This window comes from Bidens hawaiensis, unplaced genomic scaffold, assembly GCF_021521415.1.
Source record: "Bidens hawaiensis isolate Kalapana, Puna unplaced genomic scaffold, B.hawaiensis_p1.1 tig00027060_1, whole genome shotgun sequence".
NCBI classification, from domain to species: Eukaryota; Viridiplantae; Streptophyta; class Magnoliopsida; order Asterales; family Asteraceae; genus Bidens; species Bidens hawaiensis.
This window is the reverse complement of record NW_027494358.1, coordinates 214794-282049: the sequence shown is the minus strand read 5'-3', so window position 1 is coordinate 282049 and position 67256 is coordinate 214794. Positions and strand designations below refer to the sequence as shown.

The window sequence follows — 67256 nt, the reverse complement described above, 5'->3', positions numbered from 1 at the left end:
TGAGTAAATCACCAGATTTGAGACACTATATAATAATAAGTAAAAGTGCAAATTGTTCATGTGAGATATACAGATGATGTGCTAAAAGTAGTTTAATTATTATTAACTAAATTACGCTAATCTAGACACTAAGTAATAAATTCTATACTCTTGGACTTGATTAAACTACTAACCGGCAAGTGAACCGGTCGACTCTAGTAAAGCTAAGTATGTCCGGATATCGAACCCACGAGACTCTTTAAATTACGTAACTAACTAAATTAGACTCGACTTACTGACACGACTATTTATTAATAATATTTGAGGGGGAATTTAATACTAATAATTAAAACTTTTAAAAATAATTAACTAATGATTACTTTAATTAAACTAATAATAAACTAATAAAGCTTAATCCTAATTAACATAATAATAAAACAAAATCATTACTTTAAACTAATTAATTAATTAATTAAACTTAAACTCAATTACTTTAAACTAATAAACAATTAAGAAAACTTAGATTAAATCAGATGATAAAGATAATTACCCAGGCTAGAATCCCCAAAGTTACGGTTATTAATTAAATGGAAAACTCACGTTATGGAACCGGGATCATAAAATAGACCCTTGACAGAAAACCCGAACAGGACCCTTGAACTTCAAGAAGACGCCTATGGATTTCTAAGAAGTTTTAAGACTCACCAGTTTTATGAATTAAACTTCCTTACGGTTATTTAATAATTTATGTTCAAGTATCTTTATGACAAAAACCTACCTTATAGCGCGGAATTCAAAGATAGCAAAGTAGACTCAATTAACTTAATAGACTAAGCTGACAATCAAACCTAGACGGACTCTTTACGAAGAACTAAATCTAGCAATCCTGACCAACAAAGATCTAGCAATAGCCTTTCACCTTACAGCTTTCTAGGCTGGCAGTTCACTTTTATCTATTTAATTGATTTTATTGTTTTTATGATTTTAATGCATATTAATCACAAACTAGCCAAGAACACACAGTAAATGACCTAACAAAACCCTATCCTATGAAACAATCAACAAGGGCAATGTGAAACAATAAATTCAAGTAAACAAAACCAAGCAATCATACGCATCAATTAAATCAAACTCAACCGTTTACTTAGAACATAAAATCCATAACGAAACGAAATCCAAATAAAATCAAACCAAACTAAGGTTCATCACGACCTAGGTAGTATAAAAAGTTTAGCCTAACATATTAAAATCAACGAAACTAAAATAATTAAGTGCAACAACCAAACTCATTATTAAAATAATAAATTCAAACCAAATAGTGATGATGCTTGGTTGAGTAAGTGTTGAACCAAAACGATCTCCGCTCGAACCAACGGCCTTCTCACTTTCTTTCTTCTTCTTGCGACTCTCTCTTTTTCGTGTCCGTGGGTTTTTTCCGTAGGGTTCTTTTTAAATCAGCCCCCCTCAATTATTCTTTGATCGCCTTATATCTTAATTCTGGTGGGCCTACTGACAAATTGTATACAAGCCCATGTTCGTCCTTTTTTTTTTTGATTGGAGTCCAAAGTGCTTTTCTTTCTTGTCATATGATATGATCACATTTCAATTAAACCCCACCATCACTGCTTGCATTTGCCTTGTCAGAGAACGTATACATGCATATATCAAATAAATGATTTCCTCCTACACCATCATGAAAGTTATAACAAGTTACTATTATTATATATATATATATATATATATATATATATATATATATATTTCACGTTAGAAAGGTGGATTTAATAATTAGAGTAATAATAGTGAGATTAAAAATAATAATATATATTTGAATAATAATATAAAATATGTTTAAAATTCATTTGTCGGTCTCAAGTTTAGAAAAAATATTTTATAGAAGCTCGTCATCTGTTAAAGCCTTAAAAACCACATATGAACCAACTAAGAATGATATTCAATAAAAACCTAGCTCAAAGCACTTAAAAGTGTAGGAATAATTTATATTATAACATGTACTATTTAGACCATATCAATAGATAAGCCATAGCACATAACAATCAAACAACAATAAAGAAAGCAACCCATAAAGAAAGGGCTCAACCAATCCATATAAATGGACAATGGCTATCAAGCAAGGACTAAACCGTTGCCATAAAAATGGACATCGGTTGCCGAAGTAAGCAATAACATTTAAATAAAGTAAGTAAGCAAATAGCAAGTTAGGCAGACTGATAAACACACAAGGATAAACAATTGCGTTTGAGAACTATATAATAGAAAATATATACGAACGCATAAGTCCCCAATAAACGGTTAAAATAAGTAAAAGAATGGGAGTGAAATACTCACCTTAGAAATTAAGAAAAAGATAATGGATAGGTAAGAAAGCGGTAAGTCAAGCTCTTTAGGATTACTGACGAGAATCCTAATCACAATAATTGAGGAAATAAATATGACTGGAATAACGAAACTAAAACTAGATAGAGGTTCTTTGATGATCAAGTGAATTCTTACGAAAGTTAAATATCTACTATAAATTTTATTATCAAAGTTTTATTTATCAAAGGTTTTATAGAAAAATAGCATAATTTTTAATTATCTAACATCATAATTTTAAGTAAAATACTTTACCAAATATTTATAAAGTTTTGGAAACATTATATACAGGGATTTGATTTAAATAATTATCTTAAAAAAGATACACACACACATATATATATGGATCTTGCGAGAAGTGATATTACACCGAGAAGTGCGAGAAGTGAAGGTATAACTCCATTAATCCCTAATGTCACTCCCTTTCATATGATGTTACATACATATATGTAGGTTGGTTGTATTTATGTCTTAATTGCACATTCAAACCTACCTACAAACATATAAATGTACCGAGCCACATTCAAACCTATGTACCTAGACACATACAAACATACTTAAACATATACAAACATATGTACAAATATACAAACATACGTACCTACACACATACATATACACCTACACAACGCACCTACACATAAGAAAGAGAGTGAAATTAGGGATTAATGGAGTTACACCTTCACTTCTCGCACTTCTCGCTGTAAAAAAACTTCTGAAATGATCCACTATATATATATATATATATATATATACTATTAATAACGATTTCTTTTATACTAACGTTGTAAATAACAAATAATAAATAATAATACTTATACAACATATGATCTTTTAATAAATTCGTAAACTATATTTTTAATACGTGAATTAACGATCATCTTTATATATATATATATATATATATATATATATATATATATATATATATAACTCTTTTTTTTATGAACTTGTAAAAATCTAATATATATAGTTTTAACCAAGATTCGGTAAAGCTTGTTAATAGGTCGGCGTTTGATTAAAAAACTGATTTATTATCTTAGTATACCAATTAAATTGAATAAACACAATTAGAGAACAAGCAAAAAGGTTTTTCCCAAAAAATACTTACCCAAAAATCGGGCTGGGGGTGGCTCGAACCCGCGCCCCCAGCCACCAGTGACTTAACACAACCCTGTTAGCCAACTGGGCTGGATGGTCGGATGGTTATAAGCTCAAACAGATTCCTTAAAAACACACAGCTTGGAACCAGATTATTACATAAACCCTAAGTTGATTAATCGACTAAACTGTTATACTATGGATTAATTAGTGTTAGGCGATGGTGGAGGTAGTAATCCTAAACACACACACACAGAGAGGGAGAGAGAGAGAGAGAGAGAAATGATTAATAAGGTTCTGACGCATATTTTGTTTTCGGGTTCCGATTGGTTCCAGAGCCGCTGTGATGTCTCGATATCGAAGATCAGGATGTTAGGGATTGGGATCTGTGGCAGAGCAATCGATATGTGAGGGTTGAAGTGGATGGATCCATTAGAATTGGGTGTGCATGACGGTAATAGACGACGGATAAAAAAATTAGGGTTGATATGTTTCAGAGGTTATTTGAGAGAATAATGAGTTTCAGAGTCTTTAAATAGGGTTCAATGTTTTGTAATTTCTGTTGAATAAAATAAAAGATGAATATGTGGAAAAGATCGATATGGAAACATAGTGAGTTGGATGTATAGGTGGATAGCCTAGTTGATTGCAATGTGGACAATTGTAATGCTTTAATAATATTATTAGATTGTATTCATTTTATTTTTGTGTCATTGTTTGGTTGTTTAATTGTTGGACGAACTCTTGTTAAATCTCTCGATGGTGCGCACCCTAGAGAGATGTGTAGTAAATGTCTTGTTGGTAATGTATGATATGGTTCGTGTCTAAAGTTAGCTAATGAATCGAAATGGGTTGTGTATGTAAACATTTGAACTTTATATTCAATATTGTGTTAACAAGCACTAATTTCATTAAGGGGCTGGTTGGTAACTGCTGAGTCATTAAGTGTTAAACCAGTAAGGTGTCTGAATATTTAAGAGGGTCTGAGCCAGACAACCAGTAAGTACTGAATCAGTAAATGTTATTTGGTTGGATCTCTGAATGACCGGTAGAATGACTATTTTATCATTCTGAATTGTTTCATGCTTAATGAAATTTATTCTGTTAGTCACTGGTCTTATTAAATTAAACGAATGACCAACTTTTATTATAATCGACCAAAATACATATTAAAATAATTCTTCATTATAACCAACCAAAATACATCTTAAAAATAATTCACCAAGACATTGACACAAATAACTTAACAATACACCACGAGTATACAAAACCCCTAAACATCAAACAAAGCTTGAGCTATATATCGTAAAATGTAACACCCATTTTAATACAAGTTGTTCACTCCGCAAGAGTTAATTGAAGCTTCAAAAACTCATTTCCACCACCATGTCAGCCAACATCAAGAACTATTGTAGCACACACCACAAAGGTTTTTTTTTAGTTCACATTAACAATAACCAACAAAAATCTTCCTTCACTAAACCTAAATTGAATCCAATGCAAAATAGACAGTAAAAGCACCCCATGAAAAGTATTAGAAAGAATTTCTCTTACATGGTTGTTCCTGATGTTATGTTTTTTTAGGGGGGGGGGGGGGGGGGAGGGGGACCCTCACGAAAAATTTGGGGGCTTTTCTGACGAGAAGTGAGGATGTTGTGGCGGTGGTGGTCGATGGTGGCGGAAGTGCGGTAGTGATCGACGGTAAGGTGAAGAACAATGGTGAGATTAGTGGTGAAAAAAGGGATGGGTATTAGAGTAAAGGGTGTATTTGTCTCTTAATTATTTTGCAAGATTTTGGAACTGAATCATTAAGAGGTGAATGGAACCATTAAGAGATAGTGTTTAACTCAACCAAACACCCTAAAGCTTTATCGATTCAGATATCACGCTTTGAATGAAGCCATTCAGATGCAACCAAACTTGATCTAAGTTGAATGATAATCATTTTTAAGCATTTTAACGTTTATTAATTATAAGGATATGATTTGTATTCATTTGATGTGACATAGACAATGCTTTAGGTCTGTAGAACAATCATGATAAAAGTACATTTTTGTAGTCTATTAAACATTATTAATAGCAATTAAGTCTTGCAACTTAGTAACAAACGTAAACCAAAAATTGATTGTTTGCTTCTCATCCTCGTAACCGATTCTAACCTCTAGTTTTATATGTGTTTCTTGGAAATAAGTATAAACAGGTATTTGAAAGAAGAAAAAATTTCGAATGAAGACATTCAGATGCAACCAAACATGATCTAAGTTGAATGATAATCATATTTAAGCATTCTAACGTTTATTAATTATAAGGATATGATTTGTATTCATTTGATGTGACATGGACAATGCTTTAGGTCTGTAGAACAATCATGATAAAGTACATTTTTGTAGTCTATTAAACATTATTAATAGCAATTAAGTCTTGCAACTTAGTAACAAAACGTAAACCAGAAATTGATTGTTTGCTTCTCATCCTCGTAACCGATTCTAACCTCTAGTTTTATATGTGTTTCTTGGAAATAAGTATAAACAGGTATTTGAAAGAAGAAAAAATTTCGATTTATATATTTGATTCTAATTGTTGGAAATTTTTTAGATTCCGAACACGAGGTTTGAATATTAGGTATGAATCATTTAATTTATTGAAATTTAGTATAACTTAGGTTAATTAACAATTAATAGTCGAATAAAACATATAGTACTACTACTAACATGCCTTTTGTAGATAGCGATGCCTTATTTATCCTAGCTACATAAGATATCAGAATTTTGTATTAGTTGACGATCCTCAATAAAACATAATTATGATAAACATAACAAGTCATAATAAGCTTAAATACATATTAACCTAGGAAGTGTAACTAGTGTCATACTGAATGCATGATGCGCAAACTTAATCGTAGCCTAGTGACTGATACATCTTGTAAATAAAGGCATAGATACATATACCTTATGTTGGAAAACTTGTTAAAAATGAGTTTTTTTACTAAATAAAATGTAATTTTTACAAATTTTATAGATAGTTATTTATATGCAACTGTGGTTAATAAAACCGATCCATGTTGACTCGAAATCTCATATTGTGGATATATGCTCTTAAACATCTCGGATCATTGCACCCGAAGTTACATGTGAAGTTTGGTGTTCGTAACCTACACATTCCAACTTAAGAGGGAATATATGATTCTAAATATATTCTTGATATACTTACCTTGTATTTAGGCCCCAATATCATGGTTTCTTTTCTGACTCTATTTTGTATCTCTATTTTAGCGATCAGCTGATCATTAATCAAAAACCTTATTTGGGTACCAAAAACCCAGTTAGAGCATTCTCTAACCCATTCATCATATTATATTAGTAGAGCTTTTATAATGCAGGGACTGATTTAAGATATTGTGAGTGAATTAATCAGAAAATATTGTGATTTTTCTGTATATTTGTGTAGTATTATATAATTTTTTTAATATTTTTTTAGAGTGGTTGTGTGTAGTAGAGAGAAAATGTAATAATAAATGTATAAAAAAAGATTATTTAATTAAAAAGAAAAATGAAAAATGCAGTTTATTTTAGTGTAATTTTTGATTGATGATAGAAGAAGAAAAGTGATCCGTCCATCAAATTTAATGATTGAGGTTTTAATAATATAAAGAGTACGTAGTTTATGGTGTTGTGAGTGGAGGAGAGACAAACATAGTGATTTTTAGGTATATTTGAATAATTCATGTAGCATCCTGTAAATTTTTTAATATATTTTTAAAGTGGTTGTGAGTAAAGAAGAGAAAAAATTATAAACGTAAAAATATAAAAATATTATTTAATTGAGAATGAGAGAAAAAATATAATATTTTTAGTTTAATTTTGAATTTGAAAATATTACGTGAATACTCTTAGTAGGAGAAAATGACTACATAACCTTTAAACACATTAAATAATTGGCAAATGGGAAGAATATATGCTCATTTTCACGATCTTTCGGATCTATTATATACAATTGGTAAGTTAAATTTAGGTCTCCCACTGAAAAAAAGATATTTGATATAACAAATGGTTAATGAATTACTTATCCCACGATACTTCCAACGTACCAATAAGCCAAATGAAATCCAAGAAGTATTTATTGAACGATTTTAAAACCTATTCATGCTATTTCTTCTCCAAACCAAACATTCTCCAAGAACCATCAAATTCATTCCATATATAAACACCCAACCCCATCAACCTCTCTTCACCAGTCTTCCAACTCCAACCTGACAATGTCAAAGATGAATGGCAACAATGTGTCGACAATTACACGTCTTCCTACTCCAGGAAAAGCCACCGTGCTAGCAATCGGCAAGGCCTTCCCCAGCCAAGTCGTTCCGCAGGATTGCTTGGTTGAAGGCTACTTCCGTGACACCAACTGCATGGATTCTGCCATGAAAGAGAAACTGGAACGTTTGTGTAAGTATGCTTATTCTATTAGTTACATGCAATTAACTTATGATGCTATTTTTAGCATTAATGTCTTTCTCAGATTTATAAGCATCATATAAGTGACAGTTAACACAAATGTTCATACTGTTCCCCAACTTTATTTACCTGTCCATTTTTTTATTACTCCCCCCGTCCTATTATAAGTGTCCTACTTTGATTTTTCAAGTCCTTCTTATTTAACTTTGACCGGCAATATTTTTGTTTGTGTTATATAATACTTGATGTAAAATATATGAATGGATTGAGTTTTAAATGTATTTTACATTGATATAATTTCCATCAAGTATTATATGACACGAACAAAAAAATTTACAGTCAAAGTTGCAAAAAAAATGACTTGAAAAGTCAAAACAGGACACTTATAATGGGACAGGGGGGTATTTTTTTTGGAAAGGGTACTGAAAATAATAAAAGCATATTATGTAAACTATATATTAATTCCAAATATTGATACACCAAAAAGAAATACATATTTAAACACTATCACCCGTGGCTCTTTTGAAAATTAAAATAATAATATGACCGTAAGGGGCCTCAGATTTCTTGTTTCAAATTTGTTTAATTTCCAGGTTTTAACAAGTAAAGCAAAGAATCAATATACTTGAAATAGTTTTCTTTTCACCAAAACTTAGTCTTGACACCTAATATATGTATTGTATCCCTTTGAAAAGCCTGTATACAGAAATTAAGAGTTATATTACCACCACGTGTACAATGTAGAATCTGATTTAGTTCACTAATAAGTAATAAGTTTTTTAAGGAAAAAGCCCGATTTCAGAATATGGTTTATAGTTCACTGAAAATGTTGAGCTAGCATGGACACTATGTTTATACCATATTTGGTAAAATAAAGTAAAATACATTAACTCACCGATATAGACTGATTTGATCAATGGTCAATCTCTGATAGACCCGTAAAGTGGGTTAGGCTACAAGTACAAATTAAAGAGAATTAGAGAAATCGAACTTGAGACAATTTTCAGATTGTATTTCTAGTTCTTTCCTCAAAAAGAAGATTACAGTTTATAGGAAAATCAAAGAAATAAAAATAGGTAAAGATAAACGATAAGAAAACCGAATTAGAATATAATAAAGAAGCTAAATATTAGATTAACTTAAATAATTAATAAACTTAATAAATATATTACGGTCGTATCAATCACCGGCTCTTTTTTTTCATTATTAAACAAATAAGTATCACTGACGGAAAAATTATATCAGAAATCTAATCCAACACAAACTACCCATCAAGGATTGTTTGAGAGTAATGCTTTCCCACAAAACCAACGACATTTTGAAATGTAAAACTGTGTTTAAAAGTATTTTAAGTTTTCTTTTGGTTTTCTACCAGAATTTTCGTTAGTAATTTCCGTCAGTGATTAGTTGTCAGTGTTACTCATTAGTTTAGTAGCTTGTCATGAGCTCGAAATATTAAGAATTCTTTTTTACCTTTCTTTTGCTTTTTCAATGCTAGGTAAAACAACTACAGTGAAAACTAGATACACAGTGATGTCTAAGGAAATCCTTGACCAATATCCGGAACTCGCAACTGAAGGCTCAGCAACTATATCTCAAAGGCTAAGCATCGCGAACCAAGCTGTAACCGAGATGGCAAAAGAAGCTAGTTTAGCATGTTTCAAACAATGGGGAAGGCCTGCTGAAGACATCACTCATGTTGTCTATGTTTCATCAAGTGAAATTCGGCTTCCAGGAGGTGATCTGTATCTTGCTAGTGAGCTTGGGCTAAGAAACGACGTTAATCGTGTAATGCTCTACTTCTTGGGATGCTATGGTGGTGTTACAGGCCTTCGAATTGCGAAAGATATCGCAGAAAACAACCCTGGAAGCCGAGTATTGTTGACCACTTCCGAGACCACCATTTTAGGATATCGACCACCAAACAAGTCCCGTCCATATGACTTAGTTGGAGCCGCCCTTTTCGGAGATGGGGCTGCCGCCACGATTATTGGGGCAGACCCAATATCCGAAGTTGAGTCCCCTTTTATGGAATTAAGCTATGCAACGCAACAGTTCCTCCCGGGGACTCATAATGTTATAGATGGTCGGCTAACGGAAGAGGGAATAAATTTTAAACTTGGGCGCGACTTGCCTCAAAAGATTGATGATAACATTGAAGGGTTTTGCAAGAAATTGATGGAGAAAGCTGGTAACTTGGAGGACTTCAACGATATGTTTTGGGCGGTGCACCCAGGTGGTCCGGCGATATTGAACCGATTGGAGACTAAATTGAAACTGAGAGGGGAGAAGTTGGATTGTAGTAGGAAGGCTTTAATGGATTTTGGGAATGTGAGTAGTAACACTATATTTTATGTGATGGAGTATATGAGGGATGAGTTGAGGAATAAAGAGAATGGAGAAGAGTGGGGGCTGGCTTTGGCTTTTGGCCCTGGAATCACTTTTGAAGGCATTCTTCTCCGTAGCCTCAGTTAAGAGATATGGAGTGAAAAAAAACCTCTTTTAGTATTCAAGTATTAACTATACAAAGTGTTATTTGATGGAATGTTGATGATTTGGTAGGATTCAAATATTTCATGTCAAATTTCCCAATTGTTCTTCCTAAGTATTACAAGAAAATATATGATGCATTGAAGTTTAATTTTCAAAATCTTTGTTTGAGTATGTTATCTAATAAATATTTATTCTCTTGTTGGATTTAGAATTATGAAAATTAACATTGGCCGTAGGCATATTTAAACATCAACCACCACTATTAGGCTGACAAAACTGATGTGGCCCGGCTCTACGCACACCGTGCGGGGGCATTAAGGACAAGGCATTTTCGGGTGCTAGTTAACATGGTAACGAGGCTTTAACTAGAAAATGGTGGGGCCAGATGTAGATTTCGTGCTCTAATAAAAAACAAGTATTCGTAATCACTTAAATACCTATAACTAGTATGGGCAAGTAAGGTCGTCTCCGCAGGGAATTAGTGAAAAGTGCAAGTTTGACTCATGACTTGAAACTATTTAACTAAGCGGACAAACGATGTCAAGCGATTTAAAAAGATGTTTGAATGCAATACGATGGCGTTTAAAGATTTGTATAAAATTTAAGAAACGAGTGATTCACTTCAGGTTCAGTTAACGTGATAACAAACTAGTCACAGATTCATTTAAGTTGATTGCGCAGTAATTACTAAACCTTGTAGTTTGGTTGTGATGACAAACGAAACCTTATCTGAATTGTTGGCACAACTGAACGCGATCTACCTGATTACCAGTTTCATATTATGAAACCAATTATAATTCAATGACTAACAGCTATCGGATCAATGAAACAGAACATAGTTCTAAATTTTGATGGATACAGTGTAAGGCCCAACTACCGGTGCCCTACATTTGGTGTTGGATTTACTCATAAACACAGTTAGCCAGCTGTCTCAGTCGATTAGCCTGCGTGCATACTAAAAGTCAGCTACGCTGAGTGAGTTATAGTTAATCGGGCAACGTACAATACATTCACATATTCATATATGCACCCGAAGGTACATACCTTCCTATCATCTTACATACTTACATACTTACGTACTTTCATTCTTACTTTCATAGTAACATACATTCATTCATACACATACATTTTATGGAGCCTTCCGCCCTATAACCTTCGCCGATATTATTAGGGTCGGTTCCCTACACGCCGACATTATTAGGGTCGGTTCCCTACATTCGCCGACATAATTAGGGTCGGTTCCCTGCATTTGCCGACATTATTATTAGGGTCGGTTCCCTACGTTCGCCGACATTGTTAGGGTCGGTTCCCTGCATTCGCCGACATTATTATTAGGGTCAGTTCCCTACGTTTAGTACATTGTACCCTACCTGCCTTTACGTACCATTCTTATTAGTACATGCACTATCCGAAGATCGTTCATGTGCTAACATCTTAACTTACATACATCTTTCACATATCATATATATACATCAATCAACATACATAAATCGTACAACGCATACACTTACCACTTAAGGTAAGTGTATTAACTATCACATCGAGTAAGCACACAGCCCCGAAAACATAACAAGGAAGTGGGGCTAGAAACTCACCTGAATGGGGTTGCGTTCACCGTTTACGGTTATTCCCCACTTTAGCTGTACACGACTAACTGTATAATAATTACGCATATTAATTACTATCACTATCCATATCGTATTTCTAGTCCAATTATAACCCTCAACGTACGGGGGTCCGGGGGCAACGCCCCTGGCAGCGGGGTTTAGGGGCGGCAGCCCCTAGCAGGGTCCAAGGGGCAGAGCCCCTGGCTGGGGTCGAGCTGTTTTATTTCTATTAACTGTCTTATCACATTTTCCATTAGCATTTCGAATCATTAATTAATTTGCTACTTAAAAGTTCAAGGGATTCTTCGTAATTAAATCATTCTTTTTCTAAGTTCAGGGACCATTCTGTCCTTTTGTTAAACTTTTAGTTCGTTACATTGCTCTTAACGAATTGGCTTATCTTAGCTAACTGGTCCATGTAGCGAGTTGAACCCCTTAACGAACTGGTTATTAAACGAACTAGACCTTATAACGAACTGGTCCTTTGACGAATCAGTTCATGTAGCGAATCAGTCCATGTAACGAATTGGACCTTCAAATTCGTTATCTCCTTTAACGAATGACTATAACGAATCAAGGGTGATTCGTTATCTTTTCCCTTAACGAATTGAACACGAACTGAAGCTAATTCGCTATGCTTTCTTTAACAAATTATTTGGTGAATCACCCCTAGTTCGTTAACTTCCTGTTAACAAATTAGGGTTAGGTCAGAGAATGTCAGAACATTCTCTGACATTCCTCTTAACCTCTTATCTTTTCCAGCGCCGCCTTTCCGGCGCCTCCGCCGGAAAACCACGAATTCGCCGGAAAAACGAGTTTTAACTCGTTTTTCACCTTGTTCGATCCAGATCTGAGCTAGGGTGATCCCTAAGCTCATCTTAGGTTCAGTTTATGCCCGATTCCATCCGGATCTCGTGACTTAAATGGTTTAACGGTGTCGGCTCGTCGTTTCGTGATTATATCTAACGGGTTTAAGCTCATACAACATCATACTATTATTACATCGGGTCGGGATCGATTCCTCTTTCTTGGTTCGGCTAGATATGGAGAGAACTAGAGAGAGATCTTAAGTGTGTATTTTGGTGGTGTATGGAATATGTGTAAATGAGTGATTAAATGGTGATTATGGTTTATATATTTACGGATCATGGGCTTAAGCCCATGGTCTTTCCTTCTTTCATTCTAACCCAAGTCCATCACACATATCCATTTAACCAACACAAGTCCAACTCGTATTCTATTTATCTAAACCGATAACGACCCACTATAAAATAGACGAAATTTATTTTATTATTATAACCAAAAGTAAGATATTACATACAGTCGAATAGCTGATGCAAGAATTGATAAACAAAAACATAAACTGCTTAAACAATCAATCAATAATGCAAAACAAGATAAAATATGACACTCAATCAAGCTTTGAAACAATCAAGAACATAGAATCCGATCATAACAAGTTAACACAAAACCCTATACCTGAAGTGGTCACGTGGGGGTTAGCCTTGCTTCTGCATCATGATAAAAATCATTCAAAGTGTTGTAGAGAAAAATCTTCCTTCTCTCAAAACCCTACTACGTCTCTCATCTCTTTCGTGGACTAAGCTTCTTTTAGGCCAATTGATGTTTCTTGTGGGCTGATTCCGATTTCCATTGCGGGCCTTGGTGACATTCTGATGGGCTACTACATATTTAATTGTAGGCCTTTGAACTTTGTTACATCTGTCATCGAGGGTGCCTAGATTCACTTTAGGAATCACATTATAATTCAGTTGTAGCCATCATGCCATCACGTTATATTATTATTATTATTATTATTATTATTATTATTATTATTATTATTACTCCAGAATCACGCGTGCGTCGAACCCGATCTTTCCGAGACTCCAAAGCATGTCCACAAATGTTTCCAATTAGTTTCTTTAGCGCTCAATAACCTGAAATACAAAAACACACTTGAATTACGGTAGTTTAAACAATAAACTAAATAGGAACCATAAAATAACATATATTAATACATGATTTATACCCAACCATCACATCCCTATACTTACCGTTTGCTTTCCTTCAAGCAAACTCCCATGCAACACATACACCTCAATTGATGGTTCATCAGTTATCATCGTTATTACTAGTAAGGTTTAAGGTCATACCCAATTCCCAATGCTTACACTGTCAAGATTGACAACCCATCAAACAAATTTAACGATACATTTAAAACAATGGAACCACCTAAACAAGATTACTTTGTTTCCGGTTAAGGCACACATGATCACACCCCTCACAAATATATCGCTCATCTCGGTTTAATATCTGGACCAAAAAAAAGTGTGCTAGTATCTCTCTGCCCTCTATATCGAGTATGAACACACTGTAATAAGCTTGTAAGTCGGTCATATCTCCACCCATTACCCACCGGCTGGATAAAGAATAGGATTAAGAGTTTTGCTGTGGCATAGGTTCGAGTATGGAATATGATTTATTTTATGACTTATGGTGGATAAAACCCAATTTATTCAAACACCATAACAAACAAACGATCTAACAATCTAACTCTTGTATACAATCACTACTAACTTCAAACATCTCTTTTTGAATTTTTCTGATTTTTCTCTTTTTTTTCTTTTTCTTTCTTTTTTTTAACAAAACAAGATAACATATATACAAATAACTGACTCGAGACATACGTACATTGTGTACTATGCTCAACCAACAAATTATACACAACTCTAATATACCGGGTTTCATCACACGGGTTAAAATAAAAGGCCAAGGCTAACACGGCTTGTAACGTAGGGTTAACAACGAAAGGGATAGGCAAAAATATGGCTCCTAGGGGATAGTGTAGGGTAAGGAGTATTATATATATATATATATGTGTGTGTGTGTGTGTGTAAAGGCCAATATAATGTGGGTTTCTATAGTCTAATTTCTCCATACATGCGGTGGTATGGTATTAAGATCTTGACATGAATATGACAAACAAGTTCTAGATATTATGAACTTACTGGTTACACTCTTTATAGCACTCATATGACTTGTGTATATATCTATATTAGTTTGAGACCCGTGTATTACACGGGAATTGTTGAAAATTTTAATCTTTAAGCACTAAGCAAAATACAATAAACAACACAATTATCATATATTGTTAATATAAATACAATTTATATTAAAATCAATCGAATTACAAAACAAACATTACATAAATATTTTACAAATAACTAAAATTCTCTTGTACACTACATTTGTGGTTGTATTGATCAATATACCTTGTTTATCACGAACCAAAATCTTTAGTCCGTGTCTGCTTGTAACTCTGGATAATGCTACGTATAGATGTCCGTGTGAGAACACAGGTTCTTTCAAGTACAAACGAACCCTAAATAATTATTGACCTTGGCTTTTGTTATGGTTATCGTGAAACCTAGGGAAACTACGTTATTTGAAATTTTAATGCTATTTTGTAGTTTGTTGAAGTCGTTGATGTTCTATGGATCAAAACTCTATGTCCAATATTAGTTTTAGAAATAATTTTTGCTTCAACTACACGAGTACCTAACAATATAATCTAAATTACATAACCCATTTTTTAATTAAGATTTCTAAGAAGCATAAAATACGAATAAGAAGAAATCATTGAATCAAACCTTCATGAATATGGATAACCCAAATTTTAACACAAATACGGGGGCTTGATTAAGATTTAACAAAATGAAAGTTGACATGTCAATTACATACAGTCCCAATAGAGTTAAATGTAATTCCTTGTTGCTTTATAAAACACGTAGCCAAGTTACAACATTTACAAAGTTAACGTATAACAGAATGAAATTAAAAATTAAAGTTACATGAACACGTTTAACCTCATATAAATCTTCTTAGTTTGAACTCCATAAGATTTTGTAATTTCCTCAATTGGTGTATAATTAATGTGACATTCGTCAATTTCGGGTCACTTTTGTATTTGTATTATTATGTAAACCCGACCCGTTTGTAACCCGAACATTTCAAATATATAAAATATTGGATTTTATATTTGTTTTATTATGCATTGTTTGACAATTCAAACATACACATTTTCATGAAAACCATAAAAGAACCTTTATAACTAACCCTCCACTCTTTCCCTATATAAACTAGCTCGTCTCTTTCATTTCCACCTTGTTCATTTCTCATCTTTTCTCTCCCAAACAAAGAACACAACTTCATCTCGTCAAGGTTTCTTAATAATCAATCAAGAACCATTATTTAATTCTTGTTTTGTTACTTAAGCTTGTGGTGCAACATATATATAATATACACCCCTTGTTACCTTTGGTGGTCACTTCTCCGGTCTCGGTCGGTGGAGTGTCGGGCCTCGTAAGGCAAGGCTTCATAGAGGACTTACGCAGTCCTTGATATATATATAGGGGTGGGATCTAGAGAGAACTCCTTTTAAAGAGAGAACTAGAGAACTAGTAAAGAATTATTTTTAACTATTTTTAAAAAAATATTTTGTGATTTCTTTTTCTTTCCTTCTTTTTATAAGATGATATTGTTCCTAAAAAAACTTGTCGGTGTAGTACTGTAGTGCATATGTGCACTAAGGCCTATTGCATATATACAACAGTGTTTTATTGAATATAATACAACACAATTGCATTATCCAATACACACTATTGAATATATGCAAATACAACACAAATAATTGTATGCAAAACACATTATCGCATATATGTAATACAACACTAATGCACATATGCACTATATCAATTTTTTTTAACTTTTGTATATAATATAACACTATTGCAAATATACAATACAAACAACTATATATATGATATTCAACACTATTTAAAATATCAAAATGCAAACTATTACATATATGCATTATAAAAAAAGTCGGTGTAATGCATACATGCATTACTCGTTAATTTTTTTTATTTTTTTTCATTTTTATATTTTTTGTGGTGAAAAATAACAACATATAAGAATGATGAAAGAAAAAAAAAATTTAAAAATATTTTTTTAATTAAATTAAAAATATTTCATTATTAGTTCTCTAGTTCTCTCCATAAAAAAGAGTTCTCTCATGATCCTATCCCTATATATATATATATTAGTTTATATGCCCGTGTGACACACAGGTTAAAAAAATTATTTTTAAAAACATATTAATAAATATAATCTACGACTTTTTAAAAATAAAATTAAAATGTAATCAAGTTACTTAAATATTTCATAAAATATGAAAAAGTATTTAAAAAAATATTTTTTGTATGCAACGATATCGGTTCAATATGGGAAATATTATCACACCAATTTTACCCTTAATGCGTTGAACCAAACAACTCAAAAGGTTGTGAAATTTTATTCTATCCGTTATCCAATTGAGCCGTAATGTTGTAAATTAGCTAACATATACCTATTCAATGTTTAAATAATTAACTACAACAAAAGCAAATAAAATATGCAAACATTATACTGTAGACTTTAACCATTTGATTAAAAGCATAGTATGATCTGTTATTTTGTTATGATATGCTGATCAAACTACCCTTGACAACAAACACACCCATTCACATTCAATTTATCTCTATTTTTCAACTGTGTGATCTGCACTTCAAATACAAATCCCATTGTAAATTAATTGTAGCTTTGACCCAACCCAAATCTGATGTACTTGCGACAATGACAGCAGCATGTGAGTTTGCATTCAGAGATGACCATGGCGGAAGAGAACGCCAAATCGAATTCCTAACCAACAGAAATCAACAACAATGTATTTTACCAATCGAACCACAAAAGTGAAGTACATCATTTAATTAGTAAATTTCGATGGCAAAAAGGAAGAGAAAAGTGTATCGTACCAATCAATGGCAGTAAAGTTCGATCCAACAATTTCGGTATATTCCGCCCCAGACCACCTCACCTCAGTTCATCAGTTCAGAGCTACAACTTCAATTCTAACTTTTGTATAAACTTCTACAAATTTAATAAGGCGTATAGGTAATTTAGTTAATTTGTTTAATTATGAGATATTGTTCAATTTTAAAATATATGTTATTGTCATTAGATAATAATTACCTTATTAGTTGATTGAATCTATTTTTTATAAGCCTTCGAAGCTAAAACCAACTGATTTTTAGATTCATCTGTACATGGGTAATATTATAACGAATAAAAATGCTTCAATCCATGTAACCACACTGTAACAGTTTTGTTCGGTTCGGTTTTTAATTTTCAACTATTCGGTTTCGATTCATGATAAAAAAAATTGGCTCACGTTTGGTCCTAAAATCCATTAAAATCGGATCGTAAGCACCCCTAATAAAAAGTATATGAATATTAAAAAAGTCTAAAGTAATGTTTAACACTACTCAACATTAACACAAAGTATATGAGCATTTAAAAGTCAAAATTACAATAAGCAAATTGATCTTACTTTTTGCAGCAAAGTAAGTGTCGTCAAGTCATTTTCATCATCCTACAAACCAAAAATATAAAATGCAATCAAAATTGTAGTTAAGAACACTCACTCAGACACTTGTAACCTAAAAGGAACGATCTTAAGTGATTGTCAATATAAATTTTTGTTAGTACACGGTTTTGCGTCTCGAGTCTTTGTATTTAACGTTTATGTAATTGTCGTTTATTTATGTAATAAATTATTGAGACTTTAAGTTAGTTCGTTAATATAATGTCTAGTTCGCAAAGGATGTTTAGCGAACTAAGATCTAAGTTATTATCCCTCATGATTCGTTAAGGATGTTTAACGAATCAGGGGGTGATTCGTTAAGGATATTTCTATTTAATGTATGTAACGAAGTGGACTCTAGTTCATTAGGGGATGTTAACGAACTAGGTCCATCTTCTATTTATTTGTGAACACTGTTCGCAATTAAGTTAAGTTTTGAGAATTATATTATCGAACCTCTGTCCAGATCTACTCTCAAGCTTCGTTAACGTATTCAATCTTAATATTATACATACACATATATACAACTAATACTAATACTAATATATAACATATAATTAATAGCATCATGAACTAGATCCGCATAATCGGTTAAGTAATCTTAGATCCGAGATTGATTTAGGCGTTCACAAGTGGTATCAGAGCTTTCGGGGATTCTATTGCTCTTGATTTGGTTATTAATTCGTTAATTTAGGACTGTTAATTGTTAATTTGGTATTATTCAGTGTTCGGTTTGAGTTTGATCAATTTCGGTGTGAATTTGATTAAGATATGGATTGAGTTTGGTTAATTTGTGGTTTGGTAAGGTATTGGTAAGGTATTGGGAAGGATTGTTAGATTGTGATTGAGAATTGGTTTAGATCTGTTTTTGGCCGAAACAGGGGATAGTTTTGGTTCAAATTGGATTCGGAATAAGGATAATTGGTTTACGAGGAGTATTGATTTGGTTTCGCGTTGTAATGACGAGTATTTTAGTAATTCACTTGTGCGATTTGGTTGAGATTTGAAGTTGTATTACAAATTTGTGTTTCTAGGTTTGTGTTCTTCATTTCCAGAAATATGGAAATCTTCATTTAAAGATTTGAAGATTTGAAGACTTAAATCTGATTCGTTAAGTTTTCAACCTGATTCGCTATCCTATTCAAATTGATTATATTTAGCCAGTTCATCATAAATTTTGGTTAATACATTAACCAATTCGCTACACTTGCTGATTCGTGTAAACAGATTCGTGTGACTTGTGTTTACCTTGGAAATTGTGTTATAACAACTTTTGCCACGTGGCATTTGTTGTCAGAGTTTGTTGAAAACCATTGTAACAACCTGATTCGCTATCAACTGTGGCTAGTTCGTTGTCTGTTTCGCTAAGCCAATACTTAGTGACTCGTTTAGCCAATACGTTAGTTGACTTATTCGTTGATCAATTCGTTAATTTCAATTCTGATTCGGTACCTGATCAATCTTAACTACGTTAAGATTTGATTAGTTGATTACTGTTCACAGTTCGCTACAACTGTTCACAGTTCGTTTCCTCTACTGTTTATAATTCGTTTATCTTATTTTCAAAATTAACCCTTAAAGTTCAAAACTTGTCAAAAATGGATGGTATGTATGCATTAGCTTCTCAAAACATGTTGATGCAATAAATGTTACAACTGGATACCGAGATCGGTTCACATTCAAAGTGTCCACGTTTGATGAAATTTAGCGATTTTGTTAAATGGAACCCCGTTTTCGTGCTCATCTAGGGTCAGTTCACCCTGATTGTTCATACTGTTTGGATGAGGTTTATACCGTTCCATTGATTGGGGATGAGACTATTGGTTTTACACCTAAAGCTATCTCTTAATACTCGGTTGAAGAGAAGAAAGCATTAGAAATTGAGACAAAAGCTTATTCTACTCTTACTATGGATTTACCTGAAAACATATTTCACCAAGTAGGAAGTATTAAGATTTGTGCTTCTTTATTTCAACATATCCTTATGAGAAGTATGGGAAACACCGCTGAAAGAAAAAAGGTTATGCTCAAGTTTCAATATAGAAACTTTAACCTACTAAAGGGTGAGACTATTGAAGAGATGACTATATGATTTAATCATTTGATAGCCGAGATGGACAAGATGAGATTGGAGATATCTGAATTTGATTAGATTGATACTATTAAAAGTGTTTTGCCAAGTTCTTATTCAACTTTCCTTATGGTGTTGAAGGAGAATAATTATTTTAGTAATGAGGATTTGACTGCATATGAATTTCTTCAAAAGATCAAGGCTCGAGAATATGATCTTAAATGTCAGAAGTCTTCGAAAGATAATCATGATCCTGCATTTTATGGTGGAAGCATGCCATTAAGTTTAACCATTTCACCTATCACTGCTTTTCTCACACAAACTGCAAGTAAAAATGCAACAACTATCTATAGTGATCCACGTTCTTGTTTCTACATAGCTGGAAATATTGGTTCATCTGGAAGATCTGGGAGTTCTTCATCATCAAATCAATTCTCATCACAACCAAATGTAAACATGAGAGAAGCTGAACAAAATTTTGCTTTCTTATCTGCTTTCATGACTTCATATGGGAATTTGGTTAGTAGTAAAATTGCCACAAGTGATTTGACTGATGAAGATTATGATCAAATTGATCTTGATGATTTAGAACTGATGAACTTGAAGTGGAATATGGCTATGATAGCCAGGAAAGTGAAAAAGTTGATGCAAAGAACGGGTAAAGATCTTCCATATTTGAACAAGAAATTGGTGTTTGATAAATTAAAGGTTAAGTGCTACAATTGTCAAGAGTTTGGTCATTTTGCCAAAGAATGTGATAAACCTAAAAAGGAGTATACCGGTCCCAGAAAACAAGATCAAAACTCATCGGGAAAGAGTGGTAATGATGCAGGAATGTCTTCTGGAGGTAAACCTTCGTCTTCTGGATCTCAGGCAATGTTATCCAACGTAGATGGAGATGACTGGTCACAAAGGTTATTATGTGGTAACAATCAAACAAATCTTGCAATGTTTGGATTTCCTGAGTACTTTCAAGATGTAAGTGGAAGTGAAATTTCTTCTGATGTTGATACTGAGTCTGAGTCTGATGATTCAAATGAAAAGCTTCCAACTACTTTCGCTTGCATGGCAAAGATCAGTGATTCAACCACGTCTGCTTGCATGGCTAAGCAAAATGAGGTTAGTAATTCTACTTCTAACTTATCATGTGTTGATTGTGAGACCAATAAGTCTAAGATAGATGCCTTGAAACTTCAAAATGATAATTTGCTTAAAGAGATTGTTTCATTAAAAGATACTTATAGGCAATCCTTGACCTCTCAAATGAATTCAAGAGAGAAAATTGAGGCTTTAACTATAAGTAATCATGATCTTAAGGTTGAATTGTCGGTGAAAATGACCATCAATGATAAAAAATTTCAAGAAATTTTGAACATAGATCAAAGATAACTGAGCTTGAAAATGAGGTTCTTGATTTAAAGAATAAATTGGGCAAATTCAGAAACTCTTCCTTTTTGCTAAATGAAATAATTGAAGTATCTAGTAAGCAAAAAGATTCGAAGAAAGGAATAGGTTTTGCTGAGATTCCACCATCTTTTCATAATGATTACAAACCAAATCCTTTTGCTAGAAAATAAGAGGATGTGATGGTTAAAGACAAAACCATTTAAACTTGAAAGTGTTAAACCCAATCTTCGATTCAGAAACCTCATGTTCAAAGCAACAAAGTCTTTGTTGAAAATGTTGACAAAGTTATCATTGAGGATGTGTTCGAACCTGAAATCATACACAAGAACATTCCAAGTTATAATCACATACTTTGTGAACCTCATGAATTTGAGGAGACTGTGTATGGTTCGCACACAACCAAGGTGAAACAAGATGCTCATGTCAATGTCAAACCAGTAAGGGCCAAGAAACCAGAAAAACCAAAAATTTCTGATGAGGATTTGTTGCGTTTTATAAATCCATTTGTTTCCAAGCCATCTACTGGTAGAGTATTTAAGTTAAAGGGGATAGACACGATGTTCACAGAGAAAGACATTCCAATAAGTATCATTAAACCAGAACTTATTGAGAGTGTATTTCACAATGAAACTTCCAAGATTCAAGATCTTGAACGTCGGTATGCTCAAGCTAAAACATTGGCTTCATCTGATCCATTGACTAAAGTAAAGCAAGTTTTAAAACAGGCTAAGAAAGTTCAATTTGTGAAGTCAACCGGAACAGATACATTGAAAAGTTTTTCAAACTGTTCTAACTTAGATTTTTATTTGAAGAAGAAATCTAAGTTATCTGATGATTTTGCTAAGAGCATGACCAAAAATGTGAGTCATTATTCTTCCTCTGTGTCACATGTTCTGACTAATTCTCAACATCATCATGTTGACATGCGAAGCTGTTTCCTTTGCGGTCAACAAGGTCATGTAGTAAGAAATTGTGGCGAAAGAGCTATCAGAATCTTCATCATTTTATCAAAGACCATTCCAAACCAGTTCCTTTGGTAAAGGAGATTCTGAAACGACCTATGTCGTATGCTAATGATACTCATATTATGTTCTCTAATGTACATTCTCGAAAAGTTGTTCATGTGAATGAAACTCATAGTCTTGTTAAACCAAAGTTTATTCCAACCGAACCGTTATGCAATAATGTTAATTCAAATGTAGTTCAAGCTTCGTATCTTAGACGAAAGTCCAAGAAACTTGTAACTTATTCTCAAGTTGTTGAACAACAATTGAATGCGACTAAGTTTAACTTTTCTCAAGAAAACCAAAAGGTGCCCAAGACTGAGGCCTGGGCTGCCTTTTTGAACTAATCATTTTCATTTGTGTGTAGGTTACATTCAAGACCATTTCTGGTGAAAACTGGATCATGGATAGTGGATGTTCTCGTCATATTACTGGAAATCTCGACCTCTTAACAAATGTAAGAAATATACAAGGGGGTTATGTGTAACATTTGGCAAAAAATTTCACTAATGTAATCATGATTAATCATCCTAATATCATTTTATTAATAAAATCTCTCTTTACTAAGGTTCATTGCCTTGTAAAGTCAACAGAAAGTCCAAATTTGCGCACGATACGAGAAAAACGTGCAAAAACCTCGGGTAACGAGCCAGAAAGTAAATAAATCATTAGATTGATTAAACAATCTAAAAAATTCAAAATACATATGAAAACATGTGAGACAACATAAAAATATAATTTAGGAAGGCTCAAATCACAAAAATTGGAAAATAAGCGAACTCGAGTCAATACAGGACCCGGAAAGGACCCCTCATGAATTATTTTCAAAAAAATAATTTTTATGGTTCATACTGTCAGGAATTTGATTTCGTTCAAAGTTTGACAAAAATTATTGAAAACGGAGTTCGTTTGGATATTTAAAACACGAAATACGTTAAACGGATAATGGGAAATCACCTAGTTATTAACCCAACCCTTTCACATACCCCACCCCCACCTTGGACACATCACCTACCCAAGTGTTTCAATCCCATATTCCCAAGTACACCCCAAATGATTACTTTCTAGAAACGCACACATGTTCTTCATCCCAACACTCCAACCCATCACCCTAACTCACCAAATCACCACTCTACACCACCAACACATCACTCTACCCTACTCCTTCCTCTCCTTTTAAAACTCACGACCCAAACACCCCTTGAACACTCCAAACCAAATTCAAATCAATAATCGACACACACATGCACATAATCAATAACATGGAGGTCTAAATCAAGATAATAGGAAGGATTAAGCTACCAAGGAAGCATTAGGAAGAAGTAAAGCTAGGGAACACACACTATTATTCACTATCTTTCATCTTTCAAAATCTCCATAACCAGGTAAGTACCATGTTAAGATTTAATGAGTGTTGATTATGAATATACAAGATTGGATATACTTGAGTTTGATTGAAAGATTGACAATGTGTGTAGTGTGGGTATATGTGTGTGTGCCGTAGGTATATGTATATGTATGTATGAGAGGATCAAAACTCCATACACATGCATACATATATCCTAAAAGATCTTATATTGTTTATTAGTTTGAATATGGAATATTAATACTTCTTGAATATTTGATAACTTGATTCTAGGGTTTGTATTAGATTAAAGATTGGAATGGATTATTGGTCTCTAACTTGTTAGTATGGGTATAGATTGTTAAAGATTGTTGCTAGAAATGAGTAAAACATGAATATGTTCATAATGGTAAAAATTGGGGATTTTTAATATAAAGTTAATTAGGAGGTTTTGTATGGATTTTTGAATTATAAGATGTCGTGGGATGAATTAAATATAAGTAAGATAGGTTGCATGTTAGATCTAGTAGTTGAAACTTGAAAAGTGTTGGAGCTACTAAATAAGGAAACTTTAATTTTAATAAAAGATGAAAATGAGATTGTGATGAAAATACTTGTAATAGGTGGAAACAACAAGTGATTAATAACAACTCAAACAAGATAGGATGTATAGTTTGAAACTTGGATTAGTTAAAAACATTGTTGAAATAAACAATGACTTACTTATAATAGAAACTTTGTTGAATGGAGAATTTAAAAGAATAACATGGAATAGATTATCTAGGATGTATGAAACCCTAACAACTTAAATGAATAAATTAAACATAGAATTGTATTAATAAAAGTGTAAGAATTAGATTAATTAGAAGTACAAACATTAAAAGTTACTAATATAAGAAACCTTGTTAAAACAACACTTAGAGAAATTATGAAAATCCATGATCCTTTGATTTGAAAGATTTATTAAGGTTTGATAAAGGTAAGAATATCATAAAAGTAAGTACTTATAAAGGTATGGAAACATCTAAAGGAGTCATACTTGATTTTGTTGTAAAAGATAATGTTCAAAAATTAGATTCTTTTAAAAAGAGAATAAGAACCTTCAATTTAAAAGTGGAATTTTAGATTATTAGAAACTTATAAAATAAATTAAAATTTTGGAATTTTAGGATATTTAAACATAATTGTACATAAATAAATAACAAGTTAAACTAGTAACATTTTTAAGATAAATTAAAAGACGAACTAGGAACCGAATAACTCGATTAACGTGTCTTGTGAACATACATGGTCAAAACTGCTATTTATGGTTAATTATATGTTATTATATGTGTGTTTAGTTCATTGGATGATTAGTATAGACATGTGTAATTTATTTGACTTGTCGGTAACTTAAACGGTCGAAAAATCGACTTTTTAAGCAAAACCGACACAACTATTAGGGACTGATTTAAAACAGCCACTAAAGTGGTCAAATACTCATGTATAACATAAGCTAATACATGAGAAAAGGACAAGATGATAAAACTTAGTCATAAACGGTTCGTGTCGCGAAAACCGACACGAAAACGTTAAAAAGTTGTTATTTAAAAAAAATATTAACTAAAATAAAAATAATATATTTTCACAAGTAAACTTATAAAACTTGACTAATATCTATGCAACATAGTATTTTCCATAACCTATAAGTTATATTTTAAACGAGAAACTGAAACAACGCATCTTAAGTTTAAAACCGACAAAAACCGATAAGTTTTGTGAAAAATAAAAGGATTAATATTTTCGTAAAAATTCCAACAACTAAAACTTAAAAATATTTTATTAATTAATTAAATTAATTAAATAATAACTAACGGAAAACCGAACTATGTGTATTCGCTTTTGTGCTATGTGCTTATGTGTACATTAGAATAGGACTGATAAATTTAAAATGAGTTTTGTATAAAACTAAAAATCAAGTTTTTATTAACAAAACGCGTTTTAATATAGGACACGGGAATTTTGGAAAAGCTACAAGACAGTGAGTTTCTCTATCGAACCCCCCTCGATTTTTAACTGGAATTGTTTTTAAAACGATATTTAATTGTGTTTTGGGGGGAAAGCATATTCTTTATTTTATATTATTTTCGTTAATGTTTTATAAAGGCATTTTATTTTACAAATTGGTGTACAATGCGAGATGAGTTTAGTTGGGATAAGTAACAGTTAACCCTAGAAAGGGGCACAAAAATATTGGTAGATCTATTAGGGTGACGCCCCCCACTTCCATTCGCGTTGGGTTAAAAGTGGGAATATTTTGATTATTGTATGTATCGGGTTATCAACTATGATAGTCATACGCAATGTTGTATTCTTTGCTCGTTTACAACAACTCAATTTGTTTAAGAAATGAAATGGCTATTATTTTGTGATATAATGATGGTAGATCATTATACACGGATTTGTGATATAATGGCGGTAGACCATTATACACGGAATATTTCGATATAATTAGGGGTGTAGTGACGATTAAACACGAATTGATATCGGATTTGATAGTTAAATGAATTGTGTTTTCAACTCATATATATATATATATATGTATATATATATATATATATATATATATATTTTGATATAAAGGGAAACTCACCAACACATAGTGTTGACCGTTATTTTAATATGCTTTTCAGGTAAGTGAAGATTTTGAGTTGGCATGGAAACGAGAGCTTATGGTGTTTGAACAAAAGATGAAGTATTGTAAACCGTGCATTAGCACGTGTAATAAACTCTGATTTTGTAAAATATTTTCCAATAATAAAAGATGATGCTTTTATTATTAATTGTCTATTTTTATTGGCTATTGGCATCTGTCATAACCCGAACGGCTTAAGTTAAGACTTCCACTGTGTTAAGTTAAGATTTTCGGGGTGTGACAGAAGTTGGTATCAGAGCCAATAGTTATAGAATTAGAAAATATAAAGTTTTCTAAACTATAACCGTATGTTCAAACACGCGCTCCTTTCCCGCCTCTCGAAACGAAAAGATAACAAGATATATATATAATTGATTATTACTAATTTGAATTGATATGTTCTTTTCAAATGTCGACCTCAGTAGTGATCGTATCCGACTCAGACTCCAGTGACAGTAGCATTCCCCTATCACCGGTCGAGTGGCGCCCGGTGATTGCATCAGGAGACGCCGGGTCTACTTCGAGAGCCACACCGTTTAAAGTGTACTCCCGAAAGAGAACCAGGGCCACCCGTGATGCACCGTCCCCTTTTGCAGCTATCCCATTGGCCGTGATCCCACCTCCTCCACCACCGCCTCCCGCACCGGAGCCCGTGGTCGAGGAACCCTCTGATCATGAGATGCTAATGATTCTTCTCGCTAAGTTCTCAGCCTATGAGAACATTGTTCACAATATGGTGGACCGCGTCCTTGCTATTGAACATAAGCAAGGCCTCGATGACCAGACACATAACGCGTTTGTGCCAGTTTGTGAATGATTTGAAGAATCACGGATTGCTGACAGAGGCCAGGGTGGGAAACCTTGAGATGAAGAATGGCATGATAGAGCCTTGTGTGGGTTACTTTATGAGCCTTCACTAGACATAGCTCACAAGTAGTATGTTTATTTGGATAGTATGGTAGTTTGTTATGTAACTTAACTTTGAACATGTAGCTTTTGTGTGGTTGTGGTGAACTTGGTAGAAACTAGAAACTATGGTGGGTAACTAAGGTGTAAGTAAGTACACCTAATTTTGGTAGTATTTTGGCAATTATAAAATCCCACATTTGATGATTATATTTATGTTTGTGTTATGAATGTTGCAATTTAGTTCCTTAAAACTTAGAAAAATATCAATTTTTCCAAAACTAACAAAATTATATTCTTTTTATAAAAAGAACATGGTGCCAAAAACAAGACGATCAACTAATAATCAAGCATCCAGATTACCTTCCTCTCAAGACGAGTTAGTTCAACTAATAATCAACATGTAAATACGGCACTCGAACAACATGAGGCTAACCGCAACGCACGCCAAAACCCCCTAAATAAAAATAATACTTCAAACGGAGGAACTCCTAGAACCAAAAATCTAAACGAGAACCCCTCGGGTAGTACGGTACGCGGGTGCTCATACAAAACTTTCCAAGGTTGTGGACTGAAAGAATTTACTGGTGCCGAAGGACCTTTGGAAATTATCCGATGGATCGAGAAGATGGAATCTGTAATGAAAATCAGTTATTGCACTCCTCTCAAACGAATAAAATACGGAGTATGTTTATTCCGTGATGAGGCACTCGAGTGGTGGAACTCCATAATTCAAAATCTTGGAGAAGATGCTGCTTACCATCTAACCTGGGAAGAATTAAAAGAAATGTTGTTAAAAAAGTACTGTCCTCGAAATGAACTTCAGAAAATCGAATATGAATTCTGGCAGTTAAAGATGGAAGGTGCTGACATTGGAGGATATACTTCCCGATTCAACGCATTGGCTCGACTGGTACCCCGACTGGTTACGGCTGAATATGCAAGAATCGAGAGGTACATCTGGGGATTAGCTCCCAAGATTCGAGGAATGGTCACCTCCTCCAAACCAACCACTATCCAGTCAGCCCGAGAATTGCCAAAATCTTTAACTGATAATGCAGTTCGTATGGGAACTCTAAAAGACTCCAGAAGAAAGCTGTTACCACTGAACCCGAACGAAAAATAGCTACAGAAAATCAGAAACCCGGAGAATTCAAACGAAAATGGAATGGTAACTCAGGAGGACAATTCAAGATAAACCAAGGAGCAGGAAGAATGTTTGCAGCAAACGCGAGAGGACCAGGAGGAAGCTCAGGGCAGGGATCCACTTGTAGCAGGTGTGGAAAGAACCATAGTGGTGAATTCCGGATGTGCAACAAATGCAATAGATTTGGCCATATGACTCACGACTACTACACGAAAATAGCAACACCCACGGGAAGCCGAACTCACGGATGTTTCGAGTGAGGTGTCATCGGACATTTCAGAAATGAGTGTCCCAAACTCAAAGGTCAAAATGCTAGGGGCAAAGCATTCGAGATGAACGCGAAAAAGGCCTGGAAGGACTCATCCGTAGCCACCGGTACGTTTCTCGTTAATAATCATTATGCTTATGTACTATTTGATACCGGAGCAGATCTAAGCTTTGTTTCAAACCAATTTGAACCCTTTCTCGATATTGAACCAAGTAAATTAGACAATAACTACTCAATAGAATTAGCCAACGGGAAACTGATTGAAACCAGTAAAATTGTCCAAAACTGCAATATTCTGTTAGAAAACCATAGGTTTCCAATTGATCTTCTACCTGTAGAATTAGGCAGTTTCGATATAGTAGTCGGAATGGACTGGTTATCCAAAAATGGAGCTGAAATCATATGTTCCAAAAAGTTAGTTCGTCTACCAACCCCAACCGGTCAATGTCTGAACATTCAAGGTGATCAGAGTAAAACCGAGTTAAAACTCTCCAGTGTCACAAAAACCCGCAAAATGTTAAGGAAAGGATGTCCGGCTTTTCTTGTCAACGTAGTCGACACAAAGTCTAAAGAGCGAAAGATAGAGGATATTCCTGTAGTACGGGATTTTCCAGAAGTTTTTCCTGAAGATTTGCCTGGATTACCTCCTCAGCGTCAAGTCGAATTCAGCATCGATATGGTTCAAGATGCCTCTCTGATAGCTCGATCTCCGTACAGATTAGCATCATCGGAAATGCAGGAGTTATCTAATCAGCTTCAGGAATTACTAGACAAAGGAATTATAAGACCAAGTTTCTCACCTTGGGGAGCTCCAGTCTTATTTGTGAAAAAGAAGGACGGCTCTTTTCGAATGTGTATCAATTACAGAGAACTGAACAAAGTTATCATTAAGAATCGGAACGCACTACCGAGGATTGATGATTTGTTTGACCAATTGCAAGGATCAAGCTATTACTCGAAGATCGACCTGCGATCCGGGTATCATCAGTTACGTGTTGCAGAAGAAGATATTCCTAAAACCGCTTTCAGAACTCGCTATGGCCATTATGAATTTCTGGTCATGCCATTTGGTCTAACGAATGCACCGGCTGTGTTCATGGACCTTATGAACAAAGTTTGTAAGCCATACTTGGATAAATTCGTGATAGTATTTATCGGTGACATACTTATCTACTCACGAACCAAGAAGGAACACGAACAACACTTAAAACTGATTCTAGAATTGCTAAAAGAAGAAAAAGTTATATGCCAAATTTTCCAAGTGCGATTTCTGGCTTCGAGAAGTCCTCTTTTTAAGACATGTAATCAATGAGAATGGTATCCTAGTTGATCCAACAAAAGTTGAAGCAATTAAGAATTGGGAGACACCAAGGTCACCCACTGAAGTGCGACAATTTTTTGGACTAGCTGGCTATTACCGTAGATTCATTGAAAAATTTTCTTCTGTAGCTCAACCCTTAACCTAATTAACCCAGAAAGACAAGAAATATGAGTGGACAGAAAAGCAAGAAGAAGCTTTCCAACTGCCTAAACAAAAGTTGTGTAGTGAACCAATCTTATCCCTTCCAGAAGGAACTGATGGATTCGTAGTTTTCTGTAACGCATCCCTATTAGATCTTGGATGTGTGCTCATGCAAGGAGAAAAAGTAATAGCCTCTGCTTCACGTCAACTCAAAGTGCACGAGAAAAATTACACAACTCATGACTTGGAACTGGGAGCAGTTGTTTTTGCACTCAAGATTTGGAGACATTATCTCTATGGCACCAAATGCACGATTTACACGGATCATAAGAGCCTCCAGCACATATTTGATCAAAATGATTTAAATATGAGACAACGAAGGTGGGTGGAACTACTCAATGATTATGACTGTGACATTCGCTACCACCAAGGTAAAGCAAATGTTGTAGCTGATGCTTTGAGTAGAAAGGAAAGAGAAAAACCACTTCGTGTCCGTGCGTTAGGATTAACGATTCAAACAAGCCTTACCACTTGAATCCGATATGCACAAAAGGAAGCCTTGAAACCTCGGAACATAAGAGATTACGAGGTCTCGAATGTGAATTCATAACGAAGTCTGATGGTACATTGTACTTGATCGATCGAGTTTGGGTTCCACGTTATGGGAATTTAAGGAATCTAGTATTGGATGAAGCTCATAAATCCAATTACTCAATCCACCCAGGAGCAACCAAGATGTATAAGGATCTCCAAGAATTATATTGGTGGCCAAACATGAAATGAGATATAGCGGTTTATGTCAGTAAGTGTCTGACATGCTCAAAGGTAAAAGCTAAACACCAGAAACCATCTGGACTGTTACAGCAGCATGAGATTCCACAATGGAAATGGGAAAACATCACAATGGATTTTGTGACTAAATTACCAACTACCCCCAATAACCACGATTCCATTTGGGTTATTGTAGACCGACTAACAAAATCCGCTCACTTCATTCCCATTCGCGAGAAAGATAGCCTGGAAAAGTTGACTAGATTATATCTGAAAGAGATTGTGGCTAAACATGGCGTACCTGTTTCCATCATCTCCGACAGAGACGGTCGTTTCATCTCCTGATTTTGGCAATCTCTGCAAGAATCTTTAGGCACACGCTTAGACATGAGCACCGCTTATCATCCCCTAACCGATGGTCAAAGCGAGAGAACCATCCAAACCTTGGAGGATATGTTACGAGCTTGCGTTCTCGATTTCGGCAAAAGCTGGGATATTCATTTACCGTTAGCTGAATTTTTCTACAATAACAGCTGCCACTCTAGTATTAAGGCTGCACCGTTTGAAGCCTTGTATGGGAGAAAATGCCAATCCCCTCTTTGTTGGGCTGAAGTTGGAGAGAAACAACTGACAGGACCTGAAAATGTTCAGGAGACCACCGACAGGGTCTTCCAGATCAAAGACAAGTTAAAGGCTGCAGCTGACCGACAAAAGAGCTGTGCTGACAATCGTAGAAAGCCGTTGGAATTCCAAGTAGGAGATAAAGTTCTGTTGAAAGTATCACCCAGGAAAGGAGTAATCAGATTCGGAAAGAAAGGAAAGCTGAGTCCTAGATATGTGGGACCATTCAAGATCATTAATCAAATTGGTCCAGTAGCTTATCGACTCGAATTACCTTCAGAATTGAACGGAATACACGACGTATACCATGTATCAAACTTGAAGAAATGCTTATCCGACGTATCACTAATTGTTCCTGTTGAGGATATCCGAGTTGATGACAAGCTTAGATTTATCGAAGAGACTGTAGAAGTCATGGATTGGAAAATACAGAAGCTCAGACGAAATCGAATCAAGCTGGTCAAAATTCGATGTAATTCAAGGCTAGGTCCTGAGTTCACCTGGGAACGACAAGACCAGATGAAGCGAAAATATCCTCATCTGTTTCCAGTAGAATCAGAAGCCAGTGACACTTCTTAAATTTCGAGACGAAATTTCTTAAAAGAATGGAGAATGTAACATTTGGCAAAAATTTTCACTAATGTAATCATGATTAATCATCTTAATATCGTTTTATTAATAAAATCTCTCTTTACTAAGGTTCATTGTCTAGTAAAGTCAACAGAAAGTCCAAATTTCGGTACGAAACGAGAAAAACGTGCAAAACCTCGGGTAACGAGCCAGAAAGTAAATAAATCATTAGATTGATTAAACAATCTCAAAAATTCAAAATATATATGAAAACATGTGAGACAACATAAAAATATAATTTAGGAAGGCTCAAATCACAAAAATTGGAAAATAAGCGAACTCGAGTCAATACAGGACCCGGAAAGGACCCCTCATGAATTATTTTCAAAAAAATAATTTTTATGGTTCATACTGTCAGGAATTTGATTTCGTTCAAAGTTTGACAAAAATTATTGAAAACGGAGTTCGTTTGGATATTTAAAACACGAAATACGTTAAACGGATAATGGGAAATCACCTAGTTATTAACCCAACCCTTTCACATACCCCACCCCCACCTTGGACACATCACCTACCCAAGTGTTTCAATCCCATATTCCCAAGTACACCCCAAATGATTACTTTCTAGAAACGCACACATGTTCTTCATCCCAACACTCCAACCCATCACCCTAACTCACCAAATCACCACTCTACACCACCAACACATCACTCTACCCTACTCCTTCCTCTCCTTTTAAAACTCACGACCCAAACACCCCTTGAACACTCCAAACCAAATTCAAATCAATAATCGACACACACATGCACATAATCAATAACATGGAGGTCTAAATCAAGATAATAGGAAGGATTAAGCTACCAAGGAAGCATTAGGAAGAAGTAAAGCTAGGGAACACACACTATTATTCACTATCTTTCATCTTTCAAAATCTCCATAACCAGGTAAGTACCATGTTAAGATTTAATGAGTGTTGATTATGAATATACAAGATTGGATATACTTGAGTTTGATTGAAAGATTGACAATGTGTGTAGTGTGGGTATATGTGTGTGTGCCGTAGGTATATGTATATGTATGTATGAGAGGATCAAAACTCCATACACATGCATACATATATCCTAAAAGATCTTATATTGTTTATTAGTTTGAATATGGAATATTAATACTTCTTGAATATTTGATAACTTGATTCTAGGGTTTGTATTAGATTAAAGATTGGAATGGATTATTGGTCTCTAACTTGTTAGTATGGGTATAGATTGTTAAAGATTGTTGCTAGAAATGAGTAAAACATGAATATGTTCATAATGGTAAAAATTGGGGATTTTTAATATAAAGTTAATTAGGAGGTTTTGTATGGATTTTTGAATTATAAGATGTCGTGGGATGAATTAAATATAAGTAAGATAGGTTGCATGTTAGATCTAGTAGTTGAAACTTGAAAAGTGTTGGAGCTACTAAATAAGGAAACTTTAATTTTAATAAAAGATGAAAATGAGATTGTGATGAAAATACTTGTAATAGGTGGAAACAACAAGTGATTAATAACAACTCAAACAAGATAGGATGTATAGTTTGAAACTTGGATTAGTTAAAAACATTGTTGAAATAAACAATGACTTACTTATAATAGAAACTTTGTTGAATGGAGAATTTAAAAGAATAACATGGAATAGATTATCTAGGATGTATGAAACCCTAACAACTTAAATGAATAAATTAAACATAGAATTGTATTAATAAAAGTGTAAGAATTAGATTAATTAGAAGTACAAACATTAAAAGTTACTAATATAAGAAACCTTGTTAAAACAACACTTAGAGAAATTATGAAAATCCATGATCCTTTGATTTGAAAGATTGATTAAGGTTTGATAAATGTAAGAATATCATAAAAGTAAGTACTTATAAAGGTATGGAAACATCTAAAGGAATCATAATTGATTTTGTTGTAAAAGATAATGTTCAAAAATTAGATTTTTTTAAAAAGAGAATAAGAACCTTCAATTTAAAAGTGGAATTTTGGATTATTAGAAACTTATAAAATAAATTAAAATTCTGGAATTTTAGGATATTTAAACATAATTGTACATAAATAAATAACAAGTTAAACTAGTAACATTGTTAAGATAAATTAAAAGACGAACTAGGAACCGAAAAACTCGATTAACGTGTCTTGTGAACATACATGGTCAAAACTGCTATTTATGGTTAATTATATGTTATTATATGCGTGTTTAGTTCATAGGATGATTAGTATAGACCTGTGTAATTTATTTGACTTGTCGGTAACTTAAACGGTCGAAAAATCGACTTTTTAAGCAAAACCGACACAACTATTTGGGACTGATTTAGAACAGCCCCTAAATTGGTAAAATACTCATGTATAACATAAGTTAATACATGAGAAAAGGATAAGATGATAAAACTTAGTCATAAACGGTTCGTGTCGCGAAAACCGACACGAAAACGTTAAAAAGTTGCTATTTTAAGAAAATATTAACTAAAATAAAAATAATATATTTTTAAAAGTAAACTTATAAAACTTGACTAATATCTATGCAACAAAGTATTTTCCATAACCTATAAGTTATATTTTAAACGAGAAACCGAAACAACGCATTTTAAGCATAAAACCGACTAAACCGACCAAAACCGACAAGTTTTGTGAAAAATAAAAGGATTAATATTTTCTTAAAAATTCCAGCAACTAAAACTTAAAAATATTTTATTAATTAATTAATTAATTAATTAAATAATAACTAACGGAAAACCGAACTATGTGTATTCGCTTTTGTGCTATGTGCTTATGTGTACATTAGAATAGGACTAATAAATTTAAATGGAGTTTTGTATAAAACTAAAGATCAAGTTTTTATTAACAAAACGTGTTCTAATATAGGACACGGGAATTTTGGAAAAGCTACAAGACAGTGAGTTTCTCTATCGAACTCCCCTCGATTTTTAACTGGAATTGTTTTCAAAACGATTTTAATTGTGTTTTGGGGGAAAAGCATATTCTTTATTTTATATTATTTTCGTTAATGTTTTATAAAGGAATTTTATTTTACAAATTGGTGTACAATGCGGGATGAGTCTAGTTGGGATAAGTAAGTTAACCCTAGAAAGGGGCACAAAAATATTGGTAGATCTATTGGGGTGACGCCCCCCACTTCCATTCGCGTTGGGTTAAAAGTGGGAATATTTTGAGTATTGTATGTATCGGGTTATCAACTATGATAGTCATACGCAATGTTGTATTCTTTGCTCGTCTACAACAACTCAATTTGTTTAAGAAATGAAATGGCTATTATTTTGTGATGTAATGATGGTAGATCATTATACACGGATTTGTGATGTAATGGCGGTAGACCATTATACACGGAATATTTCGATATAATTCGGGGTGTAGTGACGATTACATACGAATTGATATCATATTTGATTGTTAAATGAATTGTGTTTTCAACTCATATATATATATATATATATATATGTGTGTGTGTGTGTGTGGGGGGACTATTTTGACAGGAAGGGAAACTCACCAACACATAGTGTTGACCGTTATTTTAATATGCTTTTCAGGTAAGTGAAGATTTCGAGGTGGCATGGAAACAAGAGCGTATGGTGTTTGAACAAAAGATGAAGTATTGTAAACCGTGCATTAGCACAGGTATTAAACTCTGATTTTGTAAAATATTTTCCAATAATAAAAGATGATGCTTTTATTATTAATTGTCTATTGTTATTGGCTATCGGCATCTGTCATAACCCGAACGGCTTAAGTTAAGACTTCCGCTGTGTTAAGTTAAGATTTTCGGGGTGTGACATTATGTGGCGTTTGCTGGGAATTCTGGGGGTATGATTACACAAGAAGGTGAGGTTTCGAATGGGCATATTACTTTTGAGAAAGTTAATTACTGTGATAAAGTGGACCATAATTTATTGAGTGTGTCGTAAATCTGTGACAAGCAATACACTACAGTATTTACAGATAAAGAGTGTCTGATTTTAAAACCGGGGTATGTGATTCCCGAGGACATGTTTGTCATGCGATCACCTCGATCAAATGATGTTTATGTCTTGAATATGAGTTCTAAAGTATCAACATCGATCAAAACATGTTTGTCTCGTAGGCAACCGAAAAAGATTATATTCTATGGCATCGTAGAATGGGTCACATACATGTTCATAAGATGAACTATCTCATGGCTAATGACTTAGTTGAAGGTGTCTCGTTGAAGAATTTTAAGTTATCCGATCACTGTGTTTATTAAAAAAGGGCAAACAGAAGAAAAAGTCACATCCCTCTAAGTTATTAAACTCCATTGATACTCCACTTAAGCGACTTCATATGGATTTATTCGGTCCAGTGAATCGTGCGAGTATTTCTGGATATTGGTATTGCCTGGTAGTTACTGATGATTATTCACGATACTCATGGGTCTTGTTCATGAGTTCTAAAGATCAAACACTGGTTCTCGTTCAAAATTTAATCACTAAGATCGAATCACTATACAAACAGAAAGTGAGAAGATTTTGAAGTGATAATGGTACTGAATTTAAAAATACTGTATTGGATTTCTTTTGTTTACAAAAGGGAATTCATCAAGAATACAGTGCCCCATATGTACCACAACAAAACGGTGTTGCTGAGCGAAATTGAAGCTGTTAGAACTATGCTTGTTGATTCAAAGCTTCCTATCCATTTTTGGAATGAGGCGGTGAATACTGCTTGTTATACACTCAATCGAGTTCTAACTGTTAAACGACTCAAGAAGACAAGTTATGAGATGTTGAATAATCGTAAACCTAATTTAAAGTACTTGGAACCATTTGGGTGTCCGTGTACGACGTTGAAAAAGGATGTAGGAAAGTTCGATGAAAAAGCCATTGAAGGGTATTTCTTGGGTTATGCTTCTCCTAAGAAACGAGTATTTAATTTTATGTCTGGTTTTGTTGAAGAATGGTACCATGTGGACTGTCAAAAGTACACTACTCCTTCTCAAGGGAAAGGTCCCGACTAAATGTTTGACTATGATGGTTTATTTAATTCGTTTACTCCAACAACTGATAAACCAGATGAAGATTTAGTCCGTGCTTATTTTGAAGAACAATTGGTAATTCCAAGATTTGCAAGTTCTAATGATGTTGAAGTTCCAATTGTAGCTCCAACAGAAGAACCTGATAATGAGTTTCCAGTTTTCTTCGACAACGCATCTACTTCATCTGATGACACTCAAGTTGTTGATCAAGTTATTGAACCTGATAGGAACGTTTCATCTCACGATCTGGGTGAACACTACACTAATCTATTTGAAACTGTTGATGTTCCTGAGAATCCCACTCTTTGGATTCATAATTATCATCCGAAAGAAAACATTATCGAAGAACTTGATGTGGGAGTTCAAACACGACATCAAGTTGCTTCATCAAGTGTGAATAATGTATTGTGTGCTTATGCTGACTTACACTCGTCTGGGGTTGTAAATCTTGCTAAGTTCACTTGCTTTCTATCCCAAGTTGAGCCAATGACTCCTCGTATGGCACTTCAATATCCTTCTTGGGTAGAAGCCATGCAAGAAAAATTACAGCAATTTGCACGTTTGAGTGTTTGGGATCTTATCGAAAAACCTGCTAGAGTCAAGAAGGCGATTCCGACTAAGTGGGAATATAAGTGCAAGAAAGACGATTGTGGGGTAATTGTGAGAAACAAGGCACGATTAGTGGTGCAAGGTTTTCATCAGCAAGAGGGTATTGATTACACTGAAGTATATGCTCTAGTTGCAAGATTAGAGTCGATTCAAATCTTTCTGGCGTATGCTGCTTACAAGAACATTAAAGTATATCAAATGGATGTCAAGAGTGCTTTTCTCAATGACGAACTTCATGAGGAAGTGTTTGTGTTACAACCTCCAGGTTTTGAAGACCCTGATTATCCTGACCGAGTTTATTGTTTAAACATGGCATTATATGGTCTCCATCAAGCCCCGAGAGCTTGGTATGGCACGCTCGCCGACCATCTGAAGGATAATGGTTTCAAACGTGGAACTGTTGACTGCACTTTGTTTTATAAGAATATTGGTGATGATCTTCTCCTCGTTCAGATTTATGTTGATGACATAATCTTTGGGTCAAAAAACGACAAGTTGTGTAAGGAGTTCGAGAAATCAATGCGAACCAAGTTCGAGATGAGTTCGATGGGAGAGATGAATTTCTTTTTAGGGTTCCAGGTTCATCAGTATGCGAAAGGAATTTTCATTCATCAGACAAAGTATGTGAACGATGTCTTGAGCCGATTCAAGATTGCTACCGGAAAAATTCCTTCTACTCCTCTTCCCGTGGGTCACAATTTATCACCGGATGAATTGGAGGATACTATCGATCCAACCCTTTATCGTGCTATGATTGGTTCTTTGATGTATCTAACTGCTTCTCGACCCGACATAATGTTTGCTGTTTGTTTATGTGCTAGGTACCAAGCTAGTCCCCGAGTGACTCACCTGGCAGCGGTCAAGCGTATTCTTCAATATCTGAGGGGAAATCCTGATATCGGGTTACGGTACCCCAAAGACGATACTTTTTATCTTACCGCTTATTCTGACTCAGACTATGGAGGATGCAAGATTAATTTCAAGTCTACCACAGCGGGATGTCAATTCTTAGGAAGCCGGCTTGTTTTCTGGCAGTGTAAGAAGCAGACAACGGTCTCCACTTCAACCGCCGAAGCTGAGTATGTTGCAGCCTTGAGTTGATGTTCCCAGGTTTTGTGGATACAACATCTTCGCGACTACCTGTTTGAAGTATCTTACTACTCCCATCTTAATTGATAATTCTGCTGCCATTAGTATCACCAAAAATCCCGTACAACATTTTAAAACGAAACATATCGAAATTCGATATCATTTTATACGGGATTGCTATGAAAAGAAATTAATTGACCTTTAGAAAGTACATACTGATTTTCAGAAAGCCGATCTATTTACCAAAGCCTTTGATAAAACGCGTTTTCAATTTTTGCTTGGTTTAAATAGACTGAAGACCCTCGCTGATATCCTGAAACAAGGATGATTATTTGTCTTTTCTGTTAATTTTGGTTTAACATTTTATTTTGTTTTTAGGTTTTAAGGGGTGAAACTTAGAAAATACAAAAATATTGTGCGTTTCATTTATATAGATAAAACCCAAAAACATTAGAAAATTTTGAAATTTTGAAAAACCAAAAAATCTTAAAAATTTGAAAAACCAAAAAGATTGTGCTTTCAGTTTGAACAGAAAATTTTGAAAAAGTCAAAAAGATTGCGAATTTCCTGTTTATAAAGAAAAATCTGAAAAGACAAAAAGATTGTGTTTTTAGTATGTAAAGAGAAAAACCAAAAAGATTTTTGCTTACGTTCGCTGAAAATTATGTCATTTACTTCTATCTGAAAGACATATACTTGTATATGTTTGGCCCTGATAATTTCTTGTAAATCTTCGGGATAGCCATTTACCTGATAATGGAACGTATTTGGGGTGTTCGTTAAGTTTTCTACTTTATTTTTTAGCTGAAAATTATGTCAGTTATTTAAGTTTGTGAAGCATGCTTACATGTATTGGTCCTGTTATCTACTTGTAAATGGACAGGATAGCCATTAATTTATGAACTTAAATTAACTGGGGTGACTAAATTTGTTTATGCTCCTCAAAATTTTGAGTTTTTGAAGCAAAAAGAGAAAATGATAGTACATTGATTATTTGACCCCAAATCCAGAAAGAAATAAGCTTATAAGACTGAGTGCTTAATCATTGGTACATTGATAGGTCTTAAACAAGCTGTTAAAGTAAAGTAAGTGATATAAACCTAAAGAAAAGCCAAATTGAAAGAGGTGTTAGTCTCTAGCAAAAGTCTCGGTAAGGATGGCAGAAATGTAATAACCGGTACACTCAAGCCTTATAGATGTTGATCACCCAAAATATAATAAAGCAAATAACAAGCGTTAGGATTCTGGACACTGTGAGTCTTTATGTGGCTTAATCATCTGGGTATTCATAAACATGTATATTTTATTCGCTTTTAGAGAAAACCCAAAGTAATTAAACTTGATCACTGCTGTACTTCGTACAATCCAAATTACTGACTTGATCAAAATCCGTTGTTAGTCATACAATTGTTCCTCCCTTGCGAACGTCTCAATACCAATAAGAAACGGACCCTAGGGGATACAATGTATGTAAGCCGACATATGGACTCGTGCATACTCACTCACAGTAAAGGAAACTTGATGCATTGGTCAAATATTATAAATTTCTCAATTGGTATTCAAAATTTTTATCAACACTATAATGGTTTAAGTCAAGTTGGGGTGATTTGACAAAAATCAAATTAAGCTTGAACCGAGATTAGGGGCTGATAGTTTCTGATATTCTGCGCGCTAATTGAATCTTAAATCATATCACAAAATTGCTTGGAGGCTTGTTATAAGATTTAAGTGGACAACAATATCAATGACCGACTTAACGCCTGTCATAATATCGCTGAAATATAAAACTGTGATGGAAGTGCATTTTGGTCAATATGATTCTCTGCTCAAACTCAACAAAAATACAAAAATATGTATTGCGTTTGAAAAATTATAAAATTCACAAAAAGATTGTCTATTTTCTGTTTCAGATATTTTTCATGTAAAAACATTCTTTAATTTTTTACAAAATACCAAAAATATTTTACTTTTTCATTTTTACATACTCTTTAAATTCTTTAAATTATGTTTCAGAAATGTGAAACGTGTTTAAGTTATTCGATTATCAAGATAAAGGTTCTCGGTAATTCATTAAAGTTATTTAAATAATCAATTTAATTTATTATTTATTTAACTCATTTATTTATTTATTTATTTGATTTGTTTATTTTTAATTAAAGTTAAAATTTAATTAAGCATAATTCGTTATTTATGGATAACGAATTAGGTTGTCTTAACGAACTACATCCTAGTTCGTTCTCTAATTCGCTTCCGCTCTCAGTAACGAAACACACCTAGTTCGTTATGCATATTTAACGAATCAACACACGAATCAAACCTAATTCGTTATATCATGTGTTCAGTTCGAGTAACGAATAAGCTGATTCGTTATTTCAAATTTCAAACGAATTAGTTTGATTCGTACATTGGGAAGCGTGTAAGGACAGTGTATATAGGACGGCGTGCAACGAACCGTCCTACACTATTCCCTCATCTTCCTTACACCTAAAGATAATCTGTTCAAATTTTTCCTGATTTTTCGACCTTCAAAATTCGGACTTTTGAGTATACCATTGTGTTCGTAAGGTATAGATGATCATTTCTTTATGATTTTCGTCAAAAATAACACAGTTTTAATAGGGTAATTATGTGATTTTGATATCAGGGTTTTTAAGGTTTTTGAAACCTTGTTTACTCGGATTTATACGTTGTTAATATACTTAAATTTGATATCATTTTGATCGGAATAGGGTTCTGACACCCTTGGTGATCTTTAATCACAATTTGATTGATTGATTTCCAGGTGAATAATTACTGGATGTTTAAGCTATGTTCATAAATTAACTTATCTATTGGTTTAGAACCTCATAAACGGTACTAATGGTTTCGCAATGAGTTTCCGAGACTTGTATGGTCATTTGTTCGGCTACTCATCGTTAATTATGAAGTAATTGATTTCCGATTTGCTTCTTTGACCGTCTGTGTTCTTGATAATTTTGACTTTGACCAGGAGAGTCAAAGATTAAGTCTAATTTTGACCATTCGTTAACCTTAGCGAATTGGAACTTCTTCGTGTCCAATTCGTTAAGGATTCACACGATCTAGAACAGCGAATCATTCACTTAACGAATCAGATATGGATTCGTCAATTTGGAACGAACTAGAAGTTAGTTCGTTATTATTAATAGTTAATTCGCTAATTCTTCTTCGTTAAAATATTTACTTGATAGCGAATCAGTCGATTCGTTATACTTCTGTAACGAATCAGACTGTTTTCATAACGAATGACATTTCTAAATTGATTATTTAATTAATGTAATTAGTATTGTAACTTAATAAAATAGTCCAAAGGTCTAAACGCGTCGATGCATCGATTTTACACGACATCTAAAATTAAATACACTGTCTAGTGTTAGATATATATAAGTGCTTAATGTATGTTAAACCTTCACATTACTTATATTCGTATATATTTATTCAGTATAATGTCCGATCAAATGGATCAAGACCCACCCGCTGCTCCCCAAGAACAACAACAACATCAAGAACAAGATGAAGTACAGTTGCTGCCATATGACAAGAAGCAAAACATCTGTGCTTATGTTGATTCAGACGTTGCTGACGAAGCTCTTTTTGGGACTATGTTACCATTTCTACGTCGTTCGGTGATACACTATGCTATAACTGCTCGACCCACTCTGTACCTGAGCATTATTAGGCAGTTCTGGAATACTGCTGAGTTTGTTGACACCGAGAATCATATTCGAGCCACAATCAATCAAACTCCCATAACAGTGGATGTTGAAGTAATCAGACGTGTGCTTCGGTTTGGGGACAGTGATGATAACCCCAGGTGTGTTTGATAAGGAGTTAATCAAGGGTTTGTTCAGACGTGTACGTTATGGTGGAGATGTTGAGGATTCTATGTTTAACAAGAATGGTCTATGCCCACCCTACAAGTATCTTTTACACGTATCGATTCATTGTTTGGGTGGCCGTCGAGGTGGATTTGATGAATGTCGAATTAGTCTACAATCGGCGTTTGTGGCCCTTGTTCTCAATAAACCATTCAACTTCTCAGAAATGGTCTTCTATCATTTCAAGGAGCAAGTTCAACAAACGGTTCAAAAGAAGAGATTTCTCATGTATCCAAGATTTCTCCAACTGATTATTCAAGACTTGATTCCCAACTTGGTAATTGATCGGGCTTTAGTGGATGATGTTCTCGCCTTAGAACACATGAAGGCCAAAACTGTACGTAGAATGAAGATCTATCATAAGGAGAGGCCACAAGACAAACGTATGATTGGTCATATTATTAACCCGGATTATGAATGTCCTCCTGAGGATGGCTGGATCCATGATGACTCGGATTTCGAGCGTGAGGAAGGAGAAGGTGGGAACGATGGAGATGATGATGGTGATGATGGTGAAGATGGTGGTGATGGTGATGCAGCTCTTCGAGAACAACAAGCTGCAGTCGAAGCCGCGTTAGCTGCCACAATTGCAGCTCAACGAGAACGGAAACGAAAGGGTAAAGCACCAGCATCTGAAAGTCCAGCAAAGAGACGAGTATCAGCTGGAGCTAGTGTAATTATTGGTGTTCCACCGCCTCGTACAACCATGTCTCAACGCCCGGAAGTGCCGCTTACTACTAGCACTCCGGCCTTTACCTTGACAACGACGATGGTCCCTCATGACAGGCTTGGTATGATTCCACAAATGGCTTTAGCTGAAATACCAATGCCTTCTGATACACCTTCTACTGTTCCTCCAACACCGTCCATGAGGCCCCCTCCACCTAGTGATGTCTCTTTTATGAGAATTACAAGGCCTCAGGGACCAATCTAGCCAGTTCATCCATCTCTATATAACATGTCACCACACCGTCAGACAGACATGCTTTTGAACCTACTTCACTTATATGAAAATCAAATGTCTGCTGACCGGCTCAATCAAGAACGCCTAATGGAGAATCAAAGAAGGCTGATGAGTTATGTTTCATTCGGTCAAAAAGAGACTAAAGAGCTTTGTGCAATTGTTGAGTCTCAGGGGGTGAAGCTCAAAGAACAAGAGGATCTCATCTTATAATTAACTTGCAAAGATGATGCTTTAAAGAAGCTCAAGAATGATGATGAAGATCCTGATGAATCTGGTGCAGGAGGTAAGCCTAAACAAACGCACGGCTCATCTTCAGGTGAAGGTACTAGTGGTGGTGACGACTCGAATAAAAAAATTATTGTTTATAAAGACTATACAGCTGCCAAACCTATCGAGATGATAGAAACTGATACAGTCATATTTGTTGATGGATCGGGGGTGGTAAAGAGTGTGGTGAACAAGAATGAGATTGAGGTTGGACAGTTTGTTGAACGAGCCTTAACACGAGAGCAGATTACATTATTGCTTGGTCTGAATGACGAACAGTTGACCGTGTTAGAGGAAGAGCCTGATGATGAGGTATTAAACGATGAAGAGATCTTAAATGATCCAACTGTTGAGATGAACATGGCTTATATTTATGAAGAAGAGGAAGTTGAGGTTGAAGACGTCACTGCTGAGGAGTATCCTGACTTGTTTCAACACACAAATCTTGATCAAGGTGCTCCTGTATTTAATGATTAGATGTTTAAAGCAGCTGAAGACGATTTGGAAAAGACGTCCAAGGGTAAGAAGGTGGTTGACACGAGATTCAACTCAATCGAGAATCCAACCGATGCTGATATTGAAAAGTAGTTTAGCTACAAGAAGGTGAGTAAGATTATAAAGGCTTATAGATATGTAGATCAACAACAGAAGGATGAAGATGCTGCTCGTGCAAAGTCCAATCAAATGACTTCATTCAAGACTGTATCCAAAGTTCAATGTGACATTGTTTCTTGGCTTTTCGATTCTGAATTAAAAGTTTGTATTGTTAAGTGGGAAAAAGGTGTCCAGTACTATGAAAAAATGACGGACGTTTTTCTTTACCAAGATGGGATGTGAGGACGTCAGCTTGTCATCCTTTCATTAATCGTGGGCGAAATCGGCATGCAGATTGGTTTCATCAACATCTGTTGTTCGAAGTTAATCATGGTTTCAAGTTTTTCAAGCCCCAGGTCCCTACACGTAAACGTATTGATGAAATTGATCCAAGGATGGGCTGGAGGAAGCTTGTACTTAAGGTAAAGTCACCAAAAACCATGAAGCATGTGCCAATAAAGACGCTGAATCAACACATGGCCAACTCTTTCAACCGTTGGTATTATGATTACCGAACCAACGAGGCCGTCATTGTCTTGGGAAAAGGTCTGAAGACTGAGCTGATTAAGATTCTGATTGAACGCAATGAAGACCGATAATGACGTGTTGTACAAGAACAAGATTCTGATTGAACGCAATGAAAACTATGATCTGGCTATGCAATTCCAACGCGTTGTGCGTGTATGTTATGAGAACGTGATTCATAGCTGCAGAGACTGGCAGTCCAAGCATTTCAAGTGAATATCAAAGACAAAGAGCTCAAGAAGAGGTGGTGTCTGTTAATACACGGTTTTGCGTCTCGAGTCTTTGTATTTAACGTTTATGTAATTGTCGTTTATTTATGTAATAAATTATTAAGACTTTAAGTTAGTTTGTTAATGTAATGTCTAGTTCGCTAAGGATGTTTAGCGAACTAAGATCTAAGTTATTATCCCTCCTGATTCATTAAGGATGTTTAACGAATCCGGGGGATATTCGTTAAAGATATTTCTATTTAATGTATGTAACGAAGTGGACTCTAGTTCGTTAGGGGATGTTAACGAACTAGGTCCATCTTCTATTTATATGTGAACACTGTTCACAATTAAGTTAAGTTTTGAGAATTATATTATCGAACCTCTGTCCAGATCTACTCTCAAGCTTCGTTAACATATTCAATCTTAATATTATACATACACATATATACAACTAATACTAATACTAATATATAACATATAATCAATAGCATCATGAACTAGATCCGCATAATCGGTTAAGTAATCTTAGATCCGAGATTGATTTAGGCGTTCACAATTTTTATTAAAAAAACAAATTTTTATAGATTTTACATTATTTGTCATACAATATGACTTGTGCACGACTATGAGAATGTAAATCAAAGAGAGTAATAACAAATAACAAAATGAATGCTTACCTGGATCTTGTATTACTAAGTTTTCTTCACTTGTACCACCATATACTTGCCAAATAAGCCAAAAGTCGCATCAACACCAAGAAGTTGATTCATTTAGCACCTTCTTTTGGAACTTTCATCCCAAATGCATGCTTTACTTTTTCAACTCTGTGCACATGATCAACAAAACCATGTCAAACTTAATCAGATTCATGAACAACCCTAATTAAATTATAAGCCCTATTCAGTTTATAAACCCTAACATATTGAACAACAAAATCAGATTCATGAATGGTTAACCCTAGTTGATGAAAAACATATTGAACAACAAAAATATAAACCATAATAGAGTAAATTAAGGATGGCAGCGATTATAACGCATAATTATAAGCCCTAAGCAGACAAGTTTTCCCCCAAATTAAACGTAGACCCTAATTAGATGACGAACATACCTCGACATATCGATTCAACATAAACAGATTCGAATATAGCAGAGGAGAAGGGGATATAGGTTTATCATGGATCAACGTATAACATACCTTGAAGATCGATTTGCTATTTTCGTTTTGAGATTAGGGTTTTCTTGCTGCTCACCAGTGGAATTTGAAATTTGAATATGCTGAAGAAAAGAAAGAAAGAGAAGATCCTAGATAAACCAAAGAATTGAGACTTCCAGAGGAAGCTTTAATTTGACAACATACGTGGATAACTTGTATGAGGAACACGATAGCAAATTGAATGTGGTTGTGCCATAATAGCAAATTAAATCTGATGCTGACAAGTGGCAAAACCTATCTTGTTTTTATTACATAGTAAGATTTATATAACCTGTTTATACATATTAATCATGCTTAACTTCTACTCATTTTAGTTTGTATATCATACTTATGAAGTTCCATGGTTATGGGTTTGAAGAGACTAGCCTCGGTTTAACCGTAAATAGCTCTAAACCGTAAACCTAACGTTGTTTACTAGTTTTGTTAAATAATTATTTAAACATGCTTATTGTTGGATTTAAGTTTCTAAAATCATTTTTATAAGTTCTTTGGTTATGGGTTTGTAGAATCTTACCTCGGTCTTAACCCGAAACAAGATCCGAACCGAAAACCGAACTTTCGTTTAAAGACTTTATTGTTAACCTTTTGGTTGTAAAACTTAAGTATCATCATTTATGAATTATTATACTAAGTTCCTTGATATTTGGACATGTGGAAACCATCCATGAATTTATTGTGAGATGGAAACCGAACCAAACCGAATTAACCAATTTTTACTCGCTTAAGACACACAAGTGTGTTTTTAGCTATCAAGACTTGTATATTTCTTTAAAAATAGTTTATAAACATTTTATTAAAGTACTTGGAATGTTGAATCCAACTTGATCTCATAACAATGTTGGACCGACAAAACCGAACACTTGCTTAACGTACGTTGTTAGTTCTAAAACAATAGAACTACATACTTGGTTAAGTCTTATTAGAATTTATTGAGTTATCTCATAACATTTATTATTTTGGAAAGATGACTTTGGGTTTGACCAATTATCAAGACCCAAACCAACAACCCGAACACTCGTTAAAACCTGTTTTAGTATCTATATTATAAAGGGATTTGCATTCTTGCATTTTTACCCACCTTATTACTTAACATAGGTTGAGTAAATATTAAGGTTAGATACTTTAACCTGATTTCGAGCAAACTTACATATTTTAAATAACCATTATTATAATTTCTTAAATGGTTACATTTTAAACCTTAAACTTTGATTGTTTGCATTTCTTATTATTTACTTTAAGTTTTCATAAAACAACCTTTCAAATTCAAGGCTTTCTTTTCATTTAGGCTTTGCTCGTTAAACTCCGTCGTCCCAATTACTCGTCTTTTACCGATCAAGTTTTATACTTGAATGTGAGTACTTTCATACCTCGTTTTTCCTCTTTCGTTTTGGGGGTGATATTACATACTTATTCATAACTAAATGATTTATACTTGAGTATTAAACCACAAACTTTATTGTATACTTTACTTAAATAAATGCTCGATTTGGTGTTCTATGCTTACATGCTTATATGTTAATGTGTTTACCGCTTTTGGAGGGTTGATTCATAAATCCTAAGCTATTTGGTATTCTCTTATAGCAAGGTGTCGGTAATGTATTCTTATTAACGATTTCATACAAAATCCTAGACTATCTGGTATTCTCATATAGCAAGGTGTTGCTAATGTATTCTTATTAGCGACTTCATTTATCCTAATTGTTGCTATTATTTATCGTTTTGTATACAAGTTGTGGCATTTCTTATTATATACATATTTGTTCAAAACTATAAATTGCTCACCAACCATTGTGTTGATAAACTTTATTTTATGCAATGTTACAGGTTTGACTTTTGGTTGACTCGAGATCTTGGAGAAACTTAATCAAGACCGTTAGGATATTAGTAAAATGAACAATATATTTATTTGCTATATTTTGTTATGATTATCTATGAATATTGTTATGTGACTTTTTGATGTTATGAATTTAAATGAGTTGATTAAATATTGACACTTTAAATAGTGTCTTGTGTTTTTGAGCAATCCGTTGCACCGCGGCGCGTTCCGCCGCCTTTGGTTGGGGTGTGACAATTAATAACATCACTAACTACATATATATTTCAAAAATTACATTAGAAATATGTTGGTCATTTTAAAAAAAAAGTGGAATTCTTTTAATATATTGAACTAACAGAAAGTTAATATAGAAAACTATGTAACATTAAACTTACCAACAGTGGTGTATGTTTCAGTAACCTTATTAATAAGTGCATCAATGTCATGAAACTTGAATCCGTGTAAATCACCACCAAAATCCTCACACAATGTAACAGTTGACTTCAGAATGAGATTGACTTTTTTTTCATTATCCACGTACTTGTATTTACTATTGTAGTCACCATAAGAAAATCATTCTTTATAATGTCACACATATCTTCATATGTGTAACTCTCAAATCTGTATATAAATTTTTTTAATATGCTCCTATGAACCATGTTTCACTAAAAATTAAAAAGAATTAAAAATTCAACATGTTAAAAAAATATAAATAACAATGTCCATGAAACTAATATATATAGAAACACATAACATATCATACCTCTTGCTCAATTAATATCATGTCTTTTGGGATGATCTGCTTAGATTTATCCTAAACTTGATTATCCCATAACCCGATTACACAAAGTTGGATGATAGAGCCATCCTTTGAGTCCTAAGAACTTGGAAGTTGATTGACAATGCTAAATTTGTTGTCACCAACCGATATGTATATGAAATATTCAACTTATTTTAATACATTACAATTAAAAGTCGCATAATCAAGAACATATAATATGCTAACTTGTTTGCTAATGTTTAGAAAATGTTGATTACTCTAAGTTAGTAGAGTAACAGAATTAGTAGAGTAAAAGAAGATGTTGTGATGCTATATATAATACTTGAAAATATTAGATAAGGTACACGTTCAAAATATGGACACGAATCTCGTTTTATTAGTGAATTTCTAGAAAACTATTATAATATTTAATAATTTAGTTTAATATATCTCTATCTTTATAATTATTTAAACAACTAAGAACATGTGATTGTTGCTTTCGCAATGATAAAAGAATTCGAATTTATAGGTAAGTAAGCATGGTAAATGATTTGACCAGTTTAACCAAAAAACGTGATTGTAGCTTTCCCATATTAAACCATTGATTTCTCCCTTAAAAAAATACTTAGCTCAAAATAACCTACTGATTGATAAGAAAACTTAAAATTTTGAAAATTTTATTGATTTAAATTTAGGGAGATTGATATATTTATTGATTTATATTTAGGAAAGATTGAAAAAAAAAATTAAAGTTGTCATAATCAATCACATAAGTATAATCTATTTTTTGAGATAAGAAAAGTATAATGGTACCCGCGACCATTATGATGAACCTAAAATAATAAAAATAATGTTGTTAGAAACCAAAAAAAAAACAAAAAAAGAGTTTTAAGATGAAAAAAGCGCCATTGAATCGACTCGGCACTCACTAATTTTAAGAAAAATCTAGCAAAAAAAACTTGCCAGAATATTGTTAAATGATATACTTCGCTTAAATTAAAAAAAATGCAACTCATTCAAAGTTGTAAAATAATAAAACACCCTTGAATCCACTTCAAGGAAAATCTTGAAAAAAAAAACATAATTGTTAAACGAAAAAGTGCTCTACAATTAAAAACTTGTCACATCCAAAACTAAAATTGTCAAAAATGCACTTGAACCCACTCTTATATTCTATAATGATTTATAATAATTACAAGATTTTGAAATATAGATGTTTCACGTAAAATCAAATGTACTTGTTTTATGACGTAAAATGTTACTTATTTTGGTTATCACCATGTGTTGCCCAAGAAATAATAAATATACTGAAATTGACGAGTTAAAAGAGGGTTATTTACTTGTGCCTGTGTTGCAGGTGTTCCATCTTCATATTCCACATCACTATCATTAAGCATTTTCGGCATACCAATTGCTCCACCAGGAAAGTAATGATTGTAATGTGGTTAATCTCTTATATAATTAAATATGAAAGATTATTAAAAAGCACTGCAAAATTTTATTTTGTTATTTTTTATTTTGTAGAAAAAAAGGGCCCAAAGAAATTACCGAAACACCAACATAAGGGTAATTATAGCTAGTAAGAAGCGCAATACATATTTTTGACCCTTATGACGAGCCAAAAAGAATAAAAATAATGTTGTTAGGAAAAAAAAAGAGTTGTAAGATAACAAAAGCGCCCTTGAATCCACTCGACACTCGCATATTTTAATACAAATCTATCAAAAAAAACATGTCAGGATATTGTTAAACAATAAAATGCCCCTAAATTAAAAAATTGTCTCATTTAAATTTGTAAAATGACAAAACACCCTTGAATGCACTGTTATATTTCAAGGAAAATCTGGTAAAAAAATTGCCAGCAAATTGTCAACGAAAAGGTGTTCTTCAATTAAACACTTGTCATATTCAAAGTCAAAATTGACAAAAACACCATTTGGCATATCTACTTTTAAGGATAATCTACCATAAGTATATAATAGGAGAAATAAAAAACATTGTGATAACAAAAAATATCTAAATTTGACTTTTGGTGAAGAAGAACCAATATACAAATATATCTAGTATTTATAACGAAAGGACTGAATTAGGACATTGGGACAAAATCATAAAACCTAATACATAAAAAAACTCACCTAGGATTAAAACTAAGCAAACAAGCCTCCAAAAACCTGCAAATAAAATCGATACTTCAATTTTCTGTAATTAAAACGAAGAACTGATTAGACATTTACGCACTTAAATTGGATTGGAACAAAAACATAAACTAACATATCAAATTGGGGAAACAAATATGAAACCTAATACATATAAAAATTCACATAGGGTTAAAATTAAAAAAAATACGCCTCCATAAAATTGTAGATCTGTTTAATACTTCCAATTTCTACAAACAAAACGAAGAACTAATTAGACATTACGCCATTGCTTTAGCGCATGAAAGAAGAAATCACAAAAAAATGATGTACCGTCTTTAGATGAATCCAAGTAGTATGAATCTAATGTTAGATGAACATGGAGGATGATGATGTGGGTCGACTGCGATAGATGCAGTGGCAGGTTGCCGAAGTTCTTTGCTTCTGGCGTGTAAACATTCATAGAGTACCCTAGGGCCACCATTCAGTTGAAAGAAAAAAACGGGTTAGAGAAAACATATAGATCAGAAACAAAATTTTGGGCCGGGTAATAACCCAAATGGGATCCGGAAAAGAAAAATATTTTTGAAATAGGCTGAAAAAGGGTGAGGATGGTTAAGAGAGTGACAATTAGCAAAACGAGTATTCTTTTATTAGAGTAGACATATATTAATATGTGTATTTTATATCAATCAAATCTCATACACACATGGGAGGAAATGGGTTGCCGATATGAAACATGTGTACCCATTCCCATGAATCATTATCCCTATCTAAACAGTCCATTTTAATTTCCCTTCTTGAAAAACATGTGATAGGAAGACCTTCGAGAAGCTTAAAAAATGACCATGACCAATGAACTTTACTTGGCATTAATAACAACAATTAACAAATTACAATTCCGACTTTTGCGCACAATCAAGGTATTGTAAGGAAAAAAATTTCAAATTTTCCCCCAACCCCACTACTTTTGGGGTTAACAATGTCCTTAAGGCTTACAATTTAGAATTTAAAAGAACATTAACGAGGATGGGGTTAAAATTTACTGCTTATTAATTTTAAAATCGGGCTTAATGTGATGGTCCTATCAATTTATACAATTATACAATTATGCTTTTAACAATTAAACTAGTACAACAGAGAGAATTATGAAACATAATCACCTGATTAGATAGTAGGTAACTCGTGTGCACTCATGCTTGCTTTAGACAAACATGTCTCCTCAACTCACGCAACAGTATCTGTAAACTCTCAAAAATGTAGAAGCACGCTTCTCACGCCTATTAGAACATCTCATTAAAATCGTTTGCGAAACTGTAAATTTTAATTACCAAGCCGAGTTAAATAAATTTCATAATTAAATTTGTTAAACGAGTAAAAATGTTAGAAGACCTAACTCACTTTCGTAGGAATCACGATTGCATTTAGAATATGGAATAAGCCCTTTAGACCCCTCGGTAGCCCGGGTGGATGAGTGAGGTCTCGTGAGGGTTTATAGGAAACTACCCCCACAATGTTTTAATTACAACAACATATACACGTACATGGATTAAGCGTAGCAAATTCATAACAACTCGGGGTTTTTTTTCCAGTTAATATTCTTTTATTAAATACCCGACCCGTTTCGATGTTCGGGTTATTTTTATCGTGTTTATCGAGAAGATTAACTATTATTATATAATTATTTATTTAATTATACATTATATACTTATAACTTTCATAAGTTGGAAAGAATCACCCTAAACTAAACTATTAACCTGTATTGTATCCACTCTCAAACTTTAGGGTGTAACTTGAAAGTTTTTGTTATAACCCATTTACATAATCTGGATAACCCATACCCAATCCCCAAATCCAACCCTAATCGAACCCGTTTTCATTATAGGAAGTCTTGGACTTCAATTTTCGTAGATTTTATGGAACCTGAATCAATGGACGTATTGTACATTCTAAAATCGGCCAAATCAATGTTAATATTATGTTAATTGAATCAAAACAGATCCGTTTTCTTATTTCACTCTGCCGACACAAATCTGGTCTTGTAATGCAAGCAAACATCAATATAAATTCAATTAAACTTGCAGCCTCAATCCTCTAACCTTTACGTCAAAACCCCCTTAATTAATTACGTTATCATAACCTGTAAGTGTTTGTTCGTGATCTTTTTTGGCCGACGGCTTCCGTTCGTCACTCTCATTCAATTTGGAACTGTTAAGGTAATTAAGTTACACCACTGTGTTCATCGTCCACCATATTACGATAACCACATGAATTATTAATCGTTTACAAACGGGATTCGATGGTATTATTCTAGGGTTCATATGGGTGCATCTGTTAAAGACGTTGGGCTGGACCCTTCCAGAACCGTCTTTTTTTGGTTCTTGTTATTTTTAATTCATTTAAACTTTATTAAATATAGTTAATTCTTTAGATTTATGTTATAAATATTATATAATATATAAATAAATCAGTATTTTACAAAAAAACGACATATTAACTAATTGTTTTTCTAAACCTTGATTAAAACTATATATATATGTGTGTGTGTATGTGTGTGTGTGTGTAAATATAAAAAGTAATTAATAATTAATAAAAGTTTTATAATAATTATTTAAAAAGGGTATGTCTGTTTAAAATATTTAATTTAAGGTATATATTATTATTTTCATAATTATTTTGCTAAGTATTTTATAAATCAATGGCATTTTTATAAATATTTAAATCTATTGTTACCACTTTAATAGTATAAGTACAAACATTTTATAAACAATTATATTTTATACAATATTAATATATAAGTAGTCTTTATTAATCATAAACTTTATATAAAATATGTTATACTCTCAATATCCGTTCATATCTTGTTTCTCTCTTAGTCCATTTGTTAATTTATAGTATTTTCCGTTATTACACTTGTTAGGATTTGACTTTGCTACATCTCAAGTGCGACGCATATTCTCTTACCAATCTTAACGTATTTATTCACTTGCTTAATGCTAAGGTGAGTATCTCACTCCCCTTCTTTTACTTATTTTTAACCGTTTTAGGGACATATGCGTTTGTAGATATTTTACTATTATTTAATCCTCAAACTTGCAACTGTTATTCTCGTGTGTTAACAGTTTATACCTAACGTGTTATGCACTTATATGCTTTACTTGACTACATGCCGGAGAGCTCCAACATATTCTCAGTCTAGTATAATTATACGTCCTTCGTGTTAGTCATCGTTCAGTTCATCTGACATCGTGCTTACTGACATCATTATTTACTTGCTCATTGGCTAAATTGCTTATCTCATTTGACATTGCCTTTTATATTATTATTATTATTATTATTATTATTATTATTATTATTATTATTATTATTATTATTATTATTATTATTATGAAAATCTGGTGATTTACTCACTCAACCTTGTGTTGACAAATCTATTTTATTTTTAACGCATATGCATGTTGTTGTGTGATGTGATTCTCAAGCTTGTTTTGAAGAGAACTTAGGGTTGCATGTTAGAGAAGAAGATACAAGAATTAGAATATTGAGTTTTGTTATATTTGATTTAATTTTAATTTATGTACTTTGGTTACTTTGATGTATATGAATATTTAATTAAACTTAATAGATATTGTCACATTTATTATTGCATGATAGTACCGTGAGAGCTGTGAACAATCAGCTCTAGCCCCCACATTTCCGTCGTAGGTTGGGGTGTGACAGATTGGTATAAGAACCGAAGGTTTAAGATAGGTCGTTAGTGGTGCCATAGTAACATGTAACATCCCGAAATTTCAAAGTGATATTAATTATATTACTTACTAATAGAGGGAAAGTTTACTCGGGTTGTCAGGAAATAAATAATAGAGTAGGAGTTGGTATGAGTCGGGCTAGTGTTGGATTAATGGAGATGGGTTAAATGAGAATGGGCCTTAGGTCCATGGGATTTCAGGGATATAAATATCCCCTAAACCCAAAAATATCTTCATTTCCTTACTTTCTACACACACACTCCAAAAACACACACACCATCTACACCGCCGCCAGGCCGAGGAGAGGAACGGGCAGATCCGAGAGAGAGAGAGAGAGAGAGAGAGAGAGAGAGCGATTAGTGTGTTAACAAGTTAAACGAGATCCAAACAAGCTCAAAAAGGTATGATTCTTGATCTTTGAAGTTTAAAGATCCAAGCTTTTAGTGTATAAGCGACCGAAAATGGTCGGGAAGCGTAGTGGGTGATATTGAACCATAGCAAGGGTGTTAAAATCGCTCAAAATGCTGGACAGAAACCGAACAGCGGCTGATCTGGACAACTTCGCCTGCAACTGGGCAACTTCGCCTTCAAAGCGATGAACTTCGCCTGCAAGCTAAGTTCGCCTGATGAACTTCGCCTGCAAGCTAAGTTCGCCTGATGGCAACTTCGCTGTAAAGTTATGTTCGCCTAACTGGTAACTTCGCCTGAGGCCAAGTTCGCCTGATAACAACTTCGCCTGAAGCCAAGTTCGCCTGATGGCAACTTCGCTGTAAAGCTAAGTTCGCCTAGCTGGTAACTTCGCCTAAAGCTAAGTTCGCCTAAGGTTAACTTCGCCTAAAGCTAAGTTCGCCCGAGGGTTAACTTCGCCTAAAGTCAAGTTCGATTAGAAAATAAATTAAAAATCTAATGAAAAATGTGTTAAGACAGCTCGACCCCAGCCAGGGGCTCTGCCCCTTGGACCCTGCTAGGGGCTGCCGCCCCTAGACCCCGCTGCCAGGGGCGCTACCCCCGGACCCCCGTTCGTTGTGGGTAGTAGTTAAGACTGGAAAGATGATATGAGTAGTGATAGTTGTTTGATACGTGTACTTGTTATACAGTCAGCCGTGCACAGCTGAAGAAAGGGATTACGATTAACGGTGAACGTAACCGTGTTCAGGTAGTTTCTAGCCCCATTCCTTGTTATGTTTTCGGGGCTGTATGCATACTCGATGTGTTGTTAATACATTTATCCTAAGTGATAAGTGTATGTCATATGTGATATGTGTGATAGATATGAATGATTGTTTGTCGATACGCGAACGATCTTCGGATATTGCGCGTACTGTCAGGTTAAAAATAAAGGTACGAATATTATATATCAAAGATGTATGAATATTTCAAATGAATACTTGTCGGGGCGTGAACGATCTTCGGATATTGCACGTAACGACAAGGGGTATGGTTGTTAAATGAATGAGGTAAAGAATGCCTAGAGTGTTCTTATGTTATAATGTAAGTATGTGTATATAGGTACACGAATGGCATGTGAGTTCTACGTTCGACATAGTAAGTTAGGATGGCAAATCCCTCTAGCTTCTGTCGGACATAGACTCGGCTGGTAATGGCGTAGTTAAGGACTGCGAGCCTTATACGTGAAGTAGATGATATATGTAAACGTAGATAAGGACTGCGAACCTTATACGTAATGTAGATAGGCGTCAGCATAGGAAAGGACTGTGAACCTTTACGTGCTGTATTTGTAGCATAGGGGAGGACTGCGAACCTCGTACGTGCTATGAATTAGGTTGCAACATAGGTAAGGACTGCGAACCTTGTACGTGTTGTGGATGTATTTCAGCATAGGAAAGGACTGTGAACCTTATACGTGCTGATTTTGTAGCATAGGGGAGGACTGCGAACCTCGTACGTGCTATGAATTAGGTTGCAACATAGGGAAGGACTGCGAACCTTGTACGTGTTGTGGATGTACTATGGTATAGGGAAGGACCGCGATCCTTGTACGTACCATAAATGGTGAACATAGGTAAGGACTGCGAACCTTGTACGTGTTCACGACCTTGAGTACATGTATAGACGGTGAACTATGAACGTACTCTCGGTAGACTGAGGTTAGTGATTGTAGATATGTATGTATGTATGGTAGCAAGTATGTATGTAGAACAGAAGGGTAACTAGTGAAGTATGGATATGTATCTACAGATATGTATGTATGTGTATGTATTGTATGGCGTTCGATTAACTAGAACTCACTTAGCGTAGCTGACTTTTAGTATGCACGCAGGTGAGCTGATTATAGAGTTAGCATGAGGTTGACACACGGCATGGATTGAACGGCTGGCATCTGAAGAAAGAAGTAAAGATGTTTTAAATATAAAGTTTTATGTTATGGTATCAAAGAAAAGATTTAATGTTTTGTAACAAATGATTGATGTTTTATATTCCGCGAAAAGTTTTAATAAACTCTGATTTGAAAAACTGTGTTTATGAGTAAATCCGACGCTAAAGTAGGGTCACCGGGTTCGGGGCCTTACATAACATGCTTAGGAGCCCCATGCATAATTATCTGTTTGCCTTATGTGTTCATTTCATTGTTTACAGCTTTCTTAGATAATTAATTATCAATTATTTATTATTATATTGTTATGCACACACACCCACAACTCCGAGGCCATGCCTCAACCTTTAAAGAAATTTTTCTGAAATATTTTAAATCAAAGTAAATTGCCTTTTATTTTTGGGAAATTCCATAAGAATTCCCTGCTTTTATTTTTACTTTTCACCTTAAGGCTAGGTAGGGTGACAAGTTTCTGTCGTAACTGGAAGGGGGAGAGTAATGTGAGTTTGGCCTTGGCAAAACGGTTCTGAGAACCCAAGGTAAGACGCTATCCTTACCTGGACCATAACCTGGCCATAGTACTCGAGTTTATGGGCCAAACGGGAACACAACTGTCATACGACCAACGACACCTTAGGTTGTTTTTAAACCGAATTCACGGTCGTTCGTGGATAAATTCGGTTTTTCCGATTATTGTGTTTTGTTATTTAAATGGTTAGTTGGGTGAAAAACCCATGGTATCCATGGGCACTCCTACTATCCATTTCTCAGTTTGTTTTATGTTTTGATGGAGTTAATCATATGCGGTGGTTCATGGGATGCTCCAACTACTCATATTTCTCTCATTTATTCGTTATTTAGTTTGGTCGGTCAAAACGCCATGTAACGATCATGGGCCGACAAACTCCATTTTATTGTTAATTGGTTAATTAGTTGGGACAATAAAACGTCATGTAAAGCTCATGGGTTGTCAAACTCAGTCGCTTTTATTCGTTAGTTTCGTTGGGCCATTCAAACTGCCATGGAAAGCTTATGTGAGGCCAAAACCCAATCTATGTTTCGTTAATTAATTGTAAAGTTAACTTAATAAAAAAATTAACTTTTAAACTGACCTCATCTCTTTGTGTAGTCATCACACATTAATCATAATGACTAAATCATCTAATAATTATTTAGGCAATGTACCCCTTATTTTGTGCTCTTTAACATTTATTCCTCAAAGTACGACACAAATTCCCCACTTCTAAAAGCAAAATTTTTATATATTATCTAAGCAATTTAAGTTTTATCAGTAAACGATCTCCCTCGACTTATTCTTATAAATCCTTATTTCTTTCTTGGTCCTTATAGAATGCCTTCCCTAAGAAATCATCGTCGTCATCAACGTTCATCTAGCTCTCATGATCGTCTCTTGGCTGCTAGAATCACTAAGGAGTTTGCTGCTGCTATTCCTATGATTATCACTCAAATCCAAAGCCTCCACTCCAACGAATCTGCTACTTCGGCCGCACCGAACAATTATGACTTTCACAACTTCATGAGCACTAAACCCCCATCCTTCCTTGGTGAGGAAAATGCCACCGTGTTGCTGCAATGGTTTGAAGACATGGAGAATGTTTTCATCCACTGTGAATGTCCGGACGCCAAACGGACTAAGTTCGCCTCGAGCAAGTTCGAGGGCTGAACTGTCACATGGCGGAATGCTTTGAGGGCTAACCAAGGATCTGACTGGGTGGTAGCCATGCCTTGGGAAGACCTCAAAGAGGCAACGAAGAAGGAGCTCTGCCCTGATCACTAACTTCATAGGCTGGAAGCCGAGTTTTGGGAACTCAAGCAAGATAGTGGAAATAACTCTAGCTACTCCAACCGTTTTCGTGAACTTATCTGAATTCTACCACACCTTGTAACCCCCGAGCACCGCGGCATTTAGAAATACATTCGCGGTTTACCTAACATTTTCCGTGATGCGGTGGTGAGTCGAGACCCCTAAACCATCGGTGAGGCTATGGGCCTAGCTGCTTCCCTCACTGACAGTCATGTTAGGGATGGGACCTTGTCTCTCAAGGATTCCAAGCTTGATCCCGACAAGACCGAAACCGACTCATCCGCTGATGCTAAAGCCGAAACCAAGCCTGCTTCCAACAACTACAATCACCGCAACAACAACCACAACAAGCGTAAAGCCTATGCCGTTAACCAACCTCATGTTAACCAAAAACAAAATGCCCCGAACAAGAAGTCCTATGCCGGACCCCATCCTCTCTATGCCAAGTGTAACTTTCATCACTCTGCTCAAACCCCTTGCTGACTATGCACCCAATGCAATCGTTATGGCCACCTTGCTTAACACTTAACGTGTCCTGCCTAATGCACAAACCGCCCCAAATTCTCACCCCGATGTTCCTAATACTCGTGATTGTTATCGTTGTAACCTTTAAATCTTGTCTTATAAAACATTCAAATTTATTTAAACATAAAACGTAGTCTTTGAAACATCACAACATTTTTTCGAGATGCCAGTATCTTCGATTCCATTCCATGTGTCTTCAATCATGCTAGCTTCCTCAACCTATTTGCCTGCGTGCATACTAAAAGTCAGCTACGTTGAGTGAGTTCTAGTTAATCACATAATTTACTTTACATACACATACACGTGCCCGTAGGTACGCATTACATACTTAACCTATCCATCAATCTTTCATACACATGCATATCTAACCTTACGTTATAAAGAGCATTCGCCCTACATACCTCAGATATTATTAGGGTCCGGTGCCCTCCATCCTCGGATATTATTAGGGTCCGGTGCCCTCCATCCTCGGATATTATTAGGGTCCGGTACCCTTCGTCCTCGGATATTATTAGGGTCCGGTACCCTTCCTTCCATACCTTTTAACTTACCTTTTCTATATACATAATCCTAAGTTTCATACATACATCATTCATTCTTCATCTTAAAACATACATATAACATCAACCATTTCCTAGCAATACATGCAATTCCGAAGACCGTTCATGTATCGACAAGAAACCATTCATACATTTCACATAATACATATATGGCATACACTTATCACTTTGGATAAGTGTATCAACTAATCACATCGAGTATGCACACATCCCCGAAAACATAACAAGGAATGGGGCTAGAAACTCACCTGAAGTCGGTTACGTTCACCGTTAATAGTTATTCCTTTCTTCAGTTGGGCACGGCTAAATGTATAACAATTACTCATATCAATTATCTATCACTAGCCATATCACGTTTCTATTCTGATTATAACCCTCAACGGACGGGGGTCCGGGGGCAGCGCCCCTGGCAGCGGGGTCTAGGGGCGGCAGCCCCTAGCAGGGTCCAAGGGGCAGAGCCCCTGGCTGGGTTAATAAAAATTTTATTTCTATTAACTGTCGTAACACATTTTCCATTAAGATTTTACTTCATCATTAAATTTGCTAACTTAAAAAGTTCAAGGGCTTCTTTGTAATTAAACCATTCCTTTATTAGTTCAGGGACCATTCTGTCATTTCATAAAACTTCTAGTTCGTTACACTACTCTTAACGAATTGGTTTGTCTTAGCGAACTGGTCCATGTAACGAATTGAACCCTCTAACGAACTGGACCTCTGAAGAATCAGTCCACATAGCGAATCAGTCCAGGTAACGAATTGGACCTTCAATTCGTTATCTCCTTAACGAATGACTATGACGAATTGGGGGTTAATTCGTTATCTTTTCCTTAACGAATCTGGACGCGAACTAAGGCTAATTCGTTATTTTTTCTTTAGCGAATCAGGAGACGAATTACCTCTAATTCATTACGCTCACTGACGAACTAGGGTTAGGTCATAATGTCAGGGAACATTCCCTGACACTCTTACCTCGTATTAACTTTTTCGGTGCCGCCGCCGGAAAATCGCGAACACGCCGGAAAAACGAGTTTTAACTCGTTTTTCACCGTTTTTCATCCCGTTCGATCCAGATCTGAGCTAGGGTGACCCCTAAGCTCATCATATGTTCGGTTTATACCCGATTCCACACGGATCTCGTGACTTAAACGGTTTAACGGTGTCGGCTCGTCATTTTTTAACTATATCTAACGGGTTAAGCTCATACACTATTAAACTAACATTACCTCGGGTCGGTGCTCGGATTCTTTCTTGGTTTTGGCTAGAGAAAAGGGAAGAACTAGAGAGAGATCTTAAGTGAGTGTTTTGGGAGGTGTAAGGGATATATGTAGAATGAGGAATTAAATGGTGATTAGGGGTTAATATATTTATGGATCATGGGCTTAAGCCCATGGTCTTTCCCTCTTTCTTTCATAACCCAAGTCCATAACCCAACACTAGCCCAACTCACATTCTATTTATCTAAACCTAAACGACCCACTATAAAAATAGACGAAATTCACTTTATTACATTATCATGATTAGAAGTAGGATGTTACAATTCTTCTAACTTAGTCTTTTCTGAAACGATAATAGCAAGTCTTTAGACGAACAACTACAACTCTATTCATTTCGCGTCTAGAAAAGAGACTTATGCAACACCTTCTCGTTATATTTCTCCTCTTTATGACGAGTCGTAAATAATTTGTTATAAGATTATCTCTTAGAGTGTAAGGGATCTATTACACTTTAAGCACATACATTCATTCAGTATTACATAATGTTAAATGTCATTATACTGAAGAACCTAAACGCTTAATATTTCTTTACCATGAAAGGTTGGTAAATATTGTACGCTGGAATCGAATAGATTATGAAAACAATGATGTCACAATAGGGTCAAAGAATTGGAAGACGTAGCTACAATGATACTTAAAAATCTTAGAATATTCTGGTTGCAAACGCTACACAGTATTCAAAGAATATGAAGTTAATGAATATACAAAGGATAACACCTTAACGCTATCTTTGATTGACAAGGAGTTGTTACTCATTAACGGTTTTCAAGAATGCAATCAGGATCAATTATGGAAGGTAAGTCTTTCACGTAGTTCAACATCACTATATACAATTTGGCATGACTATATATAGTTTTTCGTGACTGTGTTTATGAATATGGTTTGTATATATACTTTACCAGGGAATGGTATAAGTGATCAACTGATTACATGGATCACACTTTATTATAGCATAAGTACTAGGTATAACTTAATATGACTTCACAATACAAGCATCCAATTATGATATAATCTCTAGTGTCAAAAGTATTGTATATACCCTTTAACATATGATTGGGTGTGCTTAAATATATATATATTTATCATTTCTATCTAAACACACCAAACACACATTTTCATTAGAGTGCTCAAATATTCACAATGATGAGTTGTTACTACAAAATATTTCGGAGTATGATTCTTCGATTACGTAACTTCCTAAGAAGTAGAAGTCACAATATAACTTTGAAAATTGCACTGATAATGCATTCGTTCCATATTACTTAATGTTTCTCTAGCTAAGGAATAGGTCGAACTTTCGTTGAACATTAGTAAATCACACTTATTTATGTGTTTGAGCCTAAGTCTTACGAGACTATACTCATCTTTAATTGCAAGCTATCGTAGACAAAATAAGGCGTTGATCCGATACTGCCAACAACAACCATCATTATTTGTTGAAGTGGAAACACTATGATGTTATAAGGGAATGACAAAATTTGTGTATATACGCAATACAACTGATGATGTAAATTCAATGGTGGTTAATAGGAACAAAGAAGGGGTCCCTTTACATTAGACCAACTTATTCATTGAAAGATACCAAATTAATGAGTGATCAATTCTTTAAACATTGCAAAATTAGTGTATCATAAAAATAAGACTGAGCATTAGTATGGATATTCATGATGTGTGTCATGTAACTAATGATCTAAATTTAGGTTGGAATGAAATAGAGATATTATGTTTAAGGTCAAACTATTCAATCCTATTTAAGAACTTAAGTGTTTTGAGCACCAAGGAGGTTCGACTCAAATTAACGAAGAGAAATGTTAATTATAATTCTATGCTGCGAAATCTTGCTATCAAGTAACGATATTAGTACTTATTTCATGTTAGTTATCATTACTAAAGGAAGAAAATAACGAAATCATAGGTGAAGAATTCTAGACGAAAGATTGTGATTTATTGCTCGGGCAATTGATAAATCGAGTGAAATTTCAGTTTGTGAGTAAGGTCTAAAAGTACAGAGTGAACAAAAATAAATCTTGAAATGTTCTACATCCAAGGATTATTAAAATGACCACGTGTCATTTCAAATCCAGTAGTATGCAACACAACACGATAATGATCCTACAAGATTGTTATCGTGTGCACTTAGAAAAAACATTATTCCTATAACTAGGTTCTCTAGTCCCAACAATATTTATTTGATCTTAAAGAAAATTGAGAATGGATACATTTTTCTTGAAGTCTTAATCTCACAAAATATTTATTTTATGTCGAATCGGGGTCGACGTTTCCACTATGAGAACTGAGTTGTGAGTTTTTACTAGATGATGATCCTAAGTTTTTGGTATGATTCAAGATTTTGGAGTTTTAAGGGTGTGATTATATTTGTCTTCATTATCATTAGTGAGGGGCCTGCCAATTTGAGAAGATCAATCTTCGCTTAATTATGCAAATAACATTTTCAAGTCGATAATACATTCTATTTTATGAAAATAGCGTTATCGTTATATAATCTTTCTGGACAATTGATCGGTTGACGATAACTTATCTTTTGTCCATTATATAGAATATGAAACATGGAGGTTAACAAAATTTTACGCGTATGTGTAATTGATTGGAGCTTAGTGGGCAACTGCGAATATGCCAGACATGATAGTACACTCGAAATCTCCAAAGTGCCTCAAATCATAAAAGTGGTTTAGTGATTGTTGAGGTAGTAGTGCAGTTAGTTCTTTACCTGTAGATTTGAGGTCGCGTGTTTATAATGGGTGTATTAGAATTTCGACAACAGCTATGATGCATACTTGTTTTTATTTTTGTCGTTACACCACATTTAGGTGTCATACGCATATAAAGATAACGCTACTTATTATACAAGAGACGCATAAAGGAAGTGTCAGATTGGGATACTAAGCGAAGAAGTCATTATGATTTCTCAAGGAACTAACTCATTCAAGTGTAGTCTCAGTCTTGGGTATAACAGATAGGAATGTCCTACTCACGCCTAAATTCCAATGAAGACAATTTCTTTAACAAGGATATGATATTGTCCTTCATGCTCAAAACCCTTTGATGTATCTACTAGAGTCAACTATAAAATATCCTAAATCTGCAAAAGAATTTGTACATAATTTATCCTAATGACATGATCATCAAGATTTTAGATACGGAGCATAACTAGTTTTAGGAATAAGAACCAATACGAATGTCATCAAGAAATCAATATAGTCAAGACGTATGAATGCAATCATGGTGCAAGACCCATCACAACATACAAATGACTATGCCCAGATATGATGGAATGATCAATGGGGATCGAAAGAAATGGTTCACCAACATCTTAAACTAGATTATTGTCTCAATAAAATCTTGATTATAGAATCCACTTTTGTTTTAGCACGACATTATACGAATGGATGGGTGACTTGATGATTACAATCGCTTCGTCAATAGTAATTAACTATCATATTATACTCATAGGTCATCACAATAGAATTTCCTAGAATTCTCTCGTACCTGTAAATTCACAATTATGTGATATCAAGTGTAATTGTCAATTTACCTTACAGGATCATTCTAGTATTCTCCTATTGTGGGTCATAATTATAGGTATCACAAGTTCACACAGAGAAACATGTATTAAGTACAAATCACAGATATACATGTATTAAGTACTAATCACATAATCCACCAATTCAATTTTTTTTTGAATCCATACAAGGACTTTATTTTGTGGAACCCGCGTACACCAAAGTTGACCAAGTCTTCACGACACAGTTGGAATATTTATACTGAAATATTAGGCATTAGCTTTTTCACTATTCTAAAATAGCGTTAACGTGTCGAGAGATTAGTTGAGATAATCCTTCAGAATAGGTCGGTAATCTATCTTCTACTAGCACAATTGTGTCTTGTTTTCAGTGGCATATTGTCGTTTATGTTATTCTCGGATAACATAGATAAAACAACATTCATTATTAATTATATATGCAGGTGACTAAATATAGGAAATAATCAGTTCGCACAATAATCAATAAATCAGCCAAAGGATCATTGTGACATTTCAACTTGGAAAATTATAATACTTGTTTAAATGTTAATAAAATAACTACTAAAATAGGTGTGAATACGCATCAATACCAATCACAAGTTTTTAAAATTTCCATACTAAAATATCCAAGGCATGTGATGCCTATCTAGATCAAGTACTCCATTAATGGTTATAACACCTGAATCGAAACAACCGTAGCGCCCATAACCTAGTTACACAACCTCAAGCATCGGTAGAGGTAGAGTCACATTGTCATCCTCAATCCACTTATTACATGAGTTAGACATAGGATAGCCAATAATAAAAAATGCAAATTGACTTGTGTAGAAAGATGACATGTAGCCTAAAACTAGTAGGGGAGTAAGTTATAGATGTGTGTGCATGATTTCTAGCATAACAGAGGTAGGTGAAGGCGGTCCCCCGACTCGCTATTAATGTTGTGTATTTCGTTAATAGTGTGTGAATAACACGTTTGTAACATAATCCGTACAAGGTAATCCTAATAACATTAATATTCAAACAACATATAGAAATTTATCAATTAAATTTCACATTATACATAAACAAATTAAATGCACCATTTCTTTTGCATTTCTAATGAAAATTTTGTTTATAAAATCTCTCAACTTCGTGAAGTGGGAAATCATTTGTTCTAAATACTGTGTTATAGTCTAGAAATTTCTAGTTCGCTATAACCATTGGCTCTGATACCAACTTCTGTTACACCCTAAAAACCTTAACTTAACAGCGGAAGACTTAATCAACTAATTCGGGCGGTGACAGACGCCATTTAGCCATCAGTATTTAAGCACAACATATTCACATACAAGTTGAACTTCTATTTATTATAAAATATCATAAATCGCACGTGTCAGAGTAAACGGTTTATTTAAAATACAAGTCCAACATTCAGGTATTACACCTGTTTTCCCACATCATCTCGACGAAGCATCCGTTTTTCATTTACCTGAAAAACGCGTTTAAAATACACGTCAACACAATGGTTGGTAAGTGTTCAATATTAAAAACTTATATTTTGAAACAAAGAGTTTCTTGGTTTCATAAATACCACTCCGGCCATACGGCCCAAAGAAAACGTTTGTT

The 67256-nt window shown here is 34.3% G+C and overlaps 1 protein-coding gene and 1 long non-coding RNA gene across 2 annotated transcripts; one reads left to right on the top strand and one right to left on the bottom strand.

Moving 5' to 3' along the window:
* Positions 1–7390: 7390 nt before the first annotated feature.
* LOC143574589 (type III polyketide synthase A-like) lies at positions 7391–11205 on the top strand. The gene is made up of 2 exons (XM_077059177.1): positions 7391–7898; positions 9406–11205. The coding sequence occupies exons 1-2, from the start codon at positions 7712–7714 to the stop codon at positions 10380–10382; spliced, it is 1164 nt and encodes a 387-aa protein (XP_076915292.1). The 5' UTR covers positions 7391–7711; the 3' UTR covers positions 10383–11205.
* A 7207-nt stretch (positions 11206–18412) lies between these two features.
* Positions 18413–47046, bottom strand: LOC143574588 (uncharacterized). Its single transcript, XR_013142624.1, has 3 exons — positions 47027–47046; positions 46596–46742; positions 18413–18476 (listed from the first exon to the last, which is right to left on the bottom strand). It is a non-coding gene; the product is annotated as an uncharacterized LOC143574588 (long non-coding RNA).
* Positions 47047–67256: the final 20210 nt, after the last annotated feature.

Excerpts from the sequence above, each read along its gene's own strand:
- LOC143574589 (XM_077059177.1), top strand. The coding sequence starts at position 7,712 with ATGTCAAAGATGAATGGCAACAATGTGTCGACAATTACACGTCTTCCT. Across the intron at positions 7,899-9,405 it reads AGAGAAACTGGAACGTTTGT|GTAAAACAACTACAGTGAAA; the intron begins GTAAGTATGCTT and ends TTTCAATGCTAG.